Here is a 56,013-nt window from a genome sequence, read left to right as displayed (position 1 = left end):
TGATGAATGATTGTGTATAACTCTTTAACCATCACTACATCAATAATTCAAAACATCTCTACCATATTGAATTCAATGAACTTTATGTACACTGAACTAACAACTCCAACCCATTAATTAGCACAGTATCATCCAAAAAAATTAAACCTTTTCAAATCCATACCACCAACCATTTGAAATCACAAACCCAACACTTTCTACCACCATTAAAACAACCCACAACTACCATAACAAAACCACAGTCAAACAAAAAGAGTATCTATCACAATAGGACCATCTAAAATACTCAACAAACGACAACAAAACTCATTACAATCCTAGAACATAATGGTTTATTCTCTTAACTCGGGTCGTCTTATGAAAATAATTATATTAAGACTTTGCATAAGAGTATGTTTTGGATCCCTAAGTCGCTATACTTAAGAACAAATGATTTAACAATGAGTCGATATAATATACTTGAGGTTGTCTGTGACTTTTTCCAAGGAATGTGTCTAGGAGGCCAAAAACTAAAATATTATAAACTTAAATACATTTTTTATCCCTCAACTTATATTATATAGGTGAAGTTCGTTCTTTAAAAAATTTCAAATCATTTGGTTGTTTAAGTTTCTATTCAAAATCTAAGGGGGAAGGTTACTAATATTGCTTGAAGAAAAAATGGATTTGCCTACGCCATAGGCTGGTGGCGCAATAATTTTGGGTGGATGAAATTTTGCATCCATTCACAAGGCTATGAAGCTCTTCTAAGTAGAGCTTAACATTTATTTTTCCTTGAAGATGTAGAGCAGAGATAACTAGAAGCAACCTATAAGATAAGTCTTTGCTTTGCAAGTGAGAGGTGAAAAATGGAGTCTCGATAAATACTAAAGAGAATAAAGTGTGTGCAAAATAGAGTTCGTTAATTTTAGGTTTCATCTCTATTACTCATTGATAATGTATATTGTAGTACTCGAACAGAAAATATCTCATTGGAAAACATTATATTTATATTTGTTGGGTAGAAAAGTGAGGAAATGATCTTATAAATGCCCTACTCATAGTAAAATATTTTTTGAAGAATGTCTTATAGTTTTTCCTCGACATTTGAGGATTTGTATATTAAAATTTTGTTTTCTTTTTTTTTATTTGTACATATTTATGTCCATTGCTCATGCTGAGTTTATAGATATAGTTCGATGAGATGTACTTTAATACTCATTGTGGCAATATCATTTAACTTAAAAGGTGAGAGCAGAAGAGAAATCAATACTCAAATGAGTAAACTAATTTTTCATATTTTATAAAGTTCAATGGCCAAAATCTCGGGAAAAAGTGAGGAATAAACTTTTTAAATAAAGGAAGATCGAGAGACATAAAATACCTTGAGTCAATATCATCACATTTCGCTATTGAAGTTTGGTAGGAGAAAATAAATATGTATTTTTTTGTGTTAATCGAAAGGGCAGAAAATTTACAGTAAGGACATATTAAAAATAGAAGATAATAAAAGTTACAATAAAATTAACATTAGAGGTAAAGTGATAATAAAATGAAACATGTAGTAACTTTCTGTAAAATGATCCCTATTATCACATAAGATGTTTTCCTCAATCAGAGTAAAAAAATATATTGAGTAACCTCTCCCACAATACAATAGAGTGGCCAAAAAGGTAAAATATTGGGTCTTTTCACATTTCGCTTTTGGGTTTTTTTGTGTGAAAAGAAATATATAGTATATAATTGTGTAATTTGTATAGGCAAATATTGTTTTGTTCTTTTTTAGTCCAGAATTTGAATCTAGTCACTCAAACTTTTTATATAATGTAACTTCGTTAGCTTACTTAATTCTTGGAGACTATAACTTTTGGATAGTGTTAATATTATATTGAGTTGGTAATTAGTTTAAATTCATTAAACTTTTAGTTATATTAGTTTTTCTTCTTTTATATAAAGTTTTTATTGTAATTTTTTCATTCATTTTCAATGAATGAATATACACAAAAGTACTGTGATTGTTGGATGTAACGCATATTCTCCTGCTGAGAGTATATTTAATGGGGTGCTAAAATTAGATGTTCGAAGTGATCTTAACATGTGTTCTAGTTAATAAATGCTTATCGGGGAGAAATTGAAAGTATACTAACATATGAGTTAAGTAAATGGACAAAGAATGAATAAAATGTTATGATCCATGTATATAATATGACATGATGGCGATCGAATAAAAAATGTCCTTTGCATAAATAAGGTTGGAGATGCTCTAACTTAAAATTGTGTATTATTTATATTATTGACTAATTTACAATTATAAATTCCAGTAAAAAAAAGTAATTTATATGTTGTCTCCACCCATGACCCATAATATTTATAGAATTTGATGCGGCAAACTTTTTTATTCCTTTATTTTCTATGCATAATAATTTATCAATTTTATAAGGAATGCTTATAGGAAACCTCAAACAGGAAATAAAAGGCAGAGAGAAGTGAAGAAAAAATAATATTCCAGAATACAAACAAGGGTTTAAATTAATGTTCTTAGAAATGTGTCCCTTCTTGATCAATTAAGTTCACTCTAAGAGCCGATTTTCTTCTTGTATTTTTCAATTCTTATACACACTGGTTTCTCAATAATCTTCTCCCTTTTTTAAGAGCAAAATAAAAATCTCATTTTAGGCTCTACTTCTAAGTATCCTATGTCATTTTCCATCTTAGACCCATATTTTGTAAATTGTGTTTCTACATGACATGAATCACTTATCTTTAATCATGTTGCATTCTCTCTCATGAATCAATGAGATATTGTATGAATAAAAGAAATTTTTCAAAAAAAAATATAAAAAAAAATAATATTTTGATTGGTTCGGAAGAGGAAATAAGACATCATTCGGAGCGGTTCATTACTGTCTTTCTATCATTGACCTTACCACCCTATCAATGAGGCATGGGGATGGGTTTAGGAAGAGGCAAGGAGGTTACATAAATTTTAAATATTAGTGGTGACTCTGACTATGTCAAAGACCACAAAGTCTGTATTTCTAAGTTTAACCATTTCTATCCCAATGTTTTAACAACTGTAACTGATTTTAGTCATCTTTAGTTTTGTTATTATGATTTTTGAAACGTTTTACTATCATTTTGGATTTAATTGATGCGTATACCAAAAGATGGTGAATACATCACTACTAATACTAAGTATGTAAATCAATTGGTTGAAATTGTTTTATTTTATGTAGAGATCTCATGTTGAATAATGTAAGATGTGATTCCCTTCATAAAATATATATATATATATATATATAATGATTAAGTAAATACTGGAATCACATGAATCCAAACCAAATCTCACCACATGTTTCAATTTTATTTTATTTCCGATACAAATCTTTAAACCTTACTTAGTTTATTCACTCGATTCGATGTCAAGATTTACCAACTATATTAGTATTTAATAAGATAGGATTGACCCTAAGTTATTACACCTAATTGCAAGAAAGACTCTCAATTTTGAATTGGCAGGAGCGTCTAGCTTTGATTCAATTTCACTTTGTTCAGGAAAAGGACAAAGTTGTCCTCCAGTTGCAGAGCATAAAAAACATTAGGTAAGGACAAAAATGAAACTTTATTCCCATATAAGAAGACAAATAAAATAGTGGAGACAAATAAATAGTTTAGAAGTTTGTGTTATTTATGAATAGAACTAGGAAGTAACTATGTCTTGTATACTTTTATATCTTTCTGACTTTTCTTCTTTTTCGTTTATATGTGAATTTAAATTTCAAAAACACATGCATAATGAAGAACTTTGGGGATTGTCATAAATGAATCAAACAAATACTTCAGTATTTCACCTAGATGAACAACAAGTGCTAAGGTTTGTCGGGACAACACTGTTAATTACTTTTTGGACTAAAGTGTCAAATAGTAAAAGTTGGGGCCAAAATCACCAAAAATAAAATATGAAAACTAAAACAACCAAAGAAAGAAACTTAGGGAGACTTTTTTTGTACTACCAAAGATATTTTGTCACCTTTTTTAGTAAGTAACTAATCTCTTTCGAGGTTTGTAGATGTCTCTCCCAACAAATGTCACTCCTAATAATCGAATCATCGATTTTGAAAATCCAATAGGTTCTTATACCACTATATCAATATCTTGTTGGTAACTTAAGGAGACTAAAAGTACACTTAAAAGCACTTATACTTTGTTCCCTTCAATTTTTCCATTTTTATACTAATTTAAACAATCTTCAAGAATCATGTTAATTACATTGGTCAAATCTCTCTTGTTTTAAGAGTTTAATTCATTTCAACAACACTAATTTTTTTCTCCACAAATCCATCTATTGGGTTTGAGTGAAAATAGCCCAGGCCTAAATGCGTGGGTATTTGTCTTCTATGTGTAAGCCTGACCGTTTTTTTTCTTCTGGAAAAGCTTAAACCAACCCGTCTTGCTACTTGCTAGCTCTCAAAACATGCCGAAGTTTATCCTATTTGGTGCTCATAGCCACGTGTTAAAAAATCGAGAAAATAATCTTTATAGAAGAACTAAAAGTCTAAAAACTATCAATTGTCAAATTTTCTCATATTTTTACGGAAACAAATAAGATAAAAAGATTATGCACTTACTTGTTTAAAAGTTTTTTTTGTATTATCATTATATCATCTATAATTCATATTTAATTATTATCTCTTAGATGAAATAATATAAATAATTTTTGGATGATGAATAGATATTATAATACTTGACAAATAAATGTGTTAATATTTTAGGTAGTATAAAAGGTGAGACTATTGACATTTTTAAATGCTTCACACTTTTTTGGCCTATCACAGTAAAAGAACAGCCAAAATTTATGATTAATTATGATTAGTGATAGGAGTAACTAAAAGCATTTATCAATCTCCTGTTTTTATTCATTAAATTATTAAATACAAAAAGAAGTAGATAAACGGTTTTGTTCAATTTTCATATTTCCCTAAAGTGTGAAATGTGAATGAACTATATAACAATTTTATGCACAAATAAGTCAAATCAAACAAATAAATCATGTTAAACTTGATTTTTTTGGATTAGTTTAGTTTAATTTTATTATTTTGTAGTTAAAACTACTTTTTTTACCCACCCTAAATACTAAGATACCAATATTTTTATGATTTTTTTTAAATCACTTGTACTCATAGTTACTAAGAATGTTGAGTGAGAAGATAATGTACTCATAATTATAGGTTTTGGAATCTAATTTCATCATAATATAAGTTAGGAGTTAGACTATAATATGGTTATTTATATCTCATTGGTTGCTTCTTTATGTAATTGAAGTTTTAACTTTTAATCCTTTTTAGTATAACTAAGAGTATTTTTGACTTTATAAATAATAAATTAATCGTTTATAAAAAAAAGTATAATTATTTTTTCGAACAAATGTGGTTATAAGATAATAAACATTATGATACATAAGGATTCATTTAAGTTTTACATATAAATGCTATGCTGGTTCTCGGATATAATTTCAATATAATGAGCTCTATGCCCCTGATAAAAAAAATCACAAAATCATCGTTTTGCACTTTTGCTAACTAAAAGTTTGCTTTTAAAAAAATGCCTAAACACATGCATGGTCACATTCATATGGTAGAAAAATTATTATAATCTATTAAGTTATTTGTCTAATGATATAAGGTATTATTTAATTCCACGTATAATTAAAAAGTTAAATATCTAATTTTAAGAAATAATACTTATTAGAAAGGATAATCATACATTTCAAATGACTTAATTTCTTATCAATCTGATAAAGATATATTCTTAGTAGTACAAAAAATAATCATGATAATCTCATCCTATTCCAACTTGCCTCCGATTAATAAATGATATATGTGATTGACAGAAAAGAAACAAAAGATACTGATGGTGCATGGTCAGTGGTCACATTCACGTAGCAGAAAAAGTGAAAAACCATATAATCCAAAAAGTTAGGACGTGAAGGGCAAAACGGACACATACAAAATATGTTTTGAAACATATATCTGAAATTGGAACAAACAGAAAATAATAAATATTTAATTTTTTAATTTATATGATATATATTTATTTGGTTTGGGATATGATTTGAGATATTATCTACAATATCATATCTTATCCTTCTAACAGTACCGCATATTATGCAAAATTCAAAAGTTGGTAACAGTGTCTCTAACTTGGGCGCCATACAAAATCCCCAAACAAACCTCTCTTATCATCTCTGCCATTCCCTTTCATTATTAACGACGAAATCTCCACCATTGTCTCTCACTTCAGTTTCTCTTCCATTTTCACACAAATCAATTAACATAACTAACTACTCGTAAATTAAATAGAGGGAGATATTAATAAATTAATATTAACTTAACATTCCGAATTTTCTCTCTCTCGTTTTTTCTTCTTCCAGGACAATCGAATTAACGACGAAAAACGAGAAAGAGTGACGGGATTCCACGCGGATTCTGAATTTTTTCATTGATTATCTCTTCATTCCCATTTTCTCTCTCTTTCTGTGGTGGTGTTGATCATTGCCTCCTCTTTCTTCTTCCTTGCATGGTGATCATAAACCCATTTGTTCTTGGCCAGAAACGGAAACCCCATTTAGAAAAACATCGAAAAAACAAAACTTGTTGAATTCGAATTTTGGGTGCCAAAAATAATGGTACCCTTGTTTTGAACATGGGTTAGTTAATGTTCTAGAGAGAGAGAGAGGGGGGAAAAACAGAGACGGGTAGAGAGAGAAGCATGGAGGAAGAGTTCGAGGTGATTGAGGTTGAGGTTGAAGCCTCTATGTGCTGTGATGAAATTGATTTGGATTATGAGTTTGATGCTCCTCGGTTCTTTGATTTCACGATAGATGAGACGTTTTGGGATGCTTTTGAAGCAGAAAAGTGGTTTGAATATGCTACAAGTTACCCACCTTCACGTAAGAATTTCAAGAACATCGTTGTTTAATGTCATGAATTATGATGTTTTGTGTTGTTTTTAGTGAAAATTATGGGAACGTAGTTCCTGACTCATAAAGTTGTTGACTTGTTGCATTAGAATTGAGTATTCCGTAAAAGAATTTTTAAGGTTTTGATGTTTTATACTCTTGTTTGTAGCATTTCTCTTGAAGTTTAAATTGGGAAACATGGATGCAATGGAAATTGTTAATGTGGCTGCAGAAGATTATGGTCCTTGCATGGAGCATGAAAAAGTTTCAGAAATTGATGACAATAATAACACAGGTACCTTTGTCACTTCATACATATAGGTTGCATTGCCATTAAATTATGGAGGATTGGAAATGCAAGCATAGTTTTGTTGAATTGAGTGTGCTCAAAAATCTAAATTATTCTTGAAGTTTTTGCATTATAAGCACAATAGAGTATTTGTTCAGTTGTATTGTTTGATTAATACCTTTCACATTTTAGATTTGAGAACTATAGTTGATTGGTGTTTTGTTATTAATTAGCCTTGTGCATGAATTCACTTTTACTTTCTATATATTATCTTCTAATTTTGTACTAAACACAGATTTACTAGAATTTTGTAATGAAACAGTAGAAGATACTTTGAATGGTAGAACAAAGACTCGCAGCAAGATCAAGTTAAGCCAATCAATATCTAAAATTTCAAGTTTTATGAAGCCAACAGCAAGTAATTTGGCCAAGCAGAAGAACCCTACAGATGTAGTCCAAAGCCGTCCTTCTTACGGAAGGTGCATAAATATTACACTCTTTCAGTTATATCTCACCTCGTGACTTTATGTATTTAGTTTTTTTAGTTACTATATGAGTTTTTTTCAATTCTTTTTTACTCTTTTCCTCTTTGGTTTTGAGTATGTAATTTTTATTATCACCTTCCTCCTTTTCTCTCATCTATTCTTCATTTCTCTGCCATTCTTAAACAATGCAGGTCTCCGAGTCGGAATTCTTCTATAGATTGCCAATTAACGAAAAGACAGAAGCTTGAAGCTGGTTACTTAAGCAAGGTATACTAATATACTATATATTTCTCCCAACAGTTTTCAAATCTTTCACATAGCTGAATCTAATTTTGCAGACTTTACTCTTCATCTGTTTGCCCTCTTTCACTTATTACATTAGATTGCTTTCTTTCTTAAAATTAAGTATAATTGCTTGCAGTGATTTTACCCTGCTTATTTTGTGCTAAACTATTATACTTAGCTAATGTTTTCCAGATTAAAAAAAACACATTTGTTCTTAACATTTGATTCAATTGGTGTGATCTTTTGATTTTCATGACAGGTTTCTCGTCTGAAGCATCAAACTCTTTTCATGCATAAGAAACCTAAGGAGGTAACTGGTTTTGCAGAAAGTATATAATCCATTATCTGTTTGATATAGCGCTTCGGTTTCATTGTTTGAGCACTACTGTTATACACAATGTAAGCTTGTGCATTAATCAAAGATAATATGTCTAATTTTGAATTGTGATGCAGGTTGATTATGCTGACAGCAATGTAGCATATAAATCAAAAGTTACTATTCCTAGAGAACCTAATCTTGAGACAGCCTCCAGAGCACAAAGACAGAGGTATATCAACTACTACTCAGAATTTCAGATTATAGTGGAATGGTTTCAATCCTTTTCAGTAAAATACTGTATCCTGTATGAGAAATTACTGGATTATGTGCCTTTTTAATAGGTCTAAAGCTAATGCTGAAACCAATGGAGATACAAAGCCAAGTTCTAAGATGTTTAAAGCACGGCCCTTCAATAAAAAAGTATGTAGTTACAATTTATACTTCTGGAAAAATTAATAAGTAATTAATAATGCAGGATTATAGTTGTTGACAATCTAATTCTTGGATGTAGCAGATTTTGGAGGCTCCAACACAACCTTCTCATAAGAAGAAGACACTGCGACTAACAGAATTTAATGTAATTAATATTGTTTAGTCATATTGGATCTTTTTTATGCATAATATTTAATGGAATGCATTGAAATTTGAAAGTGAGTATGAGAACTATGCAACTTATAGTTGGTTGATTATTAATTTTTAATTTAATTTTCAGGTGTTTCACTTTAGAACATCTGAGAGGGCAATGCAGCACACATCCAGCAATGTGAGTTACTAAATAATTGCTTTAGTTATATCTTTCCAACTATTTGCTTATGTTTCTACTTCCCTGAAGTAAGATGATATAGTTCTGCATTTTCAAGCAATCATATTCTTCTTACTCATAGCCATAGATGATATTCACATGATCTCCATTGTCAGCAACTGATTTCTTTTCTCTTGCAGGCCGGAGGAATTTCGAACAGCAACTCTGTCCCAAATAGTGAAATAATGGATCTCAAAAGGTATTAGCATCCCGACTTTATATCCAGATTGACGTGATAAAATCTTTACTTTTCTTAAAAAAATTAGTCTTATGATTATAGAAATGACATGTGTTATTCACACATGTATCTTAATAAGAAACTATAATTGTAGTTTTGCTCTTATTTGGTTGCTTTCTTTGCTCAGGACAAACTCTAGTGATTGTTCAAGACAGGACAAGTATAGAATGGTTAACAAACTCCGAGGAAGCCCTGATGACAAGGTACAATGTTCTAGCTAGCAGTATAGGTACAATGTTTTCTTTCAGTTCCATTTTTGTCACTAAAAAGGGTGATTGATCATGTGTCTTGGACTTTTATCAGCGACTCTCGAGTAAAGGGGAAAGAGGTGTCTTCCGAAATATCAAAGTATTTCCATTGGTAAAGAATTCATTACATGTGTGTATTTGTGAAATTATCATGTTTGTGTATGCTTTTAGTTGTAATTCCTTCTTTTTTTGATAGGAACAAAACGATAAGAGAGTTCTAAATGAACCACCTGCAGAATTATTTAGCAAGGTAGTAACTGAAGCTCATTTTTTGGGTTATTTTTCCTAAATTGCCACCAAGTAGTTACCTCCTAGATTAGCATTGACTGCTTATGTCAATTATTAATGAGTTTCATTTTTTCCATTTTGAATTCTCATAACATAATTTGCAGCTCTCTCTGGCTTCTGATGTCAAACAAACTACAAAACCGCACGCAAAGAAGCAGCCGGTTTCTAAGGTTCATCTGTATGATCATTCTTATGACAACCTAGGTTTATCTTTGATGTGTCATGCATTTCTTCTAATGCATGGTTATTCCTATACTATTGCAGGGCTTTAAGGAGAATAGACCTGGATCCTTGCATCAAGAGCATGAGGTATGTCTAGTTTTGAATGTATATCTATAGATTTTTAATTAGCCATGAAACAAACTTAATGATGTTGAGCTAATAAAATTTCTAATAAATCATGTATGGGCACGGTGCGCAATAGGCGCATACAATCAATTGCTCATTAGTCATTAGACTATCAATTTGAACTGAAAACAAAGACCTAACAACAATTATTTTGAAGCTATCTTAAATTTTGATTAGCTGTGCCTATGCAAGAATCACTCCAAACTTTCTTATAGTATTGGATTATACATGGTCACTTCTCACTTCAACTCTGGATTTGAGTTTTACTTATATGCAAATCTCTTTTTTGTCTCTCAACTTTCAACTTGTAGAAGATGAAAATGATCAAAGAAGTAGTTCAGAGTGTGTAGGAAGCAGTATCAATGTATGAATGAAATGGAATCCCTCAAATCAAAGCACAAATGTATGCAGGCAAGTAGAACCAAATCTAAGCATAATTTGCTTCTGATCATTTAGAAACTATGCAAGTTACACAAGACTTGTTTTTGACACAGGAAGTTGGACTTTAGCTGAATTTTGAAGGGTGGTTCTTCTAATTGGTGCTCATTAGTCTAGTGGGTCTTAAATGCATTTGCTTAAATGCCACTAAAATTCTCATCAAATTGGAAACCATCATTCCAAGTGGGTCTTATTTGCTAATCAATGACAAAGGGATTCTGAAGTTGCAAGATGATGGAACTTAATGCCTGGCATTACAACGAAGCATTAGAGTTATAGAATTTCTTTATGTCCTTTCTCTTTGGCATTAATAAGTCATTCAAAATGTAATCTGGTAAAGTGAGGCATGAAAATGTAAATGGCTTCTGCTTTCACTTACTGCTTTTTGTAATTTCCCAGCATTACTTACTAACTTGAAAGGTAAGCCTTTATTTTGGCTCACACTCCTTTTAGTGCCACTCTATTCATATAGTATTTCTAGTCATTTCTCATTCATAAGTTTTGAAGTTTAAATTAATAGAATATTCAACCCAAACTAATGTTGTTATAACTGAATCACCAAATTGAATCTTTAAAAAATAACGGACCAAATATTACATTATTAAATAGGTAAAAGAAAAAATGTATTTAAGCCTTGAATTAAAGGGTGCAATTGTACTTTCTGGCACATAAACAAAATACCCTCGTATGAAAATATCCAACACTTACTCCAATATGATTCGTCTTTGGTCATCACCTTAGTAGTTTAACAAACTTGAATGTTAGGGGAAAGATCCTCTCCGTTGTAGAAAATGGGTATTTTCCGAATTAAAAGATAAACCTAAATTAAACATGATCTTCCAATACAATTTCAATTATCAATGTTAGAAAGTATTTGATCCCAAAATAATAAATGGATTTAATTATAATTCACTAAAAATGTAAAGAAATAATAAACTAACAACCAATTATTCATTACCACATCAATAAAAATCTTTACTTTTCTAATAAAAGTCATACATGAGGTGATGTGACTATGGTTCCTTCTCTTATCCTGTGGTACCTGAAGTAATAATGTGAGTGATTAACAAAGCTAAACCCCAGAAATTATTACATAGTTCATGGTCCCAACCACATAAGGTGAGTCAAATCTTTGACAAAAAATTGCATAGTATTCTTTTTCTAAGAAGTTTTCAATCATTTCTTCTAATGCAACTTTATAGCAAATGTAGGCTAACCAGGGTACACTAGGCAGATCAACTTAGCCCCACAACTGGCCTGTGATTTCCTATGTACATTGCTCAAAGAATACAAAAATCATATGCCTATGTACATGAGATCTTTCATTGACTTTTAATGGAGGTGAATATGCTCACTGTTTCATCCGAAGTTCGCGGTGCAACTTGCAACAGAAACAGTAAAGAAGAAATACTGAGTTTACTAGTAGTCAACAAAAAGTATAGAGTTGCCTCCTATATATTATCTGATGTCATGGAAACTTGAGAAAGTCACAACAATCTGTTTGCTTCATTCATGGAAGGTTTCCCCTGTTAAGAGTAAAAGACAAGGATTATATTGTATCCATCATTGGTTTATATGGAGCCAAAGATACTCAATATTTAATTACCAAATAGAAATAATATAATCAAGTAATAATTCATGTTAAAACCGAATTCTTGAAATGGAATGTGTCAACCTAGGAAAAGCCAAGGGAACAAATTTTCAAGCTGGAATGTGTGCTAGCAGTTATAGGTAAGGAAATGCATAAGTGGCTTTCAGCAAATTCTTCAGTAGCATGGGTGAAATATTTAGGCCTCCAAATAAGAATTAAATACAAAAAAGCAGTTGCAAGAAATATCTAGGCAGCATGAATTTAAATATAGTAACTATGGTATTCCAGGACATTCCCTGGGCCTAATAAACTTCAAGTAACTCGTTTTTTGTGATTGACAATGCCACAATAAACATGTAATGCAGACCGCAAAAAAATATATCCATTACTTGCAGTTTGCAATCATAAAAATAAGTAAAAAACAGTGCAACATGAGAGAGAGAGAGAGAGAGAGAGAGAGAGAGGGAGAGGGAGAGAGAAGGATACCTCATTCTGTGTGGTACTTTCAGAAGGGAACCAATGCATGAGAACACCAAGATTCATGAGAGCAGGTATCAGTTTAAACAAAAGTGGAGTTGTAACCTGCAAATTATTATTACAGGGTTAAACAATTCAAAGGAAAGTTTGGAGCAGCCAGGTGTAAATGAAACTTACCAGACTGAGAGCCGTTGTCCCTAGAAGAAGAAGATACATTTTCCCCTAAAATGTTGTATTCAGTGGTCAGCAAGAAAGAGAAAAGGAATAAGGAAGAAATAAATAAATACCTTCTAATAACAATGCATATTATTAAGGGTGTGATCATAGAGGAATGGAAAAGGCATTGGATTTTAAGTACTACTAACTCATGCACATCTGGCCTCTACGGGCCCTAACTCTTAAAAATATTGGGTTCTGATAGATTTATAGTTTTCGGGTAATGATAAGTCTCTCACCTCATGAACACAACAATGAAAGAGATGAGACTTTTTTAAGATTAATGCTCTAAAAATAATAACTGAGGCAATCACTTAAGGCCCATCAGAAGATTTTAGTTACATGCAATTCACAAAATGCACCAGAAATATAAAGATCCTTTTGTTTCCTAGAGTCTTTGCATGTTCAAAGATCAAACCATCTTTCCACTTTCTACTTTCAGATTAAGTACATGTGACAAATTGCATGTCTTAACTCAATAATCATCGCCTCTCCCCTCATGGAATTCATTATTTTCCAAATCTTGTAGAGTTTATTTTTGTTAGCAGCCATTTATGGAAATCAATTAGCAAAGGAAAGCCCGAAAGATTCTTTATGCTATTGTCCCTTGCATTAAAGATCCATTTAATAAACAGAAAACCATTATCCACTCTATGCTCTTTCTTCCACTAGTGGCTGCATTCTGGGTGAGGTGTAGTAATCAACAGTTAACCAACTCATTAGTTCGGAACCATCATAGGTTGATTGGCAGAAAACATAACAGTCTGAAGCTACATTCTTTAATTACTTATTGCCTAGTTGTCTTCATTGACAGCTGAAAATATAAGTAAATGCAGGCTGACAGCCCAGAACAGTGGGAGAGAATCTCCCTTCATAGGCTTAGAAAGGAACTACAATGGTGGGCTTGACAGCACATATTGATTGGACCTAATCTTAAGATATTAGCTCTGTTGATCTTCTTGCAGCTGAGAGAGATGCTGGCATTGAATGAAGCTTATTCCCCTGTACTACCAATATTTCCAATAGTTAGAATCTATTACTAGAACTAGCTCTTAGAGAACTGCTGTAACCATTGTTGGGGAACTGCTACCGTAATCCTGACTACATATTCCACTACGCTAGTCTTTTAATATATTTTTCTTAAAGGAGAAACAGATTGATCCACTTCATTTATAAAAAATGTGACTCCTCTAAGAGGAAAGATAGCCCAGAGAGATCAGGCTTCCTGTCGAGGCATACTATCTAAGAGACATGGGCCATCGCAATTCTGTGGTCCTTAGGACATTTATTTCCAATGCGAGACTTCTTCATTCAAACTTGAATTCCTAAAAATACTCTTCAGTTGACACATCAGATTGCTGTGCCTATCCAGCTTTATGTAATGGCAAACTAGATAAATATAAATGCATAACTTCCAAGATCAGATAATCATACTCTGCATACATGCAATGCATGCACATAATGCTATGCACTGAAAGCTACTTGATTAACAATTTCTAACCGAAGGTAGCCATACAAAATACAAAATCTAAGCAGCAGAAAATCTGTGAAGTAAAAAATGGTACAGAAGAAAGAGAGTGAAACCTCAACAAGATGAAGATTTGACGCACGACTTAGGAGAACAAAAGCAAATTCTCCAATTTGAGCAAGTGAGATACCAACCTACATTGTCAAGGAGACAGTCATTCGGTGTTCACCTTCAGCATATTTAAGTATTAATATAAACCAATATATGATCCAAAAAGGTGACCATGTTAACTTACAATAAATGATGTCCTGATGCTATACCCAAAGGCCTTTGTAACTATAGCAACAACAGCAGTCTTAACAACTATAACCAGGATAACAGAGGCCAGCAAGATATCGACATGGGTCCAAAGGAACTGCACATGTATCAGCATTCCAATACTTGAGAGGAACAGGGCTGCAAATAGGTTACGAATTGGTTCCACCTACAATATATTACATGTGTCTTATTAGGTATTTACCTTCTTTTAATCTTATGACAACCGAAACATAGTTCATCATTCAGAAGCACTAAATCACCCTAAACACATCAATGCACATTTTATAGAAAAGTTTAATAGAGAGAAAAGATAGGTAGTACAACTTGTAGGACAATAATTGATAAGGAATTCATCAAAAAGAGAAAGTCTATATTCAAAGGCGGGAAAGGAAAACTAAGAATGCAATATGGTTGTCCAATCTGTCCACATATTCAAGACAGCAACTCCCTTAAGCAGCATGAACAGAATACTGAAGAGAAGTCAAAAGGAAACTGTATTCCAGAACAGGTTTGGGGCAAAGAAACATCCCAAACATTTTATTTTAGAAGTGAAATATGAATAACAAGATTCCATGTTTGGATAACCACACACACCAAATAAGACAATCATGGTAAGCCAAGCTTACTTTAAAACTATAAAAATACACAGTAACACATAAATAGCAAGACAAAGATAGTATCTGTGCCTCCAGTGATCTATAGATAAACATGTTTTAAGATTTTATTAGTACACAAAGCTATCAAAGAAAGCACTTTATGTATGCAAAACATGTCTGATACAAGATGGAAGTCATCAACCATAATCAATACCTGGTCCAAAGTATGTTGAGCAAAGTCTGTTGTAGAAATCATAACACCAGCCATAAATGAACCGAGCTCAAGACTGAGGCCAAGCTTATCACTGCACTGGAAAGAGATTTCAAAAAGTTAAAATGCACAGCATCCCTGCAACATGTTAACTACAATAAAATGCATATAAGACCGATGTTACAAAGCACCATTGGGTTCATAATCCCTTTGCAAAAAGGAGGCATGGACCTAGTCATCCCTCCCCCAACCCTTAGCACTCACAAAAAGAGGTTTGCTTCGAGCAATAAAATACCTCACAAAATAAGATACAATTTGGAATAGCAAACAAACGTCATATAAAAGATACTATAGAACGATGGAGTCACTAACAGAAATTAGGATATGTTTTTCTTACCCATGCAGATAACAAGCAGAAAGCAACAGCAGCTAGCTGATAAAGTTCATTTGTCTGGAGAACGGAAAGGAAGAAAATTAATTCATGAAGTCCGAATAGTACTGAGAAAATGATAGTGAAATAAATATGTTTTAGGCAGCCTAACCTGAGATGAGAGCTGCATCATCAGTTTAAGAAAGCGAGGGACAAACGACCAAGACAATATAGATGTAGCAGTGAGATACAAGGACAACACTAGCAACCTGAAGGTGACAAACAATTACATCCTATCCTAATGATAATAATTCAGATGTAGAAACGGCCAACAAAAAAAAAATACAATGTACCAACTTTAAAAACCCTACTTTTAATTAAAACTGATGGCATAGAGGTCCTTATGCAACATGATATATCACATTTCCCAGCGCTGTTCGCTCATGTTTACACACAGAATTTACAAAAATACTGTATGTTTTATCCAGTTTAGAAGACATTGAAATTAACATTATGTGTTTTAGGCAGAAAATCATATTGACCAGTATTTCTGAAGTGTAAGGTCTTAAAGTTTGTATAATAATTTTTTATGAAAATTCCCGATAGGTATAGTATATCCTTCATTTAAGTTCAGTAGCACACATGAATGCAGAAACTTGTACAAACATGTAGTACATTATGAGACTGGTCGGCTTACATTTACAGAACAAGTGATTAACGATCATTAAGGAAAAAAGAGTTATACGAAATGAAAAACAAAAACAGAGAAAGAAAGTGCACAAGGACAAACTTACAGTTTTCCCATTGAGATTATTCCTTGTAAAAGACCACTGTTACCACCCAAAACTGGGAGCAAAGCAAATAGTAAACCCACTGCACAATCCTAACAAGTGGTAAAACAATGAACAATGCGCAAGATAAGTCAAGCTTGAAAGCATGTTATCTCTTGAAAAGATGAAAATAAGTTTACTATTTAAAACTTAACAAGATACCTGAAAAATAAGAGTCCCAATAGTAACGTGAACATGAAGAGCATTATTACTATTCCGATCCACCCCCAAAAACTTTACCACCTGATAAAAGGTGAAAGTATATAACTAACCATGCTGGAATCTATTAAGCACCAACAGTTACATACACAAATTCATAGTAAATTTTGGGGAACAGTGGGAAAACATACCACTGCTGTTGATGACATAGAAAGAAAAGAACCAACAAAAACACCCTCAGACAATTTAGCTCCAAATAACTGTATGTCAAGCGATCAATAAAGTTTAGCATCCATTATTATAGTACCACAGCCCCCCGTTAAAGCATGGTGATCATTAACATTCATTCAGTCAGCACCATACCTTGGCAAGAATGCCACACAGGAACATGAATATTACAATTTGAAGCAGCCCTCCAATAACAGCAACAGGACCCACAGCTTTTAACTGCATGGGTACAAATTCCAAAACAGGTCTTCAGAAAATGAAAATGGAAAGAAAACATTTGTTAACGTGCTAGCGCCAAATCAAAAGCTTTAGACTAGGAAAGTCATAATATATATTCTAAATCTTAAAATCATGATTTGTGGTTTAGCACAACTCAAGCGTATAGCACGGAAATCTGTGGAAGAAGTTTTTGCAAGACATGAATAGCAAACCTTTGCCAAGGAAAACTCCAACCCCAAAGCAAAGAGAAGAAACACAACCCCAAATTGTGCAACAGTCTCAACCTGTACAAAAAAGAAGGGGGGAAAGTTACTCAGTGCAAAATATTGAGTGACAACATAAAGATTACAGATTAATTCCAAGTTCAAAAACACAACGAAATGTTTGTGTAGCAATATTCTCTCCATTTTCTTCCATGGATGGAGCAGGTAGTCATGGACTATCAAAAGTTACTTATATGCTATACTACTAATGTATAGATCATATTAGTATGTTACTAGTAGATTAAAGCTGCTAGATCAGTTTAAATTCAATGCTTAGGGCATCTTAGTAGTTTTAAAAAAAGTCAAGGTATATATTTGTACTTAATTATGTCTTAGGTCATACACATAGGGTTAGTAGTACTATGATTCTTCATCCTTGCAATGATCCATACCCCAAATCTTTTTTAGAAACACTAAAATGTATGCTTCTTTGGGTGACAGCAATTTAAAAAAAAATCATCAATTCATCATAAGAACAAAAAAAATAGATACCGACTATTTTCTTATTAGATTGTCCAGCACTTTATCGTGGAGAAATTAGATTGTGCTCTGATTATTACTATGCATATATTCCTTCAGAATTTCAGTTAGCAAACATGTTGACAAAGGGATTCCCCAAGAGAGGTACCATTACCAAGCTAGAACTAGCAAGTTGTGAATGATAAATATCCATTAACTAGCTTGAGGCGGAGTACGGTAAGACTCTACAGTCCAACAAATAGAATAACTTGGTAATTATTATAGATTGTATGATAATTTGGATACTGTGTACCATTATTTGACTTATGTTTAGCTTTATTTCTAGCAAGTAGTTAATAACCTTAGCCTGTCTAATGTGATGACACCTTGTACAGAGATTTATTCCAAAACAATATTTCAATATTTCCTCATACAAGTAAGCTTGTAAATCATAAAATGCGGTCTTTAACCGCTACCAGAAGTGAGGTGACAGATTTGCATAGACAAAGGAGGGAGATCAGATTAGATACTCGAAAATTGTCATGACTTCCTTCGGCCAAAAATGACAATGAGTCACTTAGCACAACATACCTGTACCATTTCACTAATGAATTTTAAACCCCCTGGTCCAATAAGGGAGCCTGCAAGTAGATAGCCCACGATAACCTGCAACATGTCTAAAAATATGAAATCCAGATCTCGCATACATCTATTTTTACTTAAGTCACTGAAATAAATCAGTTAAAGTCACTAGAGAATTTAAATATGAAAATAAATTATTGCATAATGGACGGGAAATGCCAGACTGAACAATGGTATCTGTTACAGACCGGTTGCCCTAAACAGGAAAAGAGAATTCCACCAATTGCTGCAGAAACTATGGCAACAACCAAGTCGGATATTAGCCTGCATGAATATGCAATTATTATATTATGACTAAATCTTGTGGCAGAAAATAAATACAACAAATAGAAGCAATGTCAAAAAAAAAATTAACAACAAAATACAGACGCATCAAGAATCTAGCAGGAAAGCCAGCTTTTCTTTGAAAACAAAAACAAATCCATCAACTTGAGATGTCAGCCTTTCCATTTTAAGCACACACAACTTCAACTTCAAAGCATTTGGTTAAACCACCATACAGAAAATAAAGACAAAAAAAAACCCATTTATTCTTCCAAATGAAAGAAAAGCAACAAAAAAGGGAAACAAGGTGCTTGGTTTCTTTTCCCAATTATATCTCCTAAAGCTACTTTATTATTTCCAACACTAACATAGCATTAAAATAACACATTCCATAATTCAGCAATACAGATAGCATTTTGTCCAAGTTCAATGCAAATTCATAGAACAGCCCATTGAAAACAAAGATAATAGTCAGTACAGATAACCTCAAATCCACTTGAAGTATAGGATATCTGGATTTCTTGTTTGACATCACGAAGACATTATCCTGCCACACATTAGCATGAACAAGTGAGTAGGTTCAAAGTAGAAGCAACGTAGTTAACATTACAATGAAGAACAACCATGGAGCATACCTTCTTGTCAATCAAGGTTGTCACGTCATCAGAATCTTCATTCTCCAGGGAGAACACATCTTGTAACTGGAATGGTCTTGTGCCACTAAGGAAAATAATCATTCAAAAAGAACAAATGTTATTGGGTAAATGATGAATACATCTGGTTATCTACTGCAAAATATGACCATACTTTCCCTCATTCGTATCATTTCTCTTTCCTTTCTCATGAGTAATTTTAGCTACAGTCTCCAATACAGCCTGCAAAACAAGTCCAACTTGTCAGAACTCATATTTACATAAACTAAACAAAAAACACCTTAAATATGTTTTCAGTTTTTACATGTTGGATTTTTTGTATTTAGTCCCAAGAAAATAAAAATTGTTTTGAGTGCCTGCAACTTAGTTTATTTTGATTCTCGTCTCTACCGTTAACTGAAATCTATTAACTGACAACATTGCACTACATGCAGGTGACACATCAACACTTATCAGGCTTCAACGAACGACAGAGATGGAAATCATTTTTTTATTTTCCAAGGCCTACAAAAGACGACCATACTTAACAACAACTAAAAATAAAGTTAAGCAAAAAATGGCAGGATTTATCCTTATTTGTAGAGAAAAACAACAACAACAACCAAGCCTTTATTCCACTAGGTGGGGTCGGCTACATGGATCAAACGACGCAATAATGTTGTATCATAAATTATGTTCATTGACAAAGCATTAAGCTCTACGTCTTTATTATTTCACTTATGGTTTTTCTTTGTTTCTCTCTTCCTCTAGGAATCGGGCTAACTTCCATTTGATCTACTCTCCTTACAGTGGTTTCTATTGGTCTCCTCCACACATGTCTAAACTACCTAAGACACAATTATATCATATTTTCTATAGTTGGAACTACTCCTACTCTATCCCTATTCATTTCTAATTCTATCTTGTCTAGTGTGCCCACTCATCCAATGCAACATTCTCATCACTGCCACATGGAGTTTATTCTCTTGTTGATATCCAGTCTCATATACCATTACAGGTCTTATAGTTGGACATTAAAACTTCTCCTTAAGCTTGAGTGGTATTTTTTTATCAAAAATGACACTTGAAGTCATCCGCTATTTCATCCAACCCGCTTGAATCCTATGATTCACATCTTCGTCAATTTTCCCATCGCTTTGTATGATTGACCCAAAATACCTAAATCTAATGACTTGTGGTATGACATTATCTCCAACTTTTACATCTACGGGTAAAAAATAAATCATAGCAAGATGCAAATAAAAGTAGTTATTAGCACAAGACTAAAATGTTTGAGGCTTTAAAAATAGATCAAACATCTATATTAGTTATGCATGCATCTAATATTCTAATATACTATAAAGATACTCAATTATAATGGATTTTTATTTTAACACCAGTTTCTTTTCATCTGGCATAATTCAATTCAATACAACTACTGGTCGACTGCAAACCAGTGTAACAGACGTACCTGCTGATCAGCTACACTGCTGTTGAAGCTGCTTTTATCAGGTGCTGTTAAAGATGGGAAATTATAATGAGAATATCAGCCAAATTAAGTAAAACAAAGCAGCAAACTTCATGGTTCACATTTTGAAAGTACGAGATAGTAACATTTAGACTAAAATACTCACAGATCATCGAAGACAACATCCATATTCAAAACAGAAAATACAGTTAAAATGTAATAGCATGCCAACTAGTTTGAACAGGGGAAGATTATCATGATACATGTCAGACTAGATTCAAACCATACCACAATTAATACATCCATGTCAAATAGATTCAAAAATACACAGCATGTCTTTATTAGAACAAAGTGGCATTGATGTTGTTTGATCAATGTAGCCAACCCAACCTAGCGAGAAAAGATGTGATTTTTGTTGTATACATTAAGTTGAGTCTTCATCAGAAAAATATAATGCTTCATAAGACCTGTATGATTAAACATGAGACCTTTATAGGCCGAATTCAAATTTTTGTCTCTCAACATGAATTTAACCTCATACATCTCTGAATGTCTCTCAACAAGTATAGCAAAGCCCTCAAGCCATGAGTCACTGTTAATTTCACAAACTTGAGTAGTACACTAGCAGTAATTCTCTGCTTCGAAGCTTGCTATGTAACATATCACATTATAATTGCTGGTGGCATATCACATTATATAGACTAGTAATACAAGCATAGCTGCTATTGGTACTAAAATCACAACTAAGAGAAAAATAATAGCACCCCGGTACTTGAGTACCACTGATCAATGAAGAATGATTAAATCAACCTACATGTCAAATTGTCAATCTTCAATTGACATACTGGCCTCTTCCTGTATATGTTCCAAATCTACAACTCCATGACCTTTTCATTTCTTCCATGTCAACTAAAGGAACCTAGAAGATTGTCACATGAGTGCAAACACACACCCTCTTCAACAATGTACCCAAACCTCAGCAATGCATTATGTATATCATTTTCTATTCAATAGTCATTTCTCAAAGAAAGCAAAGGGTTCAGTACTTCAGAACTACTCAGCCTAACAAACAACAGCCAACACAAAAATCGCACTCAGCCACTCCAATTTCCACTCAAGAGCATAAAGTGACAAACTTTAACAACCCCACGAGCACTTTTCTATGGCACCAAGGAAATTGTAGCAATACACTCATTTAGTGAATTTCATGTGGGACCCAGCCACTAATTCACATAAGTGCATTCTATATTTAATGCATCCTAAATTCACAAAAGGTTTTAGGACACTAGTTACTAGTTGGGGATTTAAAAAAAACAAGTTAGCAATGGAAAACTAAGTTTACTCTTATCGGTACGTTAAAGTTTAAACTCATCATGTTCCAACGAAAAATAACTCCTTAAGATTCCTTAAACAAGCCTTGTTAACATTTTCCATTTACAAATTACAATTGAAAATAAAAAAAAGATTAAAACTTTTTTCGTCACCTTCAGGTTGGTCATTCTCGGAGAACTCTTTCTCGAGAACGCGATCGAACATCTTGGCCAAGGTACCATCGTTGGTTTCAGGGGCAGAGGAATTAAGCATGGTTCCATAGAACCTCTCTCTGGTTTCCTTATCAAATCTAGCAGGAACACCAACCCTAGCGCAAATCGCGATGAAGAGAAAGAAGCACCAGAATCCAAACAAACTCCATTTTTTGCGAGGAACAATCACCATCTTCATCGTCACCAACGATGTAGTTTGTGTCAGTGTCTTCTCACTCGAGTTGTGGGATTCAATTTTGAGGAAAGATGAAAAAATGGGAAGTAACGTGGGATGGGAAGTGTGAATGAATAGAAGAATGAGAAGGGAAAAGGTTTTTGTGATTTCAGATCATGCTTTGGTTTATGGTTAGTTGTTGCATTTCATGGAGGGAGAGATCTTTGGCACTTTGGAATGACATTTTTTTTTTCATGGGAATCGGAAGGAAGTAAATCTTCCTCTAAAAAGATAATCATATGCTAATTAAAATTATGACAAAATAATATACATGTCATATTTTTATTGAATAAAGAAGATAAATTATCTTGAAAAGATTATTTATTCTCTTTTTTCATTTGTTAATTTATTTGATTTGGAAATTTTTTAGGGCTTTTAGCCTTTTACATTATTTTTAAGCTTTATGGCGTTTTCTTATATTTAAAATAGAGAAAAAATATATATGTATGGACGATATAAGAATTTTATATATTTTTAATTATTATGACTCTTTAAAAAATACAAATAAATAATATATTAATTATATATAAATCTTTATACTAATATTATATAGATATTATGATCTTTAAAATATTTGTTTTTGTGAGTTCTCCTCCCATTTAAGCCAATAACCCATAGAGATTGTGTTCTTGTAGTTTTAGATACAAAAGACAAATACTTTTTTGGGTACACAAAAGACCAACATTAAAATAGCTTATATGGGATAGAAGTTATATGTTAAATATGGAAGTAACATATATTTATATGTGAGATAAGGTTATGTATAAATATCTTTCTTGTATCTCATTAAGTGAGAAAATATCTTCTTTATATCTCATTAAGTGGGAGAATAGTTTTTGATTTTCTAAGAAAAACTACTTTTTAATGCATATGTATTAATTTTTAAGGAGTTTAAGTATCTAATAATAATACTAATATTATATTTAGAGTAAATTATATTAACATCTTGAAGTCTAAAAAAATTATATAAATTACATTTATCTACACATATATAAACATTCTTCCATACATGTATTTTCATTACACTATATGTGAATGTAATGCACTAACTTCACCTAAAAGAATTAGAATGTAATTAAGCTAAACCTTAGTAATGTCAATTAATTTACTCTTATATTTATCATTTTAACTATGACCAATTGGAAAGGATGTGGGGTTGGTGCTCGTGAGAAAAACTCAAATTTTCTTTAATTTTATGGCTTATAAACAAGGAAAATATATTCAATTGCCTCTTCAATGGATATTCTAGCTAGAATTGGATCAATTAGAGTTTTTTTTGGCTTATATAAGCTTTTGGTCCCTAAAAGTTCATTGGATTTTGGTTTTAGTCATGACTAGTCATTAAATATTAACAAGCCTTGGTTTTGATCTTTGTCATTTGGGAATCTTAGTTAAGTATTAGTAGCTAACCAAACACCACATTAGCCCCCTACCTTTCTAAAGTTATTTGAGTGTGTGCCACATAGTTTTTGTTTTAGCCTTTGAAAGTTCATTATGTTTTGATTTTAGTCTCGGAGAAGTTTTTTCACCTCAAATTAGTCCTTAAATGTTGAAAATGTTGGTTTTGGCCCTTGCCATTAATGACATATATATTGGTAGAAAAAAATATTTACATTAAAATTTATTTTTTAAGTAATTTTTTGACCAATTACAAAGTCATGACATATAAAGTGACACTCATTATGGGACATTAAATATGTGTCCATTACCAATGTGGCTATCACATCATCCTATCAACATTTCTAAATTGAAATGAGTTGACACAATGTGAAAAGTGAGAAATGGAAAGTGGACCTAGGCCAAAATTTGGCTCAATTACCAAAAACAATTCCAAAAGTCGAAACCTATGTTTGGTTGGGATGGAAAGAGAAGGAGATGAGAGAAAGTGGATGGATTTATGTGTTTACTCTTTTTTGATTTACAAAGAAAAGTAGGATGGAAAGAAAAATGTTGTGTGCCCCCCACAAAAAACTTTTCCACCACATTATGGAGAAAAAGTGATTAGAAAACAACCATCAATATAAAATTATAATCTTACACATAAAGTCATGGATGATCTACTATGATATGGTGCAAACAATCACAATAAGTTAAGTGACCTTGAAATTTATATAAATAATATTTTAATTAATTAATTAATTTCAATATAAATATATTTTTATGCATCACTATCTATAGAAATACTTAATTCTAAAATAAAAGTGAATATTTGTATGTTAATGTTTGTATCTCTTTAATTATGAATATTTATGTTATTTTGTCTCATCATATATTTTCTTTCCTCTCTCTATTCTTTCATTTTCCTTCATACCAAACAACTAAAAAATCATTATACTTTCTACTGTTTTTCTTTCCTCAAACTTTCATTCCTTAACTTTTCTTTTCTCTTATTTTCTCTCACAAACCAAACATAGCATGAGGGCTTAAGCCCATATATATATATATATATATTTTTTCCTTTAAGTTGTTTGGCCCATATTTGACTAACTTTTCCTAAGATGAAAAACAACCTCATGAAAAACAACCTCATGAAACCAACTAACAAAAGGAGCAATTTGGCACACTACTCACGTGACCACATCTTTTATTTTAAAAAGTGTGTCACTCTCTTTGATTAGTCAGAAAAATATTTTATTATTAAATTTTAAACTTAAATATATATTTTTTAATCAATTAGAATAAGTTACACGTGATGTGGCACACTCTTTTGTTAAAACAGATATGCGTAAGTGATATGTGAATGTGACATTTTTAGCAAACATCAAAGTTAACGATAATTCCTATCAACAATGATAACTCACATAACTTTAGACACACGGCAAAGCTGATGTGAAATTTTGTTATTCGCAACAATACTTAAGGAAGATTCCCTAACGATAATAACCAAAATTAAAACATTTCAAGATTTAAGGATAATTCACCGTTAAAATTTTCTAAGGGCTAAAACATAAGGTTTGGGAGATTAAGAGCTTAAAAAGTCTTTTCAAATAAAATAATAATGTAGGATTAATGGCACTTTTTAAGGAGCAAAATTTTTATATTATTATATTTACTATATTCTACTTTGATCATCATCAAAACATAAGTTAGTTGGATGGTTTTTCATTTCCAATTTCCCAACTAACATGGACTTCAGTAGGGTGAGGAAAAGTACTTTCTGAGTTTAATCTATTTTGGTGGTTGTGCTTTGTTAGTTTGTTTCTCACTCCAGGACACTTTTCCATTTTAAAGGCATTGGTTATGAGATGGTGCAATTAATCTGATGCATTTCTGCTTCTCTTTTTTAATGTTTTTTTAGCTTTTACAATGTTGGATATATTTTTTGCCCTATGTTAGTGTACAGAAACATTCAAACGTTGGACAAAGAAAAAGTCATGCACATCCTTACCCATAGGATGTCAATGGTTATACAAAAAAAATACTGTAAAAAGATCCATAGTTTGAATTGCAAATCTAAAACATAGTTTAGACATGGATAACTTTATGCCAAAATAACATTGCAGTAATAAAAACTAAATGGAAAGGCAAAATATGCAATTCAATTTCACAATGAACGATCCATCATCTTGGTTAGATTAGGACATGAAAACGATATACGGACATGTATGTTTTATGTAGTTAACACGTCAATCAGTTTCTTCACCTCATGTTCTTATTTCTCAAGCATGACATATCTGAGATGTTACAATGATACAGTAACAATATATAAAACATATATTATCAATGCGTTCATCTTGAAATACGATGACACGCTATCAAACATGTAAAACTAGGCAAAGGTAGCAAGACAAGATCATAACCTTTCAATTGAGAAGGTAGCCCTGCAATACATACTGCTACAGAAAATTCTATTTATAGAACCTTCATAACTGTATAAATATAAAAAGAAAACAAAAGTCCGCAAACATAGTCTACAAAAATAGGGATTACAATGAAATAATGTTCAAGAAAAAATAACAGCAAGTGCACATACTGCACCCGAGTTTATGTGTTGATCAACATTAGAGTAACAACAACTAAATACGTCGTTTCTTTGGGAGTCTGCAACCATTATGGGGCTTTCGAGTGGTATCTTCAATGTAAACAATCGGATTCCTATCCCCTCGAGAATCAGCAAACCCTTCTCTCCAGCTCAATATCGCTTGCCTTTTTCTCCGAAAATGAGTAAACCCGTTCACTTTCATGACAACAGATTTCAACCCCAAACCCCTAGACCTTCGTCCAACAACTTCTGCCGTTGCTTCAGCAGCATACCTAGAAAGCTTCTGCCCTGTTTTCATTTCTTTCAAGGAACCAGCAGAGCCACTAAGCTTTACATTTCCTTTATTATCTGTAACGGTAACAAATGTGTTGTTACGCTGCATCTTTATATGAACAAAATCAGCATCCTGCTCTTCATGAAATCGAGAGTAGTGAGAACCCCCCATGAAACCCTTTCCATCATCTTCTATGATTCCTCTTACAAAGTCCATTGGCCTGGAAGTCCTCCCAGTCCCAGCATCATTCTCACTTCTGGAGTTTATATTCTCTCGGTCCTGTATAAAATCAGGGCGAGCATTCACAGTCTCACTTATGGGGTTTAAATTCACCCGGTCCCGCATAAAATCAGGACGCACATTCACATTCTCATTTGGGTTCCTTCCCGAGAAACCCCAATCTGCACTTGAAAATCCTCTAACATGTTCTGCAGTTCCAAATTATTAATAAGGCCCCGTATAAAACAGTTGACATTACTTAAGAATAAACTAAACCGTTACTTGCTAACATATAATGATAAAGTGTTCCAAGGTATCCATTTCTATTGATAGTACAGTTCCTACTTCTCCTGATTTCACTCAATCATTTAGTATTTCCAATTCGGTGATAGCTTATACCAACCCTCTAACTTATATGGCTTAACTCTATACCAATGGATCTCAGACAAAACAGTTCAGAACTAAAACACACAATTGAAGAGCACTCAAATAAACAAAAAAACCAACCTATCCATCAATTTTTCTACAAAATGACAGAAAATCAGTAAAATTAACCCCCCACACCAAACAGAACACAAATCCTCCAATGCAGGCAACCAATAAACCATTATACATTATCAAAGTTGGATTTGTAAGTCATTCAATAAAAGATGCAGATTATTTTGAAAATAATTTATGACATTCCTATACGCTATTTTCAGCTTTATTTCAATAAGGTTTTAAAAATAAACACTTTTTAGCTTACTTCAAAAAAAACTTATTAAAAAAGCACTTAACTAAACTGTTTACCACATCGCGTCAATAATCTATATTGAAAAAACCTAAAAAACATCAAATGCAAGGAGCCAAAAATACCAGCATACCATCATACATCATAAAAATCAAAACTTCACAAGTCACCCAATCAGAGAGAATATAATTACACGGGGAAACCCGCAAAACACAGAAAAACACAAAAAATCTTCAATCTCCACCAATCTAAATATTAAAACGGTGCAACCAAAATCATAACAAAACTCCAATAACTTCAATTCCCTGAATGATTCGTTTATATTTTGAATTTGAATAGGTTCTAAAATAAAAGTGAAAAAAGATTTGAAGTTACCGTCTGTTTGGTTTAACCATGAGAAGCATTGAGCCCTTAAAGCATGAAGAGATGGTTTAGGTGCAAAGAGAGATGTGAGAGAGGAAGATCGCGAGCCATGGCAAATCGAAGAGAAGTAACGATACATTGGATTGAAGGCTTCTTTGCTTCGTTTCTCAAACAGAGGCACACTTCTCTTTGTATGGGGAACTAGGTAAGTGTGTTTCTATCATTTGGGTCGGGCCCTCATTCCATACTACATAGGCTTATGTTTTGTTTTGTTAAAGACCCAAACTTGTCAACAACAAAAATAATACAAGTCATTCACATTAGTAAGAATTTTCTCATATAAGTGATAACATAATATTTCTTTCATCATGTAAAAGTATGATATATGTAATATTTTGTTTAGTTTTAGAAATATTTTTGTAAAAATCAATTAAATATGGCATATATCATAAATTTAGTGACTGGATGATACAAATTGTCTCCTTATACCAAAAAATATTTTATTCTCTTTATATTATAAGTGACTCTGTTTAATATTTGAGAAAATATGAAATTTTTATGTTGTTATTACATTATTTATTATTAATGTTTAGTTTTTATTGATTTTGTTCGAGAATATATATTATAATTGATAATGATATAAGGTGTGTTGTAAATATAATTCTTATGGTGAAGTATGATAATTATTTTGAACAATGATTGTCATAGTGGACAATAACAATAATGGTTGAGGATTGCAATAGAAACTATATGTTTCAATTAAGTCCAGTGTTAAAATATAGCGGTTGTTAGTGAACTTTGGTGTAAATATTTCATAATATCGTAACACTTTCTAGTAGAGCTATCAGAATGGACGGGCCCAATCGGGCCGGTCCACCAAAGCCCAAAAATCTATAGGGTTTGGGTGTATCATTTTAGGTATTTTTTATTAAATCTGGGCTTTTAGCCCGGCCTAACTATATAAATTCGGACTGAGGGCGGGCTTACCTGGGAGGGTTCGAGCTACCCGTTTTACTTATATGTTTTAATCTTTTTTTGAGACTTTTGACTTGGTAATAAACACTAAATGAAAATTTACAAAACAACTTATAATAAAAAATAGATAATAAATATTATGTTATTGTGTATTTAATTAGATTTAACTTTTACCAAAAAATATAATAAAGAAAATAACGTTTACAACAAAACTAAAATCAACACCAATTGTTTGTCATAGAGAACTCCACACAACCAAATTTAATATAATAGTTTACAATGAAAGTATTGACAAATAACATACAAAAGATAATATTTTTGTTAATATTCAAATGTTTATATATTAAAGTGAAATTACAAATTATATTGTGTTAGAGAGTGAGAGTTCAATGGAAATGAGAGATTTAATAAAAGAATTATGTTAAAAATCATACATGTGGACTTAACATCAAGTCTTAAGTCAAACACAATGCATTAGATCTATAAGTTTGGTTACATTTGACATAAAAAATACGTTAAGAAAAATTATACGTTAATATCAAATGATGCATATTCTTTGAATAGATTAAATATATTAAAAGTTTAAACAAAATATTTTTAGTTTATGCGGGCCGGCCTGCCACAACTCGCAACCCACTTAGGGCGGGTTTGAGCTACCATTTGATATGCATAAATTGTATTCGGACTTTTTAGCCCGATCCGGTTTAGCTCAAATCCGATGTGGGCTAGCCCGAACCCGTTCAGGTAGCCCATTTTGACTCCTCTACTTTCTAGCATAGGAGATAAATGCAGTATGTTCCGCTGGACGGCAGTAAAATAAGCTCCACTACATGTTTGGAGAGAAGGACTCTTAGTAACACTATAAAAAATAACCAAAAGAGCTTATATTGAATGGGGAGTAGGTTCGCATGTGAAGAAATTGATAAAGAGAGTTGCAGATTACACGAGGTGAAAATGAGTATTCGTTAATATGAAGATTGTTGTGTAAAATTCTTAAGGAACAAAATATTTATTTTTTCAAACGATGTAAAGATTGTTGACAGTGCTTAAAATATATTATCATATGAAGTTTCATATTGATAAGAAAAATCAATGTTATATATTAAATTCAAATTTATTGTTATAATTTGCATAAATTATAAATACTCATTAGAAGCATCTCATATGCATTGAGCACATAGGTATATGTCAGAGCTTATAATCTATATGTTGTGATAATATGTCGATAGTCATTTAATGCTCCTAAAATTGAATCACAATTGGTCAAAACTCTTTTATCAAAGTATATATTGTTTTATTATAGTTTATTTATTTTATGTCATTTATTTGATTGTTTGCATTTAATGTTATGAGATTATGTGTCGTGTATTCTAAGTGTGAATGAATAAGTTGACATTGAGCAAAAATGTATGAGTTAAAGATCATATAAGTGAATGAATTCATAGATCTAATGCCTTAAGGTTTTGAGTCAAAGACGTGATGTCAAACCCACTGATATACTTCTTACAATTAGCTCATAAAAAAATGTTGTAACACATGGATGAAGATGTCCCAATACTATGGTACCAATACATACACTTATCAATTACTTGAACAAACTCGTGAACTTATGATCTATTAAGTTATAGACTTATTTCCTTCTACTCCGATCAATTACTTTATAAGAGAATCTTGTGTGGAAATATGTTCAACCTATGATATTTGTAAACTAATGTATTTACATTTTTTATGCTATTATTTTTAGACAAATTTTTTATTAGAATTAAATTTTCAAATCAAAAAATTATTGATTGTGTTTATATAAATATTTCCCCCACAAATTTTATGATAAATTATAATATGATTTTACCATAGATATTTCATCTGATTAATTAGTTTATCACTTTAAAATTTCACTTTCTAAGCTATCTTTCAGTAAAAATATATTGTCCAAGAATTTAAGTAAGAGACTAATATTTATACATTTTTAATGTAAATATTTATACAAAGTTAATATATCATCTATCATTCATTAATATTAATTTTTAAAGAGTTAGTGATAATTAAATATGAATGATATAATGACAATATATAAAACTCTTACGTTGTTAATGTATATATTTTTCCCAATTAATTAATTTATCAACAATTCATATAAAGCATTAGTCTATAACTAAATTAACTTATGGCATGTTAACATGGTAAATAGTTAAAGAAAATAATACTTTGGTTTTGGAGATCTAAAGACTTAAGTATTGAATAGTAGTATAATTTAACTTAACCACGGTTAACTTATCAAAAATATCTAATGGTTGTTGGATAGGTGGGAGTAAGAAATGAAATAGTACATAAATGAAAACGTGGAAGAGCCTGGGCTCTTGTACCCAACTACCCACCATTCCTATTAGTCAATGTCACTCATGGGGTTCTGTCTGTTGCACTGCAGTCCATGCACGTGTCTTCTTTTATTGCCTTTTCTTTTCGAGTTATTATTACTCCTAACCTATACTAAGTCTATGTCCCCTTTTCTTATTTCTCTATTAATACACTTTTAATGAGCGAAGATATATCCATATTTAGTGTGTTTTTTGTTATCTTTACTTAGAATTATTCTTCAAGATTCAATAATAATAATTGAAAATAAACGGTAAATTATATAATAATAATATAAAAAGTTCTTATGTAATTGATTATATATCTTTTTTCTCATTAATATAATATATATACACGGGCTTCCTGTCTGCCGATCAATATTACATGATATTATATATTCGAATTTTATATATTTTATTTTTTATAATTAGAATATATTTGTTGTATTCAATATACTTTATATTATAATTTTGTGTGTTTATGATAATGTATAGTTTAAGGTGAGATATATGGTTAATTAATGTTTTGGTGGTGATTAATTAGGATTATATAATTTTTTTTGTAAAAATTAAATAATATGAATGGCAAAATAGGAAGTGAAAATTACACAATGGTGGAAGTTACACCTTATTTTGGCTTTATATGTACTAGCGTGTTGACATACACTGTCGTGCCTGTCAACCCGCTTTCCTATCATTTGTAACGTATAGTTTGTATTTTATAAATTCAAATATAATTTTTTGCGCTAAATTTACGGTTGAATTTATTCAATTGGTCTAATATTCAATTTTTTAAATACACTTTTAAAATAAGAAGATAATAAGGATAAAAAAAAATATTATATAGGTTTTTGGTAGAAATAAAAAGACATTGACAGCAAAATAGGAAAACACAAATTACACATAATGGATGGTTATTTTGTGTTTTCTCTTTATTAATAGTATAGATATATCTAGTTCCTTACACGTGCATACATGTATCTAATTTATTAGGTGCTTCCAGATTTATGTATAGTATTTGTAGATCTCAAAAACCTTACGACTAAAAGTAGAATTTTTAAAATGATTAGCATGTATATTTTACTTTTTGGAATTTTTTTATGAAGTATGAATTTGTTTAAAACTGCAGAATATAAAATATAAATATGCGGATTAAAATAAGTGTGTACTTGATTACTTTCTTATACTCTTCCCCCGAACAATTTCATGAGGTAAACCCTATGAAAATATATAATATAACTTAAATTTAGAACAAACTGGATTTGATTAACTAGTATTACATGAGGGCAGAGGATTTAATGTATATTTTAGGATAACATGCACCAATGCATTGTAGTACAATTTTGACCATTGATTTAACAAAAATAGTGAAGAACTTAGATTAAGAAGAGATAAAAAAAATGACAATTACACTCATCTTGGGTGGTTGTTATAATTCTTATGTTTCTTATGGTAGAGAATAAAATATCTTCTTATATTATGAGATAATTTATCTTATTAAATTTATTTATTATTTGACACATATCTTAATTTTATTTTTTTGTAATATATTCTAAAATGAAAACTCATAAAAATAAGGAAAATGATACACATCTAACATTAATTAGATTTAGGGGATAAGTTATCTCATAATATAATAAGATACTTTATTCTCATTCTTATAAGGAAATGTGAGTCGTAAAGTTTAAAGAAGAAGAGATATATCATTTATTATTATGAAATATAAAAGTGTGAATAAGTTATGAGACTCGAATAAGAATTAAAATGATATTTGTTAATATAAGAAAAAATTAGATATTATTATTAATTTATTAAAATGTATAATAAATTATAAAATAATGTGTGTGACTAATAAAAATTCTCTTCCCAAACGACCAACTCATTTTAACGGGTGATAATATAGTTCTAATGATTACGTAATCTTAACAGTTTTAATTTCAGTGAAATAATTTTTAAAAATCAATAAAATCATTTTTTTTACGCTCATATATTTCACACCATCTACTACAAGAGAGTAACTCAACCTAGTTGCAAGATTGGGGATAACAATGACTGTAAGCCCAAACATTTTAATGATTACTGGGTGGAATGAATCGTATCCAATTAAAAAAGATAAGAACGGGGCAATGATAAAATTGTAATTGAGAATTTAAATAAAAGCAAAACTAAAATTGTGCTTATATGCATTGATGCATCTAAGCTTGGATTCTCTCTCGAAATTCCAATACTCTATTATGAGATTATAATAGTTTATTTATAATTTTTTTATTTAACCATTGAATTTTTCGAAAAATATGTATTATCTAATTTAGTATGGGTGAGCGTGAGATAGGTTCAGATGAGTGAACATGTCTCTCATCAGTCCTTAAATATTGATCGAACCAATTTTTGAACCTGAACCCGTCCATAATTAGGATGAGACGCTTGATGGACGATCCAAAATAAGACGGGTCAAGATAGGGAGATGTCAGGTTGAAAATTGACAAAATAACAAATGTATATTTTTTCCTCAAATATTTAAGCATACATAATCAAAATAATTACAATCTATATATAAATTCAACTAAAACATGTATCTCACATACATTGGTATATAAATTACAAACCATAAATTGACTCATTCAAACTATCACAATCATGTGACTGAAAATCATACAAGACATTAAAATTTTTGGAACAATTTAAAGTGTCAAGTGTCTATATAAGCTGAAATGTTTTTGTAAATAATAAAAAACACATGAGAACTAAAACGACAACAACATATTAATACTCAAAAGTTCACAAAAAATGAAAATAATAACTAACTATTAACTATAAAAAGAAACTTAAATTGGAGTTTTTCACACAAAGTACACAAAAATTAAAAATTAACCGGTTTTCTATCAATCAATATTCATGAGCTTGTAGGTATTTGAATTATGCAGGGTGAAGATAATGAGTATTGATAAGTGTTTATTCATCTATTCTTGATATATAGCTATAAGGGACAGACCAAGTGACCCAGAAATAGACGTGGACCCATCTTTTTCTGATGAAAGCTTTGTCCATTTTAATCGGATCTGTCATTTTTTATTTATTTGAACATGTCAGACTATCCTTAAGTCATTGGGTTGAGCCAAACATATGTGTCAGGTCGGGTCTTACTCACCCCTACAGTTTACTATTGGACCTTCTAGAGAATTGGATGCATCAGATCCTAAAATATGTGTTTGTTGAAGCCTTTGCTACTTAGAGTATTTGTAGCAAACAAAATTTTCATTCTTATTTATGTATCATATAATATTTTATAATTTATTACAACTCTCTATAAAATAAGAATAATATCCATTTTTCTCATAATGACAAATATAATTATTATTCTTATTTGAGTCTTATAACTATAATTAACAAAATATTAACAATAATTAATTATTTTGTAATAAATTAAAAATTGTTATAATTTAGTACAAATAAATTATAACTAAAAATATTTTTTTTGTAACTCATAAAAAAATTACGTGACACTAATAAATAAAACAAAATATTTTATTAACTAAAGTACATTAAAGATAATTTTAAAATATAATAGGAATTAACATATAGTTAATTAAAAGATAAATAAAATGCATAAAATAGATAAAGTACATCATAATATATAAATTTCATCTATTTTTACAAAGAAATGTTTTTATCTACCAAGAACTCTTACTATTTAAGAACAAAATTCAAAAAATATGAATAATATAAAACAAAATAATAATATTCTTATTATATTAAAAACAGTAGATGCTGTTAATAACTAGTAGTTTGATGGTATTTTAAATATCAGTGGGATATGTTGTTACTATCAGAAGTTTTTATTTAGTTTTACTTGTATGTTTAAAAGGCTATTTATCATTTACAAAAAAAGCTTTTAACTGTTTGCTTAATATTTAGGATATGATCTATATAATTTTTTATTTTCCCAAAAAAAATTATTTTTTTTTCTTTACCTTTTCCAAGATGTGTTATTTGAATAACACTTTTTAACACAAGCACCATATAGGCATACCCTTAACGAATTCTTTATATATTTTTCCTCTGTCGACATGACACAGTCCCAGACGAAATAAGGAGAAAGGTAAGACGTTACCGTGAAAAAAATCTTTCAAATGTATTATTCTTTATTATTATCTTCGTTACCAATAAAAATGACTATTTAAATTTTGATAATTTAGTTTTAATCTATTTTTTTAGCCAAGTGACAATTTTTTTATTGATAAGAAGTATATATAGTGAGATAAAATAACGAATATAAAAATTTATATAACTAGCATATGAGGTTTGGTTGTCTATATAAATTTTCCAATAGGTTTATGACATGCATTAAAAAAACAACAATAATAAGTTAGTATTATCATTACATCACAATTCACAAGTTAACCCTTTTCCCTTTTAACTGCATAACATCACATGTTAAACCTAGCAATTAATGAACACATTGAGCCTTCTCTTTGTGGTATTTGAATTCTCTCGAGTCTCAAACTCTAATCTAAAAAAAAGTACAGTGTGAATTAATTTTTTCTAGTTATTTATTAGTCTAAATTTAAGAATCTCTCCTACTATATATCAAATTATTTCACAGGCACATCAGAAATAAACATTAAAGAATTAATAAAAATTAACCATTACCAAAACGTTAATCTAGTAGTATAAGGTTTTGCTTGATCTCCAAAAAAACCAAAAAATCAATCGTTCAACTATTTGGAAGAGGTAACCATACAAAAAAAGATTAGTTTCTTACCACAGGAAAAATAAGATTATCTTACTTCGGTAGTACCCAGAAAAGTTAACTTAAAAATTGTGATATTATCAAAATAATAGTATTAAAATACAGTAGACTACATTAATAATCAAACTCGTGCACCGCGGAATGTACCGCCACTAAAAAAATAGCTGTGGACTCTGGAGTAAGGACATGGGCTGATGCTGATACAACTAGTAACTAGACATTTCTGTGTTTAAAGATTTATTTTGAAAAATATGTAAATTAATATTAAACCTGTATAAAAAATAGTGCCTATGTTGTACTTTAAAATAATTTATATATATATCAAACTTAAGACTAGCAACATACACGTGAACATATTTTAATATTAATTAAAGCTTATATGGATTCACTTAATAAAACAAACTAGCTAGATACATGAATTACACCCAAATAAGTAGATACATGTAAGAGAAAAAAGTTTATCCATCATTGTGTTAGAGCATTTATAGTATCCTCCATTATTTATAATTTAATTATCATTAATACTTAAATAAAAATAATACACATAATTAATTGATAATGTATTGATCCATAAAAACTTTATATTGCTAAAATTTCACTTATAATATAATGACATTTTATTTATCCAATAGTAAAGAGTAATGTGTACTCTATTCCTTTTATTTTTTTAGATATTTAATATTATATACACTAGCACGATGATAGATACTTCGTGCCTAATGACCACATTCTCACTTTATGGTTGAAATATCTTTTTATATTAATTATTTTTTTGGTATATTTTATATTATAATTTTTTTATCTTTATTATAACTAGTGTAACGAAAGACACTTCGTGCTTGTTGACTACATGTTTACTTTATGGAATCAAGTATTTAAGTTTTATATATTTTATTTGGTGAATCAAAATAATTTTTTTTGTATTTAATGTACTTTATATTGGAATTTTTATTGGTTGCACTTTTGTCTTTGTTTTAATTTTCTATTTAAAGCGAGAGAGTATTTAAGATATTAATGTGTTAATATAATTATATGATTTTCTTTGTAGAAATAAAAAATGCTAAGAGTAAAATAAGAAAGTAAAAATTACAACATCATTGTAGTTACATCATGTTTTACCTTTATCTATACTACTTAATAACGAGAAAACACAAAATAATCACCAATCATAATAGTGTAATTTGTATTTCCCCATTTTGCCCTTCACATATTTTTATTTTCACAACAAAAACCATAGTTTTTTTATATTATTGTAAATAATTATCACGAAGATATAATTTTCTCTTTTCTATTATACACTTAACCATTTTTAATTTCTATAAAAAATATATTATCATATATAACCACCACAAACATATTAATCACCCATCACCTTATTTTGATAATTAAAATAAAAATAAAAATATATAATATAAATTTCACCAAATAAAAATTATAATATAAATTATATTTAATAACAAATATTATGATTCATCAAAATAAAATATATAAAACTTAATTAATGTAAAAGTGGAGTACAAAATAGGTACAATAACTTTATTTAATACATTTGCAACAATTAAAAGATATATAGGGAATGAAATATGATGTAAAATGAAAACATGAATAGTTCTGAAAAAGGAGAGAGTGAGTATATGAGTATATATTAAGGTGGACGTGGCTTGGTCCACCAGCAACCGTTGTGTGGCTATAAAATAAGGAGCATTGAGAGGTTTAAGCACAGTTCTAAAAATCTCACCAACCCACTCTTTATGCTCTTTTTCATTCTTTAGCTAAAGTATTTTTGAAAAGAAAATATGATGAAACAGGTTCTTCTTCTTCTCTTGTTCTTGGCCTATGGACTAACCCTTTCAGTCTCAGAGTCCAAATCTGGTCCTCCAGTGCCTCATGCTGCAGATCCATCCTTCACTGTTGGCTATATCCAGGTACTTCTAACTATTACTTCTTGTACTAGTAAGATATTGACTTAGTAGTACCAAAAAATCAAATGTTCAATTTCTTCAGTAACATTTGTTGGGGGAGACGGTCACAGTTCGAAAGAGCCAAAGGGAGGCTTCTCATGAAAAATGAAATAAAAAACCTTTATTTTTATTTATTTTCAATCTTTGTAGTTACTTTAAGCTTTTTTTGGATAATAACATGAAGAGTGGTTTATTCTTATTTGTTAATTTTAATAGATGAAGAGTGCAGCAAACTGTTCTTATAGGGTTGTATTAACTACAAGTTGTACATCACCTAAGTTTACAAATGATCAGATTGGTATTGTTTTTGGAGATGCTTATGGCAACCAGGTTTTGTCTTTTCCTTCACTCTATTTCTCATTTTATTTATTTATTTAGTGTAATATGTTTAATTGGTTCAAGATCAAATTTTTAACAATTTTTTCTATGAAATATATATTTAGATTATATGAGTTATAGGAGAATTTTGAATAAACCCACTATTGAAACTGAACTAAGAGTCATGGACATTCAATCTAATTTGTTGGTGTTCATTATTGTTACATGTTAACCTTTTTAAAAAATATATATTGTTGGTAGAGTGGCTCAAACATCTTTGCAGAATAATAATGAACTCTTCAGTTTTTAGGATAGGTTTGATTTAAGAAAATGTTTTTTATTAATAATTATAAAAAAAAAATATTTTATGCTTATCATGTTTTTTTCCATATATTTATAGATGTAAATTTAATGTACTACATATATTTTTAATTATTAACAAAAATAAAAAAGTGAAAAGAAGAAGATGTTTTCTTAAAATAAATTAAGTAATCTTTTGTTTGTTTCTTGATGTAATTTGTTTTATTAAAAAGTGAAAATATAACCATAAAATTTGAAGTGTAGTTCTATCTATGAATTTAATCTGAAGGGGAAAAAAGCAACCATCCATGAGTCTAGATTTGAAAAAGCGCATTTGTTTATAAAATAAAAGCTTATTTTATAATCTTAGGTATTTACCAATAAAATTTATAAAGAAGCTTATATTTTCAAAAAATAAACTCTACCAAACTTGTAGCACTTGTTTGAAGAATTAGATCAGTTTTTTTCCTTATTCAATGTTTGGACTTTGGAGTACCCTTTACAATTGCAACTACAAAATATATTTTTTATACTATATATAAAAGCTCTTCAAGAATATTGTTTAATTTTTTGTCCAATCTTTAAAAACACTTTTCTAAAAAAAGTTATGTAAAAAAACATTAATTAATGAATTAACTTAACATTTAAAATGATTGAAATTAAATTTATACTTTTTTTCTCCCTCTCCAATGTTATTTACCAGGTATATGCTCCAAAACTTGGTGATCCAGTTTCAAAGACATTCGAACAATGTTCTTCAGATACATTTCAGATAGATGGTGCATGTGCCTCAAAGATTTGTTATGTGTACTTATACAGATCTGGTGCAAATGAAAATAATACTTGGAAGCCTGAAAGCCTTAAAATATTTGGCATTGATACAAAGCCTATTAATTTTGATTTCAATACCTCTATCCCTAATGAAACTTGGTTTGGTTATAATTTGTGTAAGTTTCCAATAGCTCCTCCTCCACCACATTTTGACCCTTTTCCTCCAACAACTCCTCCTCCACCACATTTTGACCCTTTTCCTCCAACAACTTCTCCTCCTCCTCCTCCCTTTCATCCATTCCATCCAACAACTCCTCCACCTCCACCTCCACCTCCTACCACCACCCCTCCTCCACCTACCACCACCCCTCCTCCTCCTACCACCGCCCCTCCTCCTCCTACCACAACCCCTCCTCCTCCTCCTCCTCATTCTTCTTCATACAAAGTAGTCACTCCAAAATGGATTATATATGTGGTTCTAGGATTTGTTCTTAGCTTTTATGTGTAATTGTATGAACTTTACTATTCCATGTATCATCTTATTTGTAGACATGGAAATGAATTATTAGTAGTTTTATGTAGTTGGAACAATGCACAAGATGTGTGTTAAGCCTTGGGCAAACTCAGTTATTATCTATATTAACAACTATTATATATGTGCCTGCACTTACTCTTTTATCTCTCTGATTCATTTTATATATTTGATAATAATATATATAAAACAAAGGAAAAAGGCATATATGCATGGAAGTTATATGCTGCATCTTGAACATGCATTATAAATCAGAGAAAAATTATCTTTAAATATAACGTTTAGATAAATGATAATAACAACACATGTCATTTGTCACCAAAACTGGAACAAAATTGAAAGGAACGTCCTACAATTGTAGGAACATGATATTAGGTCCCCTTCAAATTTAGGACAAAGGGTCTATAAAATCATCTATTCCATTTGATATTTAAATTTAGTGTTTCCATCCAATTAAAAAAACGATATTTCATTAGATAGAAAAGTTATAAAAACATAAAATAATATTTTTATATTACTTATTAAAATTTAATTGGTTAGAGACATGTGTACATGTGATCTTTGTTTGCCTAAAACACACGGGGTCTCTTCGCAATTGTTAGTCCCACTTAATCAAAATTCACTTCTATATGTTGCTTTATTGAAACCATTTCCACTTATACTAGAAACACCCTTGCATTTTTGGGCCGGGCCGGCCCGATATGCTACAGGCTAAAATTACAGAAATAGCCTGATTAACCTGATATTTGTTGAATCTCATTGTCAAGAAATTCCAATGGGCTTTAAAACTTTGTATTTTAATAATCAAACTCGTGTAGCACAAGGAATGTACTGACAGTAAAATATAAAAAAAAAACAGCACATGATCTACAGACAAAGCCAAGAATCAATATTAAGTCGTATTTGCCCTCTGTTCAGTCAACAACTTTTTTGGTCTGTTTAAGAAACTTATAGGGTGTATTTTTAGTTGAGTTTAATATCTGCTTACTCGAAAAATTAAATTGACAAAAGAATAATTATGCTGACGTAATTTTTTAATATCTAGTTATCATTTTTATTTATTTCTATTATTTTAATAATTTATAGTTTGATTTTATATTTTCTTTCAAAAATTAAATGTATTATTTATGGCATGAGAAAACAGTAATAACAAATAAACAATTTAGGCACTAAATTAAATTAGGTGTATACTTTCATAAATAGTATAACGAAGACATGAATTTTGGCTTGACCTATATACATTTATGATTTTCTCTCTTACCTTGTTATCTAACATATTTATTATACCAGAGAATTTATTGGCATACAAATACCATACGTGGAATATAAGCTTGGTGCAAAGCAACATAAAGAAAAAGGAACTGGACTTGAAGCTTAAAAGCACATTATAGTGTTATACCAAAACATTTCATTCTACACACACTCTTTTCTCTTTTCATTCTTTAGCTAAAGATTATTGAAAAAAAGATGATGAAACAAGTTCTTCTTCTGCTCTCTTTGGCCTCTGGATTAACCCTTTCAGTCTCAGAGTCCAAATATATTTCTCTACTACCTCAAGGTGCAGAATCATTCAGTGTTGGTTATATCCAGGTACTTGTGCCTAGTCCTTCCAATGAACCAAAAAATACAATTTTTTTAATATCTTTAATTACATGAAGTTGTTTTTATGCTTAATGTAAAGACCAATGATTTAATTATTATCTATTTGTTTTTTCTTCTTTTGTGTGTCCTCAATAGATGAAGAATGCTGCCAACTGTTCTTACATGGTGGTTATATCTACAAGTTGTACATCACCTAAGTTTACAAATGATCAGATCAGTATAGCTTTTGGGGATGCTTATGGCAACCAGGTTTTGCTATTTCCTTAATTTATTTATTTTTTATTGAAATATGTTTAATTATATTGGTTCCAAATCCAATATCAGTTTATAGATTATTTTTTAATGAAGCATTAAAAAATATTTTTAATGTTGGAACTATAAAGAAACCCACAATTGGAATTTCTTGAAAATGCAAACTCCATTGTTGACAATCAAATTCTTCTTTGATCAAAAGGAAAATAGAAGAAATTGGCAATATGAAAGAAAAGAATGCTTGAAGCAAAATTCTTATTGATTGATTGTATTTCAAAGTAAAAAACAATGGTTAATATATACACCTATCGAATGAAAACAAATTGATAACAACTAACAACTTTCAAAATAGAAAAAACAGAACTAACAAGACTAATACAAAGCCTGAAGCTATTGCTTGCACTTCAAGTAATCGTTGACTACAAAAGGACTGAACACAAGTCTTCAAATTCTGAGTGTGAATTACTTCATAATCAGCCCAATAAGCTTTTGGCCCACAAGATTCATCATGATGATGAAACTGCTGAGATGTGAATGTTCATAGTGAAGTTGATGCACTATGACCTTTTCTGACCGAGACACCTGAGTTGGATGTGTCCTGCCTGTGTTTCCAGCCTGATGCATCATTCCTGACCGAGAGTGATGCACCATGCTCTTGATTCGCCTGATCTGATGCATCCTGTCTGGACCAGGCTGATGCACCATGCTCCTGACCTGATGCATCTTGTCTGGCCTTAGCTGATGCTTCATGCCTATGCTTTCTGGTCTACAACAATGTGCCACAAGACAATTCCTGACCAAGCCAAGCTGATGTTGTCTTGTGGCTAAAGTAACCTGATCATGATGCAATGGTGTATCCAAGTCAACACATTTTGTTGAGACATCATCCATAGGCCTGCAAACATAATCAGTGTTAGAGTTTATCAAGTTTGACAGAATTGAACTCAGAATCATAGGCATTCATTATTTAGTTTGTTAGTGTTCAATAATGTTACATGCTAAGTTATCTTCATATTTTTGCTGATTTTAGCAACTTTACTTTGCAAAGATATTCTATTTTTTCTTCTTCTAAAACTAGTTCTGTATAACTTTCTTTGAGGCTCTAAGGAACATGAATTAATTTTATATTTAAACATTGAGTTAGGGGTGATGATCCATTCAAATACTCGACTAATAGATGAGAACTGTGACATTTGATAAAAAAAAATCTTTAACTATCACGATTTTGGGTGGACATCTACTGTCCCAAAATAGTGTGTTACTCCATGCGCCACTGCTTGTGATTGGTCAGAAAAATAATTAACTATTAAAATTTTAATTTAAATATATTTTTTCAACCAATCATAAGTCGTGGCACACTTTGTGGTACAGCAGATGTGCTCCTCACGATTTTAAGTTATTTTTTAATAAAAGAAACTAAAAATATGTTTTTCTCTTCATATTTCAGTACCGGAGAGGAGCTAAACTTATAACTAGAGGCTTTAAAAGCCCAGAAATTAGAAAGGCTAATATTGTTCACTTTGGATGAAAGGTGATGAACTGAATAGAAAATGTTGATAGTGGAATTGAAATTAAAAGATCTTGTTAACTTTTAAGTATCATTTGACATTTATATATTTGTTTTGATAACCAATTTTATTGTATCAGATATATGCACCAAGACTGAATGATCCACTTTCAAGAACATTTGAGCAGTGTTCTTCAGATACATTTCAGATAGATGGTCCATGTGCTTCTCAAATTTGTTATGTATACCTATATAGATCTGGTGCAAATGAAAATAATGGTTGGAAGCCTGAAAGTGTGAAATTCTATGGCATTGACACAGAGCCTGTTACCTTTAATTTCAACACTTCCATCCCAAGTGATACATGGTATGGATATAATTTGTGTGACACTCCAACTCCTCCTGCTCCATCTTCTTCGGACCAATTATTCATTCCAAAATGGCTTATATATATGGTTCTGGGATATCTTCTTAGTTTTTGGCTGTAACTTTATTATTCTATGTATCCTTTGCTGAATTCTGTTAACTATATAGTTCTAATTTTTGTTGTCTGATACAATTTAATGTTTGAACAAGGAGAGATCCATAGAAGATGCAATGAGAAATATTTTTTGTTTAAACATATGCTGTTGATATCCAACACAAACATAGTAGATTGATGTAAAATATATATATGTAAAATAAGAAAACAGAAAATTTCATCTCAAATTCTAATCTTATCCTATAAATCATAGAGTTAATAATAATAAAGCAGAGAAAAGTTCAAGGCATGTTCTGCATGTTTAAGACACATGAAAAATAATGACAAGGGTTCATGGTATTGAAATTGTTTGGAATTAATATGAACGAGACAACTTCTTCTTGGGCTGTTGAACATTTCAGCCTTTCAGGGCTATTACAAGTCGTGGGTGCAGAATTTCTAACTATTTACAGAAAAAAAGTTACAAACTCTCTTTGAACAAAATATACAAGTAGCAGTGACCAACCTTATGAGATTAGATGGCTATGTATGAATCATGGAGTCATCACCCTAATTATTATAATTTTTTTACCTTATTAATTAATTAAAAAATTATGTGTGACCTTTAGGTGGTTAATAGATGGGAGAAATTTAGAAGTTGCTAAATTGTCACTAAATAAATTGAAAATATATAATAATTTTAATAATGATGACAATTAAAGAGTAAAAAATTGGAGGCATTACGAATGAAATATAGTACTAAATACCATGTTCTAAAGTGGCTACCTGGCATTTTAGTGAAGGTGATTATTATATGAAAATATATATATAAACACTAATTGTATATTTAGATTTTATTCATGTTAATATTTAAATTTATTTGACATTACAAATTTGATATTTTTAAATAATGTAGTGTTCTCATGTCCTATTTTTGGACATTATCCATGGCTAAATGTTTGTATTTTTTTCTTATTTGATGATGTGTTTGATGAATAAAAATCATCAATATCAAAATTTTATTATCAACCAACCAAAATAACTTTATCATTAAGAACACCTAACCAATGAGATTTTGGGATCAAGTAAGAATATGCTACTAGTAGGATTCATGGGTTTGCTAAGTCATGTTACATTTTTTATTGTCATCTAGAATTTGATTTTGGTGTATTGTTATTATAACCTCTTTATTCTATTAATGAATTTTTTGTATGTGTAACCTTTGAGGTGGTTAATAAGGGTAGATGTGAATTTTTTATGTCTATTTATAGGCTTAGTTAATTAATTAAAATAAGAAGACGAGTAATACGGAAGAATTAGTATGATCAGCAAGTAGATTAAATGTTGTCATACTTATTTTGTTTAATAATTTGAGTAAAACATCATATTGGTTATTTAAAGATATAAATGACCATCCAATAAAACTAAGTGAAAAAGCTAGAACTAAATACTTTCCTTTTACATAACTTGTACGTTATGAATGTCACTTGCAGGACAATATCAACACTGTTTATGCTAGTTTGTAGGTAGTAGTATGGTTTATTTTTGGGTTTGATATGCTGATGAAGGATGATGAAAGGAGATGAGATGTGAAAGAGAATAGAAGAAGTAAATTAGATAACTAATAATATATTGATTTATTAGTAATGTAAGACTCTATTAGATTTTGAAAATTATCAATAGTTTAATTCTTATAAGTGACAACCACGTACCTTGAAAGAATTAGTTTCTTATCAAAAGTTGAGTCTAATAATCGAAAAAGTATTTTTAACATGTTAGAGTATGTTATGAAATTTAATCACAAAACCCTAGTTTATTATTGAGTCTTTGACCTAATAATGCAACCCAAACCGTTTCAGGTACAAAATCCAACGCCTAGCATCGAACCAAAATAGGGTTTAGACGATCCAACGGTTTAGAACGTGTAAGAGCGTCCCAGCCTAACCTATAAAAGGCGAAAATCACGACCTAGCTCTTCCTCTTTATTCTCCTGTTACTGCAACTCAGTGCCGTAACCTTCAAAACAGGAGAAAATATCTCACTCGCTCTTTCTTACACCTTTTACTCACTGACTCACACTTTCATAACCATAACCCTAACCCTAAACGCACCGTTCCGCCACCATGCCTTCTCTTCCTCTATCCAACGACGCCGTTTCCAACGACAAGAAACTCAAGAAGGAGAAGAAGATAAAAACCACCGACAATGTCGAGAACGTGAACGACACCGTTTCAGATAGCAAGAAGAAGAGTGGCTCCAAGGAGATCAAGAAGAAGCGGAAGAAGGTTTCATCATCTTCTGAAGAAGATGATGATGGTGAGAAGAGTGAGACTAGTTCCGATGTTGTTGAGGGTTTGAAAACGAAGGAGAAGAAGAAGAAGAGTAAGAAAGCGAAGGTGGAGATAGAAGAGGAAGAAGAGGTTGAGGCTGAAGTAGAAGTTGAGAATCCTAATGCGGTTTCCAATTTTAGGATTTCGGAACCGTTGAAGGCGAAGTTGAAGGAGAAGGGGATTGAAGCGTTGTTCCCGATTCAAGCTATGACCTTCGATATTATTCTCGACGGCGATGATTTGGTTGGTCGTGCTCGCACTGGTCAGGTATGTAACATACTTATACGTATATATATAGATATTACTCAATTATTCTGCATAGTTTAATTGTGTATGCTTTCATTTAATTTTTGTGTGTGTATGCTATGTGCTATATATTTCCTTAATAAGGCAAATATTCAGTTCCTTATGAGTGGTTGGAGGCATTCGGAATTTTATATTTTATATGAATTGTGGTAACTATTTACAAATATCTCAACAGTGAATCAACAAGATAAATTTATATTGATCTCATTTCACTTAATTACACCTTCAGCCACTATAATTTCAATAATAACATTAAGCGAAACTGAGTGAGATTTTAATTATTTGGTGTAATTTTTGAAATAACAGTTGAGCTCAATGTAATTAAGACAAATTCTGGGGAGGTTAGTGTAATTTTCTCAATAAATAGCTGACAAAGTTGAATAATGGGTTAGGTAAGAAACATTAGCATATGTTTGCAGCTTATATGGGTATGTTATGTGTTGAAAGAAATGTAATGGCGGCACATAGTTAGCTTAGAAAAGATCCTGATAAGATATAAAGAAGTGGGAGTTATATCGATATTTTGGTTTTGATCGGTCTCTAGATTATTTTATTTAAAAAATCCCCATCTTTTGCCTTTGCAGGGTAAAACTTTGGCTTTTGTGTTGCCTATATTGGAGTCTTTAACAAATGGTCCAGCAAAAGCATCAAGAAAGTTGGGCTATGGGAGGTCTCCAAGTGTCGTTGTGCTTCTACCTACTAGGGAATTGGCCAAACAGGTATAGTTAATACTTTATAGTATTACCTATGAGCTGATTACAGAAGTGGTATAGTTTTCCATATTATGTGTATTTTAATCGTGTCATGCTATGGTTCATTAGGTGCATGCTGATTTTGAAGTTTATGGTGGGTCATTGGGATTGGTTTCTTGCTGTTTATATGGTGGAGCTCCATATCAGACTCAAGAGATTAAGCTCAAGAGGGGTGTTGATATTGTTATTGGCACACCTGGTCGCATAAAGGTAATTACTTCAATAGTGATTGTTGGTTTTTTTTTTCCTCTGCAAATTAAGAAAGACTACTAGTGGATTGATGTGTAATGCTGATTTTGTACAGGATCATATAGAGAGGGGAAATATTGATCTGAGCCTACTAAGGTTCCGTGTCCTCGATGAGGCTGATGAGATGCTGAGAATGGGTTTTGTTGAAGATGTTGAACTCATTCTAGGTATGCTGTTTGTTTTTGCCAAATTTAAATTGTGTCTTATGTACTTGTGTATATCCAATTATTCATCTGAGCCCACTGAGGTTCCATCCTATTCTTTAAGCTCATTAGGATTATTATCTACTCTGTAGCTTCTCATATTTTGATTATGAATTTGCTAGTTTTAGCTGGAGGCTTTGCATACATATTTTTGACTGCTGTTATTTCTTTGTGAAAATACATCTTCGTTGATGGGGAGTTGTACATTGTTTGACTGTTGAATTGAAGTGTTCTACAAACTATTCCTCTTCAAGTTGCCACCGACTTGCAGCAATGCTGCTGGTTTTCCTTTTCCACACATCTTTTGTGGTTCAGTATATCTGATAACTTGGAAGAAACATTAAAATTTGATAGAATACTTAATTTCATCAAATTTTAACTACCATTGTTTCAAATTCTTGTCTTGCATTTTCTAGTTGTGATGCTATGCAATTGTGATCAGTCAAGTTTTTTAGACAATATTTTGGATAGTAATATAGTTAAAGCATAAAAATGGTGCCATGTTTGATTATTGCAGGCAAAGTAGAGGACGTCAACAAAGTCCAGACACTTCTTTTCAGTGCTACTCTACCAGTCTGGGTTAAGCAGGTATTCGTCTATGCAATCATTTCTTTTTTAAATTCCTTGTTTGTGCTGATTGTGTTGCACATATGGTCTTTTACTTAACCAACACCTTTTTTTTTGCCAGATTTCTACAAGATTTTTGAAACGTGATAAAAAAACTGCTGATCTTGTTGGGAATGAGAAAATGAAGGCTAGCAACAATGTTAGGCATATTGTTCTTCCATGTAATAGTTCTGCTAGGGCCCAGCTTATCCCTGACATTATTCGCTGTTATAGCAGGTGATATTTTACTATTCAATTTGTGATTTCTACTTCCAATTATGGTACACAGTTAATCTTTTGAATTGTTTCATTAACATTTGGTTCTGCTTCAGTGGAGGCCGAACAATTATTTTTACTGAGAAAAAGGAGTCTGCCTCTGAGCTTGCAGGGGTCTTGCAGGGTGCAAGACCTCTCCATGGTGACATACAACAGTCCCAACGTGAGGTGAGTTTTATTAACATGAATAATTAATTTTAATATATTATTGATTATTGTTTTTGGAAACATTGATTAATTTTAATATGTATGTATGGTGCAAGAGTTACAAGTCATGAAACTTATATATCCTTGTGGACTCACATGTTTGTGACTTTTCACTATTTGAGTTTAATAAATTTTCAGGTGCCCTTCTTGCTGTTATGTATTCTCTAAATTGTGTTCTGTCCCTTGTTGCAGGTGACTTTGTCAGGTTTTAGGTCTGGAAAATTCCTCACATTGGTGGCCACAAATGTGGCAGCTAGGGGTCTCGATATCAATGATGTTCAGTTAATTATCCAGGTATGCTTGATTTGCATGTGCAATATAGTAAATTGTTACTTTATGCTTTTTGACATGATTTGCTGAATTTGATTTGATTTAGTGTGAACCTCCACGGGATGTAGAAGCATACATCCATCGTTCTGGACGTACCGGAAGAGCTGGTATATTGGAATCTTGTTATTTGCTTATAGATTGTGTGCAATTTTTGTGTTATTGAAATTTCCTGTTATATATTGGTTTGGTTTTTTCAGGTAATACTGGAATTGCTGTAATGCTTTATGATCCCAGAAAGTCAAGTGTATCTAGAATAGAGCGAGAATCAGGTGTTAAATTTGAACATGTATCGGCTCCTCAGTCTGATGATATTGCCAAAGCTGTTGGTGGGGAAGCTGCTGAATTGATTTTGCAAGTGTCTGATAGGTATGCCTCTTGTTTTTGCTCGAGTTTAACATTATCTTATGCTCTGCTAACTCATGTCATAAATGCAGTGTGGTTCCTGCATTCACGTCTGCTGCTGAGGGGCTTTTGAATAACAGTGGTTTATCAGCTGTTGAATTACTTGCAAAAGCTCTTGCCAAGGCTGTTGTAAGTCAAGTGGTCTATCAAATTTCTGCATTGATTTCTTACATCATTGTTAATTTCTTTACATGTACAGGATTTGTTATGAAATGAAAAATATTTTGTTATTTGCAGGGTTTTACTGAGATAGTGAAAAGATCACTTCTGACTTCCATGGAAAATTATGTCACATTACAGCTTGAGATTGGAAAACCTATTTTCACCCCATCGTGAGAACTTTACTATTTTTAATTAAGTGCATCTTAGTTTTTATTACTATCTAGGAGCTTATATTTTAAAGTCTTGTTGTTTGGATATTAATATTTAGTGTAGTCTTGCTTATTTATCAGCTATATTTAACTTTTCAGTATCAGTTTTTGAGTGTCCTTTGCCTGGTCTTGTTTATTTATCGGCTGTAGTTAACTTTTCAGTATCAGTTTGAGTTTATCATTTGCTTGGTGCTATTTGACTTATGCTTTTATGGGCTATTCTCAGTTTTGCATTTGGAATCCTGAGGAGATTCGTGCCCGAGGAGAAGGTTAACACAGTGCAGGGTCTTACTATCACTGCGGATGGAAATGGTGCTGTTTTTGACGTACCAGCAAAAGAGTTGGATGCATTTATTACTGGTAAAGTTTAATTATTTGCTGACATAGGATTTCAACAGCAACAACCAAGTGTTGGCTACTAACTTTGGATCTCAAGAATTTAAAAAAAATCTTTTTCTACCAGCTCTTTTGACCATATATCCTGTGTATAGTATCCATCAACTTCCCCTTCCATGAAGGAAATAATCATTGCTTAGTGTTTGTTTCGTTGCTATCTTTTCCAAGCTTTGGCTAACCCCTACAAACCGTTTGAAAACTTATCACATGCTTGAATCAATTCTACAAAACAGCTAAAACTGCTGATCTTGTTGGGAATGAGAAAATGAAGGCTAGCAACAATGTTAGGCATATTGTTCTTCCATGTAATAGTTCTGCTAGGGCCCAGCTTATCCCTGACATTATTCGCTGTTATAGCAGGTGATATTTTACTATTCAATTTGTGATTTCTACTTCCAATTATGGTACACAGTTAATCTTTTGAATTGTTTCATTAACATTTGGTTCTGCTTCAGTGGAGGCCGAACAATTATTTTTACTGAGAAAAAGGAGTCTGCCTCTGAGCTTGCAGGGGTCTTGCAGGGTGCAAGACCTCTCCATGGTGACATACAACAGTCCCAACGTGAGGTGAGTTTTATTAACATGAATAATTAATTTTAATATATTATTGATTATTGTTTTTGGAAACATTGATTAATTTTAATATGTATGTATGGTGCAAGAGTTACAAGTCATGAAACTTATATATCCTTGTGGACTCACATGTTTGTGACTTTTCACTATTTGAGTTTAATAAATTTTCAGGTGCCCTTCTTGCTGTTATGTATTCTCTAAATTGTGTTCTGTCCCTTGTTGCAGGTGACTTTGTCAGGTTTTAGGTCTGGAAAATTCCTCACATTGGTGGCCACAAATGTGGCAGCTAGGGGTCTCGATATCAATGATGTTCAGTTAATTATCCAGGTATGCTTGATTTGCATGTGCAATATAGTAAATTGTTACTTTATGCTTTTTGACATGATTTGCTGAATTTGATTTGATTTAGTGTGAACCTCCACGGGATGTAGAAGCATACATCCATCGTTCTGGACGTACCGGAAGAGCTGGTATATTGGAATCTTGTTATTTGCTTATAGATTGTGTGCAATTTTTGTGTTATTGAAATTTCCTGTTATATATTGGTTTGGTTTTTTCAGGTAATACTGGAATTGCTGTAATGCTTTATGATCCCAGAAAGTCAAGTGTATCTAGAATAGAGCGAGAATCAGGTGTTAAATTTGAACATGTATCGGCTCCTCAGTCTGATGATATTGCCAAAGCTGTTGGTGGGGAAGCTGCTGAATTGATTTTGCAAGTGTCTGATAGGTATGCCTCTTGTTTTTGCTCGAGTTTAACATTATCTTATGCTCTGCTAACTCATGTCATAAATGCAGTGTGGTTCCTGCATTCACGTCTGCTGCTGAGGGGCTTTTGAATAACAGTGGTTTATCAGCTGTTGAATTACTTGCAAAAGCTCTTGCCAAGGCTGTTGTAAGTCAAGTGGTCTATCAAATTTCTGCATTGATTTCTTACATCATTGTTAATTTCTTTACATGTACAGGATTTGTTATGAAATGAAAAATATTTTGTTATTTGCAGGGTTTTACTGAGATAGTGAAAAGATCACTTCTGACTTCCATGGAAAATTATGTCACATTACAGCTTGAGATTGGAAAACCTATTTTCACCCCATCGTGAGAACTTTACTATTTTTAATTAAGTGCATCTTAGTTTTTATTACTATCTAGGAGCTTATATTTTAAAGTCTTGTTGTTTGGATATTAATATTTAGTGTAGTCTTGCTTATTTATCAGCTATATTTAACTTTTCAGTATCAGTTTTTGAGTGTCCTTTGCCTGGTCTTGTTTATTTATCGGCTGTAGTTAACTTTTCAGTATCAGTTTGAGTTTATCATTTGCTTGGTGCTATTTGACTTATGCTTTTATGGGCTATTCTCAGTTTTGCATTTGGAATCCTGAGGAGATTCGTGCCCGAGGAGAAGGTTAACACAGTGCAGGGTCTTACTATCACTGCGGATGGAAATGGTGCTGTTTTTGACGTACCAGCAAAAGAGTTGGATGCATTTATTACTGGTAAAGTTTAATTATTTGCTGACATAGGATTTCAACAGCAACAACCAAGTGTTGGCTACTAACTTTGGATCTCAAGAATTTAAAAAAAATCTTTTTCTACCAGCTCTTTTGACCATATATCCTGTGTATAGTATCCATCAACTTCCCCTTCCATGAAGGAAATAATCATTGCTTAGTGTTTGTTTCGTTGCTATCTTTTCCAAGCTTTGGCTAACCCCTACAAACCGTTTGAAAACTTATCACATGCTTGAATCAATTCTACAAAACAGCTTCTCATCTCCTTGGGTTATATTTTCAATTGAATTGTTTTCGGTTTTCAGGTCAGCAAAATGCTGCTAATGTAAGTCTGGAGGTGGTGAAAACATTGCCGCAGTTGCAAGAAAGAGAGCAGTCAAAAGTGAGCAGATATGGTGGTGGAGGTCGTGGGTTTGGTGGAAGTAGATTTGGTGGAAGAGGAGGCGGCAGGAATGGTAGATTTTCAGGTGGTTACGGTGGTGGGAGAGGTGGAAATAGATGGTAAAGGAGTTAGTGAGATGGTTCAGGGAACCCCTTATCCAATTTTTAACCTACAGTTTGTTATTTGTGTTGAACTATTATTAATCCCATCTATCTCAATTTTGACATGCATGTGTAAGAATTGAATTTCTATAGGATTGGCAATGATAACTAAGATAGAAATATTTATTTTGCCATTTGTTTCACTGTCAAGTTTCTATACTACATGGTTTGTTATAATAATTCCTCTGCAATGAACGTCTATATATTAACGATTTTCTTCATAGTTAATTTTACAATAGCGGTTCTTCATCCTTTAAGTTTAGTAACTAATTTTTTCTTCAATACTTCAATTCTTGGATCACCCTTAGGGATAAGGATCTGAAATTTCAATTATATTTATTATTTTTCTATTCTAGTTTTAATATAATTAGTGTATAATAAGATTTATGTTATAGTTTGAGACATCAATTCTTAGTCTATTCAATCTTGGTTTGCATTTTGATAAAATGATATATTGACATCAATATATGTTTTTATTTGTTTTAGATGTCTGTAAAATTAAAAGTAGATGCAAAATAAAGATAAATGTCTATGTGCTATAAACTAAACTAAGAACAATTGTTATATGAAATTAATAAATTTGGGTCTTGTAACCAATCATATATGGTTATGATTAAAAATTAGTTATTATCAATTATATAATCATATGTACTCATATTTTAACATTGATGTTCAAATAATATCTAATAGACCATATTATTTGTTCTCATCTTTTACAATAACATATTATTCTAACGTGAATGTCTTTCATCCTATAATATGTCAAAAAATTATGTTCAGATTATGAAACTCTTTAAAATGCTTTCCTTATCTTTTATTTTCCAAATAAAAGTATTAGTTAATAATAAACAATATCACAAAAGGGGAATAAGTTATCAATCAAAGTAAAACTAAAAATCCTCTTATATAGACTATTGTGGATTTTATTTATATTTCAATCAATTGTTCAAAATTAATTTTTTTATTTTATAAAATCAAAAGATTAATCAAATGTGGAGGTGATCAACCTCTACAGGTATAATTTTTAGCTTAATTTCAACTTGTTTGATTCACAAACCAAATTTAGTAAACTTAATAACAAGCCAAATTTTAAATGAATATAAAGTTTGTTCGATTCATCATGAGTTCTACTTTACACAATAACATTTCCCTTATAGAATTTTATTCATTTGGACAATCCTTTATGTAATGCATAGTATGTTGGTACTTGCAACACTGTATTAGTGTTCTGCCCTTGTATTCGGTCTTTCCAATTTGGCAAGACCTTCTTCGTCTTGCTTCCTCCTACACACTTGATTTTCTTTCCCATATAGACCATCGCCTTGAGACCCTTCCCTGGCATCACGTCTTCTTTGACTAAGAGACAAAAGTGTAATTGTGATCTCATCCATTTTGATTGAGTATTTCTTGTACGTCATGTTGTTTTGTAGAAATTGGGCAAAAAGTAGAGTAAAATTATGAGTAAATTACACTGACACTTCCTGAGTTTTAGTGAAATTACACAAACTACCCCTCACTTTTTTACACCTACACAACTCTCCCCTAATTTTTATACTTTCATTATACTGACCACCTCTGCATAAGAAATAAGTGTAATATTTTAAACAAAAAATGTGATAAACGCAATTAAGTTAAACAAAACATGATATATTGTGGAGACAAGTCTAAATAATATGAGTCAATATTTCTTTATTATTTTTGGTTCGTTACACTATATTATAAGAGCGATTTAAACAATATTTCTTTAGAATTGTTGATGCATTTTGTAACAAAAAATAATAAAGATACATTAATTTGTATATTATTTAGACTTGTCTACACAATATATCATGTTTTGTTTAACTTAATTGCATTTATCACATTTTTTGTTTGAAAAATTACACTTATTTCTTATGCATGAATGATCAGTGTAATGAAAGTATACAAACTAGGGGATGTTTGTGTAGGTGTAGAAAAATGAGGGGTGGTTTGTGCAATTTCACTAAAACTCAGGGGGTGTCAGTATAATTTATTCTAAAATTATTGGTTTGTCTTCATCATCAACCATCACATCAAGTTTATGTAAGTCACTAATTACTTAATTGATAGTGGTGAAATGTTGTTTCTAATGAGTACTCTCCTCATTTTCACGCCACAAAATCTCACTTTCAAATATAATTTGTTTATTAGATACATTCTTGAACTACTTCTCTAATATCTCTTATACCTTTGTTTGCGATGTCAAATTTTTAACATGATACATCTTCTCATGTGATAGATAAAGCCGTATGGTCGAGACAACCTTCTCCTTTAAAGAATCCGCCATGAACACAGTTTAAAAGTCATGGTCTAAATTTTATGCCATGGTTTTAGAAAAAAAATCATATCCTGCATAGATATTATTAATTTTACTTTTATATATAAAATTAAAAGTGTTATTATATTGCATATAAATGATTCTGGACCCATGGTCTTAATGTTTGCACCCATGGTTTTATGTTATGACCTAATGTGAAAAATGTTGTAATGAAAGAAGTTTTTCGACAATCTTGTGTTTATTTGTCTTGTTACCAATGTATAATTAATTAGATTTTGTGCTTTAGTCAAGAAGCTATACCTTAATATTTTAGTTGTTTCACTTACATTGCCAGCAGTTTATTTGTAATAGCAAGTGGATCTTTCGGATATAATTCCACCTAATTAATTATCCATTGTCCAAAGCTAACTCATCACGACACACACATATATATATATATATATATATATATATATATATATATATATAT

General features: G+C 31.2%; 5 protein-coding genes across 19 annotated transcripts; 3 read left to right on the top strand and 2 right to left on the bottom strand.

Annotated features, from left to right (window-relative positions):
- Positions 6,199-10,910, top strand: LOC109352608 (protein TPX2-like). Of its 8 annotated transcripts, none has more exons than XM_019594722.1 (17): positions 6,199-6,928; positions 7,107-7,232; positions 7,552-7,705; positions 7,903-7,978; positions 8,256-8,306; positions 8,450-8,544; positions 8,657-8,735; positions 8,827-8,892; positions 9,028-9,078; positions 9,258-9,316; positions 9,483-9,558; positions 9,659-9,715; positions 9,800-9,853; positions 9,996-10,061; positions 10,156-10,200; positions 10,551-10,642; positions 10,734-10,910. In XM_019594722.1, the coding sequence occupies exons 1-16, from the start codon at positions 6,748-6,750 to the stop codon at positions 10,587-10,589; spliced, it is 1,275 nt and encodes a 424-aa protein (XP_019450267.1). In that variant the 5' UTR covers positions 6,199-6,747; the 3' UTR covers positions 10,590-10,642; positions 10,734-10,910. The 8 variants fall into 8 exon arrangements, with proteins under 8 accessions (XP_019450267.1, XP_019450272.1, XP_019450269.1 ...); XM_019594724.1 differs by having other exon boundaries at positions 6,200-6,928; positions 7,549-7,705; positions 9,495-9,558; XM_019594726.1 differs by having other exon boundaries at positions 6,200-6,928; positions 7,549-7,705; positions 9,996-10,069.
- On the bottom strand, positions 11,744-23,037 carry LOC109352069 (K(+) efflux antiporter 5-like). 2 transcript variants are annotated; one of them, XM_019593876.1, is made up of 21 exons: positions 22,573-22,810; positions 21,092-21,135; positions 19,796-19,863; positions 19,624-19,708; positions 19,474-19,535; positions 18,913-18,988; positions 18,674-18,748; positions 17,573-17,644; positions 17,277-17,360; positions 17,105-17,173; positions 16,917-16,997; positions 16,719-16,807; positions 16,097-16,193; positions 15,952-16,005; positions 15,558-15,653; positions 14,725-14,913; positions 14,546-14,623; positions 12,923-12,967; positions 12,755-12,850; positions 12,108-12,203; positions 11,744-12,041 (listed from the first exon to the last, which is right to left on the bottom strand). In XM_019593876.1, exons 1-20 carry the CDS (start codon positions 22,808-22,810, stop codon positions 12,165-12,167), a joined length of 1,737 nt encoding a protein of 578 aa, XP_019449421.1. In that variant the 3' UTR covers positions 11,744-12,041; positions 12,108-12,164. The 2 variants fall into 2 exon arrangements, with proteins under 2 accessions (XP_019449421.1, XP_019449422.1); XM_019593877.1 differs by having other exon boundaries at positions 11,744-12,203; positions 22,573-23,037.
- Positions 26,628-28,647, bottom strand: LOC109352068 (probable ribosomal protein S11, mitochondrial). The gene is made up of 2 exons (XM_019593875.1): positions 28,427-28,647; positions 26,628-27,530 (listed from the first exon to the last, which is right to left on the bottom strand). Exons 1-2 carry the CDS (start codon positions 28,551-28,553, stop codon positions 26,863-26,865), a joined length of 795 nt encoding a protein of 264 aa, XP_019449420.1. The 5' UTR covers positions 28,554-28,647; the 3' UTR covers positions 26,628-26,862.
- LOC109352067 (formin-1-like) lies at positions 38,164-44,308 on the top strand. 7 transcript variants are annotated; one of them, XM_019593873.1, is made up of 5 exons: positions 38,186-38,415; positions 38,668-38,781; positions 39,773-40,076; positions 40,113-40,195; positions 40,250-40,496. In XM_019593873.1, the coding sequence occupies exons 1-5, from the start codon at positions 38,287-38,289 to the stop codon at positions 40,346-40,348; spliced, it is 729 nt and encodes a 242-aa protein (XP_019449418.1). In that variant the 5' UTR covers positions 38,186-38,286; the 3' UTR covers positions 40,349-40,496. The 7 variants fall into 7 exon arrangements, with proteins under 7 accessions (XP_019449419.1, XP_019449418.1, XP_019449417.1 ...); XM_019593872.1 differs by having other exon boundaries at positions 40,113-40,198; XM_019593870.1 differs by having other exon boundaries at positions 39,773-40,058; positions 40,116-40,492.
- Positions 46,317-53,391, top strand: LOC109352066 (DEAD-box ATP-dependent RNA helicase 7-like). The gene is made up of 14 exons (XM_019593866.1): positions 46,317-46,790; positions 47,414-47,548; positions 47,651-47,791; positions 47,886-47,997; positions 48,551-48,621; positions 48,722-48,876; positions 48,972-49,083; positions 49,315-49,416; positions 49,499-49,559; positions 49,650-49,818; positions 49,887-49,983; positions 50,092-50,186; positions 50,452-50,585; positions 53,011-53,391. Exons 1-14 carry the CDS (start codon positions 46,317-46,319, stop codon positions 53,208-53,210), a joined length of 2,058 nt encoding a protein of 685 aa, XP_019449411.1. The 3' UTR covers positions 53,211-53,391.

Source organism: Lupinus angustifolius, chromosome LG07, assembly GCF_001865875.1.
Source record: "Lupinus angustifolius cultivar Tanjil chromosome LG07, LupAngTanjil_v1.0, whole genome shotgun sequence".
NCBI classification, from domain to species: Eukaryota; Viridiplantae; Streptophyta; class Magnoliopsida; order Fabales; family Fabaceae; genus Lupinus; species Lupinus angustifolius.
This window is presented reverse-complemented; position numbering and strand designations above follow the sequence as displayed.

Coding starts and splice junctions, on each gene's coding strand:
- LOC109352069 (XM_019593877.1), bottom strand. CDS start 22,810: ATGAAGATGGTGATTGTTCCTCGCAAAAAATGGAGTTTGTTTGGATTC. Junction 19,864..21,091: donor GCAGTGTAGCTGATCAGCAG/GTACGTCTGTTA, acceptor CTTGTTTTGCAG/GCTGTATTGGAGACTGTAGC. Junction 14,624..14,724: donor GCATCAGGACATCATTTATT/GTAAGTTAACAT, acceptor TTGACAATGTAG/GTTGGTATCTCACTTGCTCA.
- LOC109352066 (XM_019593866.1), top strand. CDS start 46,317: ATGCCTTCTCTTCCTCTATCCAACGACGCCGTTTCCAACGACAAGAAA. Junction 47,792..47,885: donor GCACACCTGGTCGCATAAAG/GTAATTACTTCA, acceptor GATTTTGTACAG/GATCATATAGAGAGGGGAAA. Junction 49,084..49,314: donor TACAACAGTCCCAACGTGAG/GTGAGTTTTATT, acceptor CCCTTGTTGCAG/GTGACTTTGTCAGGTTTTAG.
- LOC109352068 (XM_019593875.1), bottom strand. CDS start 28,553: ATGTATCGTTACTTCTCTTCGATTTGCCATGGCTCGCGATCTTCCTCT. Junction 27,531..28,426: donor ATGGTTAAACCAAACAGACG/GTAACTTCAAAT, acceptor TTGGAACTGCAG/AACATGTTAGAGGATTTTCA.
- LOC109352608 (XM_019594720.1), top strand. CDS start 6,748: ATGGAGGAAGAGTTCGAGGTGATTGAGGTTGAGGTTGAAGCCTCTATG. Junction 8,545..8,656: donor TCCAGAGCACAAAGACAGAG/GTATATCAACTA, acceptor CCTTTTTAATAG/GTCTAAAGCTAATGCTGAAA. Junction 8,893..9,027: donor TGCGACTAACAGAATTTAAT/GTAATTAATATT, acceptor TTTAATTTTCAG/GTGTTTCACTTTAGAACATC.
- LOC109352067 (XM_019593867.1), top strand. CDS start 38,287: ATGATGAAACAGGTTCTTCTTCTTCTCTTGTTCTTGGCCTATGGACTA. Junction 38,416..38,667: donor TCACTGTTGGCTATATCCAG/GTACTTCTAACT, acceptor TAATTTTAATAG/ATGAAGAGTGCAGCAAACTG. Junction 38,782..39,772: donor GAGATGCTTATGGCAACCAG/GTTTTGTCTTTT, acceptor GTTATTTACCAG/GTATATGCTCCAAAACTTGG.